We start from the raw sequence: 72,089 nt of genomic DNA on the forward strand, positions 1-72,089 counted from the left end.
TATACTCATTGAACGGTGCGACAGCACCAGACGACACGTGTTTCGCCGTGTTTGCGGCTCGTCGGCCCTGGGTAGCTGCGCATCGTTCGGGATTGGCAAACCAGGGGTCACTCAGCGAGCGATATACACCTGGGAGGGTGACTGAGCACTCCTCAATGCCACAGTGCAAGCCAGAGCATTATAAAGAGGGGGAAAAGCCATTATTTTTTTAATGGCTTTTCCCCCTCTTTATAATGCTCTGGCTTGCACTGTGGCATTGAGGAGTGCTCAGTCACCCTCCCAGGTGTATATCGCTCGCTGAGTGACCCCTGGTTTGCCAATCCCGAACGATGCGCAGCTACCCAGGGCCGACGAGCCGCAAACACGGCGAAACACGTGTCCTCTGGTGCTGTCGCATCGTTCAATGAGTATCTGTTTCACTACGTGCAGCCATAGAAGCCATTTTAATCTGTAAGTTTGAATTTCAAACACGTCTAGCATCATTTACTTATTTTTTTAATGGCTTTTCCCCCTCTTTATATATATATATATATATATATATGTATATGATTTCACACTTATTGTGACCTTTTCTCATTGAATTCAGTATCGAAATTGAGAATGTCCCTTGTTTGATGCGTCGGACAAGAGGACGAAGAAGAAGGAGAAGAAGAGAGAGAAGAGATCGTGATCAAATTTACGTTTTTAGATCTCGATAAAATGAGATGTGGCACGTGCTGTGATACTGACTCTGTGTAAAGTACTCCGATCATCGCGTTGCACGATCTCGAAAAGCCTCTTGCTTGCTTGGTTCGTAGGAGGTACGACCTTCCGGAAAACATTCCCCCCAACCTTCAACCATTGACTTTGGCCTTTGTGAAGGGATAATAGGTCCCAAGTCCGAAGGGCTATTTTGGGAGTACGGATTTCGTAGAGAACCTGTTTAGGGAGAGAACCCCCTGATGCCGGACCAGACTTGTGCCCGTTACCGAAAAAAAGGAACTAAATACCGTTACCCGTTCCTTCAGAAAAAAGTAACTAAATACGTTACTCGTTACCAACATACAAAAGTAACGAGTTCTCGTTACTCACAGGCAACGAGTTACTTTTACGTTACCGCAGCATAGTTAAAGGAGCCAACAAACACGCCGTCGCTTGCCTTCAACTCTTTATTAATGAGGAACTGCACTTCAGGAGGAGCTGATACTCGAAATTTGTCGTCCGTCCTTCGTGTTCCGTGTCTCTCGGCCCGTTACCATGAATCTATATCAGTTTGCCTGGACCTTCTCCCTTGTTTTCGAAGTGGGGGTGATCGGAGATTACGAAAACACAAGAAAAAAACACTGGTTTTCGTGCCACATATCACCAACGGTTCCCCAAAACAGACGAGGGGCTTCCTCATAATTTAGAGCGCTCAGAAGCTTAGCAAAGATAAGAAAAGTCGAAACGCGTTTTTTGTAGCCATAGCACAATTGGTGGCCATTCTTGGGAAGGAGTGATGGTCGGAGATTACGGAAACAAGAGAAAGGACAACAACACATCCAGTGAGGGACTGCAATAATACTTTGAGTCACACGTCACGCAGGTCATATCTGCAGGCATTGCGCCACACGGAATGCCGAAATGTGCTCCCGTGCTCAAGAAAAGGAACGAGTAACGTCAGTAACGAGTTACCCATTTTTGTAACTGATTTCGTTACTATTACAATTTTTTAAAAAGTAACTGAATCGTTACTTCGTTACCAAAAAAAGTAACCGTTACCAAGTAACGAGTTACTTGTAACGAGTTAGGCACAACTCTGTGCCGGACCAACTGGGTATAGGTGGACTAGTGTCGCCCCGTAGTCACAGCCTTTTCGGCGCGATAGGAAAGGAGCCTAGATGGGACCGTAGGCCTTAAGATGGTGTGCACCTTTGAGCATCTGAACGCAGTAGAAGTAGTAGAAACACGTAAATATGGAGGAAGACCTGCAGATATATGCTGTCATATGCACTTTTCCGACTTCGGCAAAAATATGCAAACATATGCATCACGAAACACGTTTTATTTTCGTGCTCTCCGTGCTTGGAAACGTGTGGGAAAACATCAGGGTGCTCGCCGGAGACGCCTACAAAAAAAATACGCATCCGCATAAAATGTCGGGCCCTAAAGCTCGTGATATTGTTTGTTTAGCTCTGCATTGAGTCCCGTCTGTCTCTTTGCCCCGACGCAAACACCTTTCAATATGAAGCCCTTCAAAGCTGTAAAGGAGACTTGCGTCAAAGGCGTTCCAGCCTGTCACGGGGAAAGAGACCATCTCTGTCGGTATCGCAGGCATCGTTAATGAATCCGTCGATCCGCTCGCAATTAGGCCCGGTTCTAATTTCGTGTCCCGTGCTACGTTAGAAGAGATTGTCGTGCAATCAGGTCGACACCGAGCCGAGAGTACTTCGCCGAGTGAAGGCGCGGAGCAAAGCGGAAGCGCTCGGCAAACTCCATTCGCCGGTCCATCGTCAGCGCAGCGTCCCTTCTCTCCACACAGTGACAGCATCACGGCACCCTTTGTTTGACTTGGGAAGTGCCGAGGTTGATGGCGCTGTCGGTGGCACAATATGCTTACGATCGAAGGGATGGTGCGAGACATGCATTGTTGTCTGCAATTTTAGGAATCCGTGCAAGGCGGTCTCAATGTCACAACAGGTATGCAGCCGCGAATGATATCGAAACATTGACCAGTCACGGTATCTCATTAGACGCGAAAAGAGGGGATTCATTAATTAGCCCAAAGAAGGAGTCCGTAATTAGAGGTAGACACGCTGGCTAAAATCGATTACCCGACAGCTGCAGCACGATTTGTGAGCGTATCAGCCCAGAGATCTCGAGTTGCCTACAAAGTAGCAAAAAGGTTGTTCTGTCGAATTTTCTCATTTCCGGCACTAGCGTCTTGAATTATTGCTTTCGTAACAGAGTCGTGCCGGAAACCGGTTTGATTAGCACGGACGCCTAGAACCGGGTCACACATTGAGACCCGCGCATTTGGTGTTGGCGGGGCGGTTGCCGCTTTAAAGCGCAGGGTTCCACGCAGTGCTGTTTTCTTCAGAAAGAAGATGACGGAGTTTTCTTCTGTTCTGTAATGTTTGATAGACCCCTACGCAAGAAATGTGACCGTAACGTAATCATGACTAGAGGATAGAGAGGTAGCAAGCGAGCTGGTGGTATATAGATCCATAACTTTAAAGGTACTGTAAAGCAGCACCGATGAAATGTCATTTAGTGTGGCTATCCGATAGTCCAAGCCACCAGGACAAAAACTGCTCAAGTTTCATTCCAATCGACGGTGCAATTAATTAGAAAATTACAATTAAAAATTACGGGCAACACTGTACTAGGTATTCGAAATGAATTCGTACTCCTGACACGTACGGCGGCAACCACATTGCATGCGTATAACACTGGGCTCGACATAACAATCCACCACAATCCACCATAAAAATCCGCCCCTGTAATCCACACAACGATCCACATCTGAGGATAAACGGATACGCGAACTGAAATGAAATGCTGAGCCGTTGAAAAAAATGAGTCAGACGTTCAAGAAGCCAGACAGCGTCGGGACTTGTTTGTTCACAGAGATTCACAGAAAGAGTTTGTACGTTCGAAACAGGTCGCGAACAGAAGGAGCGCGCAGGCGCAGCAGAGAAGTAGGGAGAGCCTCCATCGAGCAGCGGCCAGCGCTGGGTTACTTCGCAAAAACAGGGGTTAACAGGTTAAACTGTTAACATGGGTTTCAGAATGCGTAGGTAAACAGGAAAACTAGTAATATGGTTACTAAAATAACGAAGTTCCGATATAATAGTGTGTAATACCAATTTTCAGTGTTGCCCGCTGTACAGGGGGTTGTTTGACACCAGGCGTCGCACCGCTCCACTACGCCGCATTTTTCATGGCAAATTAAACATATTTATAGCGCGTTGTCGGTCGTATGGTTTCGCATATGGTATTTAGAAGCAACAAAGTCTCTAGTCACATCACCGGCATATCATGCTTGTCTACTGCTTTACAGTACCTTTAATAACTCGGGTTTTTAGGTTACGGTAATCATGACGTTGGTAAACATGGCGAAACCCAAACAAACGGGAAAACGTTGTCGTTGCACTAAGCCGAGCTTCTTCACCTGGTTCACTGCCAGCTTCTTTCTCATAATCACATATAATTGAGTTCACGCATTTAGCCACATTGGCGTTTTATCAGCATGCTACGTTTTTCGTGTCTACCTCGGAAACAAAAGAAGCCTCTCATCCAAGGGCTACATCGTCTCGAAAGCGAACGTCGTAGTCCTGCTTGGAATGTGGTATTTTGGCACATCTCCCGTCAAAGTTGATATTAACACTGAAAAAAAAGAAAAGAAAAAAAAAAGAAAAATCTGCCTAACTTCCGAGCGTGGTAACAGCCATACTGGTGGTACTAGGGCAATGTTAAGGGAACAAAATCCTTTCGTTAAACTAAGAAAATAATTTTTATTCAATTAGGATTTCCTCCTGGCATCAAGGGTTGCTGTAATCGTTCTCGGGAACGAGACCACATTTTTTTTTCACTGTTATTATTAGCTTTGACGGGAGCTACAACCTAGGTGGAGCTAGCTTTGTGGTGAAACACCACGTGCACTCTGAGAGATATGCGTATTTTTCGTGGCCCTCAATGTCACGAGCATGAAAGAGTCCGTTAACCATCTTTAGAAAAAGCACAGCGAAAAAGATAGAGCTACCGGTAGACTGGAGCAGAACAAGGCCATACAACTAATAATATGAGGGTCGTTAAAGTCAAACTGGGACTTTCTGTCTCCTGAGTGTACAAATGGCTCCCCTTATTTCTTCTTCATCATTTTCACACGCGACAGGCCTCCGCGTTTACTACGTGGTCCATACCTACGTGGCCCATAGTTTGTGCAAAACAGAAGACGCGTGCTAGACAAGATGGCTGACAACGAGGTCATTTCTTCAACGAGGTCAACGAGGTCATGTCTTTTCATGGTAAAAGCCAAAATACTTTCTGATTTTGAAAACAGCTTAGTCACGCTTGGAATTTTCCTAGATTTTACCAAGTCCTTTCACATGCTTAACAATGCGATATGATTAGGAAAGCTGTACAGCGATGGAGGACGTAGTACTTCATGGGATTTATTTAGATCTTACTTTCTGCCAGACTTGTAAACGTTACAACAGCAAAAAAAAAAAAAAAGAACTAAATACTGTTACTCATTACCGCACAAAAAAAAAAGAACCAAATACGTTACCAATGTAGCAGAAGGGACGCGTTCCCGTTACCCGACAGTAACGAGGTATTAATACGTTACCTAGGTGTTGGACAATTTACAAGGAATTTGCTTTCAGCAATAGCTGGCATTCGAAATGAGCATCGATTATTTCGGTGCGTTGTCTCGTGAGAGCCTCTGTGGCAGGACCGAACAACTGCTGCGGAAAGGCACGGCTGAGCCAAGTACAGCCAGCTTTGTTTAAAGCGTTGACTGGAAATAGGATGGGCCTGATTAGAAACGACGCTGCTTTTCCTCTTTTTTGCTGTTCCGTAAATTCAAAATTAACAGCCGTTTTCACTTTTTTTTTTTAATTTTTGCACCACTGCTAGGGTGCTACATGACATCAGCCTGATTGCTCGTTTACGTGAGCTGATAAACGCTACACAAACATCTATAGGCCTTTTAAATCGTAAAATCAGTCCATCTTATCCGGCTACCACCTCACAACCCGGAACTGGCACCAAAAGGTTTTTAACTGATTAGTGAAAATACTAAATTTCCTGTATATTTTGTCGCCTCAACCGTGAGCATGTCTTCCAAGGCGAGCAACGGTGACGTCGTTGTCATCTGAGCCATCTTACTAATCCAAGGAGTGATTATCACTGGAGCCGACCAGTGTTTCATGTTAAGCGGATTAATGTTTTCTCCAGTGATACAGTGCGCAGATAATGAAGCGCGCGAGCTGCGTATAAGGTGCCCGAGATCTCATCATCCAGGTCAGGTTAATGTATTGCATGTATATGCAGAGAAACTCAGGATCAGAGTTCAGTCGAGTATAGTGCACCTACTTGATCCATTGGCAGCGCTGTGAGATAACAAACAAAGGAGTCCCAGGATATTTTCCCAATAATGATTTATAAAGGTCAGTGACACGACCAGAGAGCACTGCGTCATTCGTCATGCCGGTCACCTTAGGACTCAAGAAAAGGTTGACTGTCGAAATGCGGAGGCTCCTATAGGAGCTGAACGTCCATGTCAGGTCACCACGTGTTAGGAAGCCTGCGGTAATTTCCGCATAATAATTGACAATCATCCATGTTGAAGGCTAGAGCCACTCAATAGGGAGCAGAGCAGCGACACTCAGTCATGCCGGCGAGCGAGCCCGCCATCTTGAGTGAGATTTATTTTTTGCAACAAGTACAACAAACTTGGAACAAACAAGAATCTTACTTGGGAACACGGTTAAGCTGGGTTCAGCATTTGGCTATAGCGACTTAGGCAGCGTTACTTTGTAGATGGGGGCGTCTATTTAATTTGGCAGGAAAAGCGAGCCACAAAGGACGGCTTGCTATTCGTCAGTACATAGTTACTCAGTGGGTAATTAAGTTCCTGGGGTATAGTACCACACACGATGGCACAGGCTGCTGAAGAGACAGGATTCCCGTAGGAAGTAGAGAACCGCTGTGGTTATACCCCGGCTACGTACGCCAAGTAATGTTACAAGAGAGATGTTCAAGTATCCGAGGCTGGTCAAGCTAGAGTCGAGTGTGTCCTGTCCTGGAAGGTCTTGGAATTGCGACAGTCAAGGAGAAGGTGTCGAGTGTCTGCCTCAAAGTTTCACGTAGAACATCGGGGGTGGGGGGGGTGGGGGGGGGGGGGTTGTTGCTGGTTCACTTTGAACAGCAGCGACATAGTACGGGCGACGTTTGTGCGGATCCGGTGGAGGACAGATTCATCCCTCCTATAGACACGATTGCAGATGGTGTACTCCATGTAATCCAGTGTACTCCAGTACTGACGCACGGGTTTGTTTCGCCGCGGCATCAGCGCGGGTATTGTCGTGTAGGCCGACATGGCTCGCGACCCATTGAAATCACACGGTGTGGCCAGAAGACTGGAGGCCATTGTACATTATGAGGATCATGGAATGCACATCCCACACGATCCTGACAGAGTAAGATACCAGGATAGCTAGGTCCGCTTTGCTGTCAATGAGTACCCTCCAGACGCTAGATGGAGAAGCAGAGATATGCTTTAAGGTGGCAAGAATAGCAAACAGCTCAGCTTCTATAGAGCACGTTTCATAGGGAAGTAGAGAGGCATGCTCCAAGTCATCGCTATAGGAACATGATACGCTGCTAGCTGTCGACGAACCTTGCCGCACTGAATCGTCAGTGTACACTTCGGTTCTATGGCCATGTAAGACATGAATGTAGCCCAGGGTAAGTTGACTTTCAGCGACAGGTGGCATGCTGTTTTTATATTTTTCATGCTTTTGGCATTTTGTACGATAGGCTGATTCAGTGTCCACGTCGGTGGCAGTACGTAGCACAGTTGGTAATGTGAGGGATGTAGTTAACACTAAGAAGAGCACGACTAAATACAGACGATGGCGAAGTCACACAGATGTCGCGCAGATAATGATGGGTTTGTCGGCTGACGAAGCGGGTGCAAGCAACCAAGAGTTTCTTTGTCTCGCAGAGCGTAGGCTAGAGGTTCTCGCTCCTCTGCCAAAACGGAAAAGGTCTCTGTTGCCTTATGCACACCTGGGCAAAGACGAAGGATTCCAGCTTGAACATTGAGTAATGCCCTGTCACCGGGAACACAGAGCTCCTGCAACAGTGGTAGGCATTATCTTAAAGAGGTCGGGACACTTTCATAGATGTGGTTAGTTACGTCATGGACGCATCGTACTGCACACCAGAATACCGAGAAACGCCACGATACACTTAGCCGCAGCAAAGCGTTTGTGTGGTGCAAACGGTTCCGAGACGGCCGTACATCGGTTCAGGACGATCCCGGCCGGGGCGGCTCAGAGCCCAGTGTCAGAGTTCCTGGGAACATCCAACTTGTGGAGCGCCTGATCCTCAAGGACCGACGGATAACACGTCTCGAACTGGCTCGAAAGACAGACCTTTCTGTGAGAACGTTGAACACTATCACTCATGAACACGTCCAGTATCAGAAAGCCGGGCTTCATCACCAAAGTAGTCCTCCTCCTACAGGACAAAGCACGCCCGCATACCGCGCATCTCACGACACGCACCTTACAGAAACTTGGCTGGGAGTTGCTGTCGCATCCTCCTTACAGTCCAGACCTCGCCCCCAGCGATTTCCATCTCTTCGGGCCACTGAAAGCGTTCCTTGGGGACCACCACTTCAGCTGCGACGACGAGGTCAAGAATGCGGTCCGATCATGGCTGCTACGCGTCGGTAAGGATTTATATACGCTGCTGGCATCAAAGCCCTTGTGAAATGCTGGGACAAGTGCATTAGTGCAGCTGGAGATTAAGTTGAAAAATAAAACTAATTTCTCGCCTGTAAGTTCATTTTACTTTTGCGAAAAATGAAAAGTCCCGGTTTGACTTGAACACCCCTCGTATGTAACAAATTGCGTCAAATTATTCGCACACGAAATGCTATACTTTGAGGTGGGCTTCTTGTTACTTCTTAATTTTTTTAACTCTGTTACTTCCAGTATACCAAGTCGCCGGCGCTGTTGTACCATATGACGTCATTTGTTTGTGAACAATGAGAAGTAAAGCGTTTTTATTCGCAAATGCTGCCATTATTTCAACATCTTCTCTCATACATTGTTGCCAGTCACTCACACATTCACGCAGACGGACACAATGGTGGCGGGCGACACCTCTCTCACGTAACGTTGTAGTACATGAGGCAATTAAATATAGAACGACTAACACGCTGGCCTATAGTGTGTTTTTCATATGTGTGTTTTTGCATATTGTGTGTTGTATCTTTCATCGTCGCTATAGTGTGTGTTCGCGTCCCGCTGCTGGGGTCTTTTCTTCAAGTGCCGTCATCCAATACCCCATACCCCAAGAACACACTGTCATACCAGGGCTACCCTAAGGTTGTTAGATGGGGACAGGGATGGCATCCCTAAGGTGTCAAAATCTGATCCTCAGAGTATCATAATACTGCCACTTTGGCATATGAGATGACGTCCCAGATGCTGTCCCTCGCTCATCCTCACGGACCAATTTAGGACATTTTAAGTACACATGGAGGAGAAAGCTTTCCATCACTTCCCCGCGTTGACTTGTTTTACTTTGCTATTTCCGGCACACACACACCCGCCAACTTCTTACAAAAGTTACATCAAATTGCAATGGCACCAAAGTTATTGCAGCGTTTTTATTGTTCCAGTGATAAACAGAATCTTGTCAGGGGCACTAAGTGCGAGAAACCCTCGTATTGCAAACTGTAGGATGGGACAAGCACAAGCTTGCCCACTCCGAAAGGTACTAGAATTCTCTTCTGAAGCGAAAACTATTTACTAGATACTATTTATTGCTTATAACCGCGACCCTCTTCGAGGTCGAGAGTCCTTCGAGAGTCCTGCTTGCCTGCGACACAAAACGAAGGGTGAGTTGCCCATGTTTCTTTCGATTACGCAAAGAAAAAGTACTAAAAATACTCGAAGCCAGGAATTTATTGAGGTATTAGCTCTGAATCATTTCAAAGTCTATGTTTCCTACTTTCTTTGGTTAGAGACGTTCAGGTAGGACCTTTGAAAGTCAAAAGCAGTGCGACAGAATCGCGCGTTTCTGTCCTTTCCACGAGAAATGCTGCATGTGTCATATACAGTCATCCTTTTTGGAGGCAGATAATTTTACGCTGGACCACCCTTTATTTAACAAAAATGTCAGTCAGGCTCCAGGATCGGCCCAAAAACCAAAACAAATGTGTTTAGGAAGTCTGAGCTGGTAAACTAAACAAACTAATATTTCTCGTCCCGCTAGCTACCCACAGGGACTGGTACAGGACGTACCTAAATGGCTCTTCACGGACAGTCCGCGAGTGTCATCCTCAGGACGTTCTGGGAATACACTTCGAAGGACGAGGACACGATGTCACTGTGAGGACATCCTGAGGACCGTGTGTGTCTTGGGGTAGACCACCCACCGCGGCACCTAGTCATCTACCTCATCCTCCTGTTAGTCGTGATGTCGCCTGCTACAAGCGTGGCCGAACACGGCGAGCAGTTTCACCACCATCACCACCAAGGCACGCCCCGTCAAGATATCATGTGATTGGGAAAGAGAGGATCATTCGCAAAACAAGCTCACGTTGGTGTTGCCGCCGCGTAACTTCGTGGTTTTCGCGTTTTGTAAGGTTAGGCCGGGGTTGTATCTGAAGTTTTCCACATGAAGTTCGCACTCTAAAAACAGAACTTCACAGCATAGCACGCTGTGCTCCAACCATTGCCAAGAACGATAGAGTTATCGCTTCTGGTTCGAAGAGAGAGGGGGGTGTACGCCTTTTTGTCGCAATTTTCGTATATCGAAATTGCCACAAAAAGGCGTACGCCCACCTCTCTGTTCGAATCGGAAGCGATAACCATATCATCCGCGGCAATGGCTGGCGCACAGCGTGCTATGCGGTGAAGTTCTGTTTTTATAGAGGGCTCATGAAGTTTTCCTTCTTATCTGCTTAGCGCAATGCACACCCTTACTGTTTTCCCAACTATCTAGGAAACACGTGGGAGGCGGGAGAGGAGGATAAGAGCCCACGCATGCGCTCTCACGAAAGACGAAAACCAACGCACGTGGCTTATTTTTGCCAACTAGGGACCGCGACATCTGGCGTTATGACGTAGACTGGTTGCGAACAGCCAGTTATCTATTAAAGTATGCAACAGTGCGCTGTGAAGCTTGTGTCCTGCTTGTCCGTCTATGTTTAATGCCCTCATATATACTGCAACGAGATAACGACGTCATTCGGGGTCATGGCAGCTGAGGCAATGAAGCACTGACGGAATTAACGACACAAGGCACTGAAGAGCCTCATTTGCATATTTCGATTACGATGTGGCAACTAATGCCGCTTATAGCATCATCAAAGCGCCATCGGCTTTGATCACGATGCGAGGGCGTCTGTTCGTGTCCCGCTGGTAGAGACACTTCATCGTCTTCCATTGTTTGATCGAAACATACAACTGGCGTTGTGAGAACCCAGTGTTGCTGTCAGTGATCTTTCGTGTCTCCTTTCAGTTTTATTGGCCCAGTGCTGCTATTTTAAAATTTAATTTTCTGCGCACAGCACATAGGCGCCAGTTCGAAACGTATTGTCGTTTTCTCAGCGTCAAAACGTCGCGCGCTCGCCATGGCGTTGCACACGCGGCAAAGAAACGCCAGTGAGGCGATCATCCGAAACGCATGGGACGGAGCGAGTGACGCGCGCCACTGTTGCTATATTCGTCGACCACAAACGTCTATTAGAGCATGCCGATGCTCTTGTTTCCTATGGTTCCTGCGTTACTTCATTCCAGATACCATTGAAATGTTCACGTAAATTTAGTGTGATGGATAATGTCCCAAACATTTATGCGAGCTGCTCATACGCAACCTCGTCTGCCACACGACGGCCATGGTTCTGTCGACTTCTCGGAAAACGCGCCCAGACGCGCGCGAATATCTGTACTCGACAGATTCCGGCGTACGCCGTCCGCGCGCGTTGAAAAACTGTTTTTTTACGAGGTGACACGCACGCCGAGCGCGCGTGCGTCCTGAAAACGTCGGAAAAACGCTCCATGCGTTTAGGCCCTAATGCGCGTATTTAGGACGAAGAAGATTAATCGTGACGATGACATGATTAGCCTGAAACAATGGTCGCAGAGGGAGACGCCGCTTACACCAGCAACATCACGCACTACTTTTTCTTTCTTTTTTTAGTTTTGTGGCACGACACATGTCCTTACCATTCCGTACACGGCACCTACCAACGGACTCGCCGCCATTATTGCACCATGAACCGCACCATTGTTCAACTCCCGAGCAAAACCATTCATGATGCACCAGAGAAACGTTCAAGGGATGAACATATTTCCAGAGTATTATTCGTTGCGTTTATAATTTCCTTCGGGCTTACTGAAGAAGTGGTATCTGTGTTTCGCATATGGGATAGTAAAAGCAGTACCGCAGTTTTTGCCGCGAAAAACCGCGAAATGTTGCTCACGATCAAAGACAAAAGGTGCGGGCGTTGGAATTCTCAACCAGTACAGTCCGCGTAATCGGAGTATCCTCTAAGTGCACTCCTTCTCTAGTAGCCTCACCATGTTTTAGCACACTTGCGCAACATTTTAACCACTGAACATCGGTGCCACACTCATGTCAACATTACTTCATTATTCCACAACCGTTCTCAAATTCCATTCAAATGTAACACCCCTGTCACATTAACATCACATTTAACAGTATGTGGCATATCATCGATTATTATATCCAATGGCCGCTGAACATGCGCGTGGTGCCACCTAGCGTAGAACGGGTCAACACGTAAGCGGGCATTGAATCCAATGCTCTTTGAGAAGTTGACACGTTGTACCGTTGGTGGAGCTACGCTCATCTTCACTGTAAAGTCTGGATAGCGCAAAGTAACGCCATTGTTTCGCTTTCCCGCCTCGACCTTGGAGCGAGAATGGCGGCCGCAGCATATGTTGGCATGCCACTGTCGCTACATTGTCACTCCTATTCGCTTCGTATTTACTTTGGCTCTATGTCTATTCGCCTCGGTTTTAAAATAACTATTCGCATATGTCTAGAAGGAAGTTATGTACGGAAAAACATGCTTTGACTGGCTTTTAAATGCACACCTACAGCAACGTTAACTTTAATGCGGGGACGACCTGCGGAATAGAGGGGGAGGGGAACGTTGGATAGATGAACGGTTCCTAGCGATGCAAAGGATGGCAGCATGTACAGTTCGAGAGCCACCCTATCGGCGCTAAGTAGAACAACAGGGAGACAGGGATGTGGGCTATCCCTCTATTGCTTGGGGTGTTTGTTGAGAAACCTCCTTATGCTCCCGACTACCTCCCTCCGTGCATTCGGAGCGGAGCGTCTGCTTCTCGACAAACACCTCCACGCATGAGTGCGATAGCCTACACCCCTTTCTCCTGATAGTTCTACTTAGCGCCGATAGGGTGGCTCTCCAACTACTCCGCTAGCCGTCACCGCGTTCATGTTAACGTTGCAGAGAGATGTATACAGGGTGTCCACGCTAAGTGTGAACAGATTTTTTAAAATATATATAACACTTTTTCCAAGATGAAATCAATTATAATATAGCATATGCTAAAGGGCACTCCCTAGCAGGGCATTAGCAAAGTCCAAAGGCAATGTCTTAATTAACTTTCATTAATTAACTTTTTAATTATAAAAGCTACAAAGTTGTCCCAATGAGAACATCTGTTCCTTTCGGTCACCTGGTATCGTAGCCGTTTTCAGAACAAAAATCCGTTTGATAGATCGCCCGCAAAAAATTCATGAAAGAACGCCATTTTTTTCTTCATTTTGTTCATTGCGCTTCTTAGAAGACGCGTCTTTCCTTCACCCCCAATGTGAGAGGGAGAAAGAGCACACTATCGCTCTCGCGTCCTGGAAAAAGATTAAAAGGAAACAGAAAATGCAACCCAAGATAAGGCCAGTTCCGATAGAGTCACCCGATACATTTGTTTTTGTTTTGTTTCCGCAAGTTAAAGCTCATCTTCGACGCATGAGGCCGCACTGTGCTCCTTCTCCCTCTCCCGTTGGGGATGAAGGAAATACGCGTCTTCTAAGAAGCGCAATGAACAAAATAAAGAAAAAAATGGCGTTCCTTCACGAATTTTCTATCGGGCGATCTATCGAACGGATTTTTGTTCTGAAAACGGCTACGATATCAGGTGACCGAAAGGAACAGATGTTCTCATTGTGACAACTTTGTAGCTTTTATAATTAAAAAGTTAATTAATGAAAGTTAATTAAAACATTGCCTTTGGACTTTGCTAATGCCCTGCTGGGGAGTGCCCTTCATTGCTAATGCCCTGCTAGGGAGTGCCCTTCAGCATATGCTATATTGCAATTGATTTCATCTTGGAAAAAGTGTTTTATATATTTTTAAAAAATCTGTTCACACTTAACGTGGACACCCTGTACATGCGCAACGTCACTACATTTTTTCTTCAAGCCAAGCCGTTAATCTACCTATTGAAATGCACTATGCGAAGTGATTCATTCGACAGATCCATAAATACAGCGGGTTTCGATTTTAAATCGATTTAAATTTCGGCTTCATCTTTGTACATTCCTCAATGCTGCTGCCACTGTCATACATAATCCGGGTTAGGTGGATTCTGTGTACTTTCACATGAGCAAGGCTTTTGATAAGATTGTTCAATCGTTGTTCTGCTTCAGATTGTCATATTATGTCGCGTGACCTCCTTATTGCGAGTGGTTTTTGAGTTATCTCTGTAACCGTCGAAATTTCTAATATTTGTCCTTTGTCATTTCCTTCAGTTCCCGGTGCTTCCCAGAGGAGTGTCCTCGGCCCGCTATTGTTTCTTGTTTTACAAGTTTTCCCGTCCATTTTTGTCCAAGTGCCATCTGAACTAGTCCAGGTGCCATCAGAAATAATCCAAGCGCCATTCAATTTAATCCGGGCGCCATCTGAAAAAATCCAGATGCTATTCACTTTAATCCGGGTGCCATCTGAATTAATCCATGGTGTTTTTAAGAACTATAACAGTGTGTTCACACTAGGGACGTCCCTGAGTATTCAAGTGGAAGGAAAAGTACAAAAAAAAAACCTGCTGATGGAACTGAACTTGTGCCATGTCTTATATGGAACATTCGTACGGCGCTCAGACATTGGGAGTTAGAGTGGAAGTATAGCAAACGACGCCACTGGTGCTATCGTCTGCTACAGAATATCTTCTGACTGAGCTGCAGGATATTCCACACGGTTAGAAGAACACAAAAAGGCACTACTCACATAGCAGACGACACCACTGGTACTGACGTCTGCTACAGAATGTCTTCTGACTGAACTGCAGGATATTCCGCGCAGTTGGAAGAGCGCGAAAAGGCATGACTCGCATAGCAGACGACACTACTGGCGCCCTCGTCTGCTACAGAATGCCTTCTGACTGAACTGCAGGATATTCCGCGCGGTTAGCAGAGCGCGAAAAGGCATGATGCTCATGGCAGACGACACCAGTGGTCATGTCGTCTGCGAAGGACTATCTTGTGACTCTGCCACAGGATATTTTCTGCGGTTGGAAGAGCACGGAAAGACATCACACACATCCTGCAGCTTAGTCGCAAGATATTCCGTAGCAGACGACAGGACCAATGGTGTCGTCTGCTATATGAGTTATGCATTTCGTGCTCTTCTAACCGCGTGGAATATCCTGCAGCTCAGTGAGAAGATATTCTGTAGCAGACGCCAGCACCAGTGGTGTCGTCTGCTATGGGAGTCATGCCTTTTCACGCTATTCTAACTCCGCGGAATATCCAGCACTTCACTCAGAATATATTCTGTAGCAGACGCCAGCACCAGTGGTGTCGTCTGCTATGGGAGTCACGCCTTTTCGTGCTCTTCTAACCGTGTGGAATATCCTGCAGCTCAGTCAGAAGAGATTCTGTAGCAGCTGTATACATTGCGGTGTCGTCTGCTACGCTACCGCTTTAACTCTCGATATCTCGGCGCCGTGCGAATGCTCAACATACGATTGTATCTCATTACGGCCGAAGTCTCATTACGGCCAATGTCTCAATACGGCCGAAAGTCTCAATACGGCCGATAATCCTTTAATCCCCAAGTGTCTCATTACGGCCAAAGTCTCAATACGGCCGAAGGCAGTCTCATTACGGCCGAAGATGTCTCATAACGGCCAAATGTGAAAATGTGTATTGTAACCTGCATTGATATGCAATGTCACAGCCAGGTATGGATATATATTCAGCAGGGTATAAGGCATGCACTATGCCCTTATCATATTTATATACACATATTGCGAGACAAACGGTATGTTATCATACCGCTGCACAATGCAACATATTGTGTAATGTGTACTCCCACAAGGTAGTGTTGAAGTTGCTGTGAAGCAGGCTACTATGTGGAGTTAGCTACTTGTAGAGAGCTAGATGAATATTGGCTTTGTTGTGACGCTTTTGGAGCCATCCTACAGTCACTGGCCAAGACGGAACACCTATCTCAGTCGATGTCAGTTTATTTCCATTCGCCTTACAATTGTACAATTCTTGCTTCTGGAATGAGTAAACCTGCAAGAAGTGAAGAGCAACCATGAATAGGCTAGAATATTTAAAAAAAACAAGAAAAAAAAACAAGCATTTGTCTGTACATGGCTGGTTTTAATGTGCACAAGCTGCACATGTGTTGATACGTGTTTGTTATTTCATACAAGGTTAACATAAATCTTCATCTAGACAAAAGAATGACAAGCCTTAAAAATGTGACTTCCAGGTAAACACAGCATGACCATGATATGAATATAGGTTCAGTAGTTCATTCCTTTAATGGAAACATGTGAATATCAAATAGTGATACATTACAATTCATGAAATGATGCATGCATAACTTTCCATTTCTGGTTTCTTTTTTATAAAGGTAGTGCACTAATTAACATTTGTGCACTACTACAAAATTTCTCACTTCACAACAGAACCTTATGGTGATCTTAACAGCTCACCTCTTCGGCCAGGAATCCCTGGGCAGCAACATCCTATTAGCCATGTTGTTGTTTTTCTTTTTCGGAATCCTCCGTGCAGCCACATACCATGCCTGGAATGGAAAACCAGCTATAAATAACAATGTATTTGAATGACTTCCTCTTGAAGTATTTATTCTAATCAGATATGCTTTTGTGCCTAGTATGGTGCGCGAAGGCACATAAGTACAACATTTGCAGACGTTCGACGTAACTAGTTCAAGTACGCCGACTTGCGCTTTTATTTTTGAAGAAATACGCCGACAAATTTTAACAAATTAAATATGGCTCACAATGATACGAGTAAATGCTGCTGTACGGTGATGCATTGTCGGTATCTTATCGTCTTCGAATAAATTTGTTGTTCCTAAACGCGCAACCAACTAGAAACAACGCAAACCTACGAACAGATACCGAGTTACATCTATTACAGGCACGTCGGCTGTTTTGATTCATTTAAATTACTCGTATGAGAATCCAACTATGTGTGGACAGCACGCTACTAATCCAGACACCCTACGAAAGCATTACTCACCAGAATTCCTGCTGGACTTGGTCTTGGTCAACACTGCGCGATATACGTTGGGGCTGTGGCGATTCATTCAACTCGATTTTTACCGGAACAACAGGCGCTGCTCGAAAGACAACGACGGAAAATAGAGAGCCGCTATAAAGTCCGCTAATTTGCACATTACAGCACTACAAATCGATATATGAACACGTCGTAAACAGCAACCACTCGCTCACACAAGAAACGAGGTACCCAACGTTGCTAGACACCATCCGAACTCCAAAGTGAGAGTAGCAAAACAACAAGATATCAAAACACGAAAGGAAGAGTATTTATCCCCCCTCTCTTCTATAGCATGCAAAACGTGATTTGCGCTGAGATGAACATATACGTTTATGACGCGAGTAATTTTCACTTTTCACTGATCCAAAGGAGGTCACGTGGGATCGCTTGGCGTTTGCGGCAATGAAAATGGCGAAACGAAACTTGTGAATCGTGCATTTGCTCTTCATGGTAGCTGCCAGAAAATCGAATCAAGCTTATGGGACACTGGACTACAGGTATGTTGGCATCTTTTTCATTCCTGCATATCATTTCACATTATATTATACGTGAATACATGGTGTCATGTCATGGGTGTCGTGTCTCACGATGCTGGGGAAGTAGTTGCATGGGGAAGTGTGCATGGTTGTAGACTTTTAATTTTGGATCGCGTAATCGAAATATTGGCACCTTTCGCATTGTGGCTTGCATGTGACCAACCAAGTGCTGTTCCCTTACTAGCGCTTCCTGCAAACGACAAAACGAAACATGTGGGAATGTATATTTTTGATTACTCATATATAACAAGAAAATGTTTCGTTTTCAGGTTGCTGCCACTACTCCATGTGCCCGCAATTGTCTTGCGTGTATGATTACACTAACGACGTCGCCCACCACGGCGGAAGTGTTTTGCGTACACGCGTTTCAGCATGAAGCCTGCAGGTAACATCTGATGCTTACCCTTCGGGTATTCTGAATTTACATATTGTAGCTTAGAGGAATTCCGAATGCCCAGAGTGACACACACTTATAACATTGTGACATCAGTGCAGTGGCATAAGCCCTAATGTAGTGCCCCACGAAAATGAACGAGGGGCAGTGGTTTATCCAGAAACCCAAGCACGAGAGGGGTGTTGGAAAAAATTGTGGGGGGAGGTCATCATTATAGTTACGTCATTACAGCTTAACATATCATTACAGACGTACCTGAAGCTGAAATCACAAGGGCACCCCCTGTAGGGGGTGCACAGGCAAAAAAGTTAGGGGGTGTAGGGGGGTCTGGGTAAAGCACTGACGAGGGCGACTCCTCCACCCCATGTCAAGCCTCATAAAACACCTCCTGAAATACTTTCCTGGCTATGCAGCTGCATCATTATGACGTAATTGTCATTGTTGTCCATAATTCTTGAATATGTTTTGAATATATGGAAAAAAAAAGTCTGCTTGACAGCATATGTCTCATGGTCATCATCAAACAAAAGCATATGTCATTTTGTTCTGTGCCTTATGTACTTTTTTAAATTTCAGGTGGACGTAAATTGTAGAAGGCAGCTAGTGGGGGAGAAGATCATGGTCATAGGTCATATGGCTCCTGGGGCTCCCTTGTGGAGTAATTTTCAGAACACACACACAGTTCGCTCACAGAACCAACGAGTAGGATGTTGCTTGAATACTGAGAGAAAATGGCGTAACACATACAAATATCGTGTGACACATATGACAATAAAAACATTTTTCACGAGGGATGCATGAAACACTGTCGCAATATTGTGTGCATGAACCATTGTGTGTGACACAAGCCGTGGGGGCACACCGCCTCGGACACATTTTGGAAAGCATAAAACACAGTATATACACAGCTAATATGGTGGATGCTTCTTTTTTCTTTTTGGCCGTTATGAGACATCTTCGGCCGTAATGAGACTACCTTCGGCCGTATTGAGACTTTGGCCGTAACGAGACACTTGGGGATTAAAGGATTTTCGGCCGTAATGAGACTTTCGGCCGTAATGAGACTTCGGCCGTAATGAGATGTTACCCAACATACGACGCAGCAGGGCTTAAGTCCTGTCAGCAGCCTTTTCGCTTTCCTTCCACTACATGTCTGTAGAATATTCTGCGGGGATGTCCCTCGTGTGAGTGCATGGTTATAGTGCTTAAAAACACCATGTATTAATTCAGATGACACCCGGATTAAATTGAATAGCGTCTGGATTTTTTCAGATGGCGCCCGGATTAAATTGAATGGCGCTTGGATTATTTCAGATGGCACCTGGACTAATTCAGATGGCACTTGGATTAAAATGGACGGGAAAACCTGTAGTTTTTTATACAGTTTGGGACAAAAGTCAGTGGAATATACCGCGGTGTCGCGTTTCCCCAATGGAGCGACACCCTAAAGCTGGATCCACACATGCGTTTTTTGAACGCGTTTCGCGTTCGCGGCGCCGCGAAAGGCGAGCCGCGGAGCGTTTCCAGACGCTTTTCGAGAACCGCTTCGTGCTGCAACTTCGGAGGGCAGAAACGCGAACGCTTTTCATCCAGCCAATCGGAGCGCTCGAAGGGGTGGAGGTGGCTTCCTTTTGGCGCCGGCGGGCAACGGCGGGCCTCCCGATACCGCGCTGGGATCTTTTGTCATTTGTGCGTGTTTGCTGCTACCGCATGACTAAATTCCTTGTCACCAATAGTTGTTTGGTGTCTGAGCTGTCAACGATGAGCTGGGAATTTGCGCAAACCACGGAATCGACGAAAATAAATACGACTTGTGTGACCGTGTGTTGGTCGTCCGTAGGTAAACATGTGTCTCGCTTCTTCTGCCGTTCTTTCTCTGCTATTGTGTCACGTATGTCGTTCCAACGATTGATGATTCCAGCAGAAATGCTTCACGATAATTATAAAATGGATAACATGCTTCACAATGTAAATTTTGAGGAAGAGAGCTGGAAGTGTCGGTACGATCTTCACGTAGCAACAACAACGAAGCGCGTTTCCAGGATGGCGGCTCGGTTATGTGTGACAGGCCCCTCTCGGCGGCGCCGCGAACGCTGAGGCGGCGCCGCTTTTTGAAACGCATGTGTGAATGAGCCTTAAAGGCGGTGCCGCATGCGGCGTTTCTCCAGCGTCCTGCCGCGCCGTTTGGCGGGCGGCGGCCAGAGCGGCTGCGAACAACAGAAACGCGACGCTCCCTTCGAAGTCCGATGCGAATAGCTGTTAGTCGTTGGGCGACGCGCGCAAGTGGCCAATAGGGATAAGCCTGGGGTTAGGTCCATCCCGTCACGCCACCAGAGAAATACACACAGTTTCTTCCCTGATAGAGTACGGAAACGTTCGCATGGGACGCCGTCCATCCGCCATTGTAGAAGCGCTGCATGCGGTAAGCTGCTGGCGTTTTCCCCAGCGTCACTTGACGCTGAGAACAGCTCGGCGTTCTGCCGCTCGAAAAACGCTCCATGCGATTGGGCCTTTACAGCAAACAGGATCGGACAATCATACCTGGAGATGGACAGAATAGCTGGTCACCCGTTTCTTATTCGATCTCTTCCTGATATCCGTCAGTCAGTGGTCCGCTCCAAGGAAGAAATACGCCAGTGCCGTGCTCTGTAAATATTGACCCAAGCTGTTCCCACACTTAAGGCCGGTCTAACACACTTTTAGTGCAACGTATGAGGGCGGTCGGTGCGCTAACCAGCTTATGCTATCGTGATACCGATATACTCGTTACTTGTGTACCGATATCCCTGCATAATTTTTAAAGCAACGAAGTTCCGCTACCGTTACTAAAAAAAATGTAACGCGATGCTTTACCCGATGCTTTTTGTTCAAAATTGGAAAATTTGCATGAAATCTGCAGCATCGAAATCTTGCTCACATGAACACTCCAGTTCCATAATAGGGAATTTGGAGAAGACAGTTTCGCAACGACAAAGCAGATAATTTGTCGTACAACTAAGACACCTTGGTTTACTTTTGGCATTAGGTGGTGCTCAAATTTGTCGTCTGTCATCCTATATGCGCTTCCCTGTAACCCAGTATGCACGGCCACTGTACGGACGTTCCGCTCAAGCATTAGTGGGAACTGCATTGTTCACTTTTTGGGAGACACGGGGACGTGCGGAAAGCTCTCCGTGTCACTGTCCGCGCTACGCAGACCAGAGTTGATGAATAAAATCATGAAATGTGACCGGTAATGAGAGGGTGGGGACAGATTAAAAGTATCGGTATCGGTAACGATACGGAGATAGCGTTTCCGTAAATTTGGAACGGAAATATTTTTTCCGCGACTATAGACGCCGGCAGAAAGTGACGGCCCTGATTGGAGCGCCGTCACCATTGTGACTCCAATAACATCACAGGTGACGTTTTGCCTACACCTATTTTTCGTTTCATCCTGCTCATCATCATCCCATTTATGTGTGTGTGTGTGTGTGTTAACCCTGCAGAGCGAGTAGAGCGGGAACGCTCGCGCCTACGCTGGGGTACGAAAAACATTGCATACAGATGAAAGACACTGAAAAGGTTAGCCAGCTGTAGGACTCGAACCCACATCTTCTGGATCACCGGTCCAGGGCTCTACCAATTGAGCTAAGCTAACACGCCTTCTCAGCGACTTCCAGTGTGCGTCATCTGAAGGGACAAACCAGCCAATCTCTCTCACTCATCCCCCCTTCATTCAACAAACATTCATACGACGGAATCGACGCAGGCGGCAACTGTTGAACATGAAAGAACTGATGTTCTCAGGCTGGAACAATGGTAATGGCAATAGTAATGGTAAGGCGGTAATGCAGAAGATGTGGGTTCGGGTCCTACAGCTGGCTAACCTCAGGGACTTTCATCTTTCATCGTTAATTTCTTAGGCAAATTGAGGCCTTGTATGTATTTGTCCCTTCTATGTTGTTCCAGCCTCAGAACATCAGTTCTTTCACTTTCATTGCGTACAGAGAAATATGTTATGTTAGTGGTCAAGTCAAGTCGCGTCCTTTCATAACGGCTCAGAAACAGAAAATCTTTTAGATGGCTTTCCTGCCTTTCCTTAATTGATAGTTCGCTTCCTAACGAAACTAAAAAAAAAACAAACAAAAAACTGCTGAACGAGTGCAATAGACAATGAACAACTTCCCCATCAATCCCTTTCGTTCGAAATCGACGTATGTTTCCTTACTTTCCTGTGGACATCGGCAGCGCGGCAGAGCGCCAGACGAACAGCATATTACGGGAGAGGGCGGTCGGTTTGCGTGACGTGTCGTGACGTTTCTCAGGGCTGGCGATAGGAAGCCACATCTCGATGCCGGGGAAGCGGACCGCCCTCTTGACGTCACATTGTTCTCAGACAGACGTCACGCGCGTGTCCTTCTCCGGGAAAAGCCTACTTGCGTGGACCTTGTTGCTTTCAGATGCGTACAATAAATCATACCGCACGAGCTGCGAGCACGGGCCTGATAGAGTTCGAAATACACGACCGTCTGCAACAGAAATAAACGAATCGACGCTTGGAGGGCGAGCTATCACTTTAATGGAACCCTGAGATAATTCGAAATCCTAGAACCGAAACCCAAATCAGAGTCATTGATTGCATCGTTATTCGCTTCGAGGTCGAACGGTGTCGGCGCGCTGCCGAGAAACGACGAACTACCGTAGTGTGAATAGCTTCCTCGCGTCGCTTTTACACGTTTATATTCCGCGTTCAGTGCAGTAGGTGGAGCATTGGCGAAGTGAGCAGTATGGTACCATCGCGGCAGAAGTGATCTTCCGGTAAATATACGCAAGAATTACGGAAAAGAATTATCAACTTGGAACATCGGCCGGCGTGTTATCCAGGTCAGAAAGGTGACGGTGTCGCCCCAATAGGTCGATCTCGCAGCGAATAGTCGTGTAGTCATAAGCTAGCAGATGCGTAAGTAATGCAACCTCATACCCTATTAGAAAAAAATCGATTTTACAGAAGAAAAATAAATGAAGGCAAATGTGATATATTCTCTATGAGGGGGACAACAGCATAATTCTAAACGGCGACATGTAACACAAAATGAAGCTACCGCCAAGTATTCCCTAAACGCCCCTCCATCTCAATTTGCGTACTGTCTTGGTCATTCGTTATTATTAGCCTGCCGTATAGAACTCCTGTACAAAGGCTTTCCCCCGATGAACAGCAGCTAGCTTTCATTTCATTAACCTTTCATTATTCGAAATTTAAGAGTATGGTATTATTGCAAATACCATATCGCTTTTTCTTCCGGGTGTGTGCCATATTTTCAAGAGGGAATATATTGTCGAAACACTCGAGTATTGTTTTTTGTGCTTATATTCCGTTGCATTGCTTGTCTTACGAACTGTGGGCTACCCTTTCGCCCTAGGATGTTGGTGGAGATGAATTAGTAAGTAAATACGGCATTACAACGCAGTTCCTTTGTGCGCATTAACGCCCTACAGATGAGGTAACCTGATGACCATACAAAGTAACGTAGTGAAGCTTACGACAGTGTTTTTCACAGTGCTTCGCAGTGGAGTCGCGTCACTTCGAGAGACCGGCGTGGGAGGTCGCACGCTTCTCTGGGTTCAGGACTTCGTCACTGACAGACTACTGATTACTTTTTATGCGCACTACTGAGGGTGATAGCGTTGTCTAGCCTGTGCTCCGTGGAGTCCCACAAGGAAGCGTTCTTAGCCCACTTTTATTTAACGTCGTCATGGCTTCCCTGATAGCAAAGCTACGTCGCCATACCGGTATCGCCCTCTACGCCGACGACATCTGCATATGGAATTCTGCTATCCGCCGCGATACTCTCCTGCTCTGCAGCTTGTGTCCCACGTCCACTACCCTGGCGCAACAATTTACCGCGGGCTCACGTGGACACGACACATTAGTACGATAGGTACAACCACAAACAAGTCTGCCAATATAATCTGGGATCTCTTTGGATCTTCGTGGGGCCCATCCTGTGCTGGCCTCCGTCAGATCCCCTCTTCGTTGGTCCTCGACACTTTAAGGGGTTGCGACAGGTCATCCGACGTTATCCCAGATAAAAGTAGAAGACGATTCTTTGCATCGATGTTTACCTGCATTGAAAGTTTCACAGCGGAGAGGGTAATACGAGGGGTGTTCACGTCAAACCGGGATTTTTCATTTTTCGCAAAAGTAAAATGAACTTACAGGCGTGAAATTAGTTTTATTTTTCAACTTAATCTCCAGCTGCACTTGTCCCAGCGTTTCACCAGGGCTTGGATGCCAGCAGCGTAGAAATTCTTACCGGCGCGTAGCAGCCATGACCGGACCGCATTCTAGACCTCGTCGTCGCAGCTGAAGTGGCGGCCCCCAAGGAACGCCTTCGTGGTCCGAAGAGATGGAAATTGTTGGGGGCGAGGTGTGGACTGTAAGGGGGATGTGGCAGAAATTCCCAGCCAAGTTCCTGTAAGGTGCGTGTCGTGAGGTGCGCGGTATGCGGGCGTGCATTGTCTGTAGGAGGAGGACTCCTTTGGTGATGAGGCACGGCCGCTTTTGCTTCAGCGCCTTATGCACACCCCTGCGAGCCTGGCAATAATATGCACTATTGATGGTGGTACCACTGGGCAGAAAATCAACATGAACAACGCCAGCCTTGGCACAGAAAACTGTGGCCATGACCTTACCCGCAGACGGGTGCTTCGGATTTCTTGCGAGCTGGCGAACACGGACGCTTACACCGTTTTGATGCGCGTTTAGACTCAGGAGTCAAATGGTGCACCCACGTTTCATCGCACGTGATGATCCGATCAAGTAACGGCTGTCCTTCAGTGTCGAAACGGTACATTAGCTCTTGCGATACTTCCTGAAGTCTTCTGTGGTTTTCAGATGATTTTACGCCTTCATTCACGAGAAACTTCATGACGATTCGCTGTTCGATGTGCGCACTCACCTCGTTGTCGGCCATCTTGTCCAGCACGTGCCTTCTGTTTTGCACAAACTTTGGACCACCACGTGGTGAACGCGGAGGCCTGTCGCGTGTGAAAATGACGAAAAAGAAGTAGCACGAGCCATTTGTACACACTCAGGAGGCAGAAAGTCCCGGTTTGACTTGAGAATCTCTCTTAGAAGCGGAGAAAACGAGCTCCGCGAATACCGAAACTCATGCGGCTCTGACATCACAGCCCCCGCCCGCCACCAGTGAGGCAGCGCACGTGAAGTCACGTGGTTACTGCTGCCAATGCGGATGGAGGTGACTCTGAGCACTGTGACGCCTGCGGTTTGCTCGGGAGTGTTTTCAAGTGCCGGTATCTCGCTGGTACGACAGGTACAAGAATAATCCGTTTTTCCCGGTATTCTGGTGTGCAGTACAATGTGTCCATGATGTAACGAACCACATCTATGAAAGTGTCCTAACCCCCTTAAGATATAGCCTACCAGTGTTGCGGGAGCTCTGTGTTTCCGGTGACAGGGCATTACTCAATGCTTAAGCTGGGATCCTTCGTCTTTGCCTAGGTGTGCATAAGGCAAGAGAGACCATTTCCGTTTTGGCAGAGGAGCGAGAACCTCCAGCCTACACTCTGTGCGACAAAGAAACTCTTGGTTGCTTGCACCCGCTTCGTCAGCCGACAAACCAATCATTATCTGCGCGACATCTTTGTGACTTCGCCATCGTCCGTATATAGTCGTGCTCTTCTTAGTCTTAAGTACATCCCTCACGTCACCAACTCTGCTACGTACATGCCACCGACGTGGACACTGGATCAACCTATCGTATACAACATGCCAGAAACATGAAAAATGTAAAAACAGTATACCACCTGTCGTTGCATGCCAACTTACCTTAGACCATATCTCATGTGTTACCTGGCCATAGAACCGAAGTGTACACTGACGATTCAGTGCGGCAAGGTTCGTCGACAGCTAGCAGCGTATCATGTTCCTATAGCGATGACTTGGAGCATGCCTCTCTACTTCCCTATGAAACGTGCTCTATAGAAGCTGAGCTGTTTGCTATTCTTGCCACCTTAAAGCATATCTCTGCTTCTCCATCTAGCGTCTGGAGGGTACTCATTGACAGCAAAGCGGACCTAGCTATCCTGGTATCTTACTCTGTCAGGATCGTGTGCGATGTGCGTTCCATGATCCTCGTAATGTACAATGGCCTCCAGTCTTCTGGCCACACCGTGTGATTTCAATGGGTCGCGAGCCATGTCGGCCTACACGACAATACCCGCGCTGATGCCGCGGCGAAACAAATCCGTGCGTCAGTACTGGAGTACACTGGAGTACATGGAGTACACCATCTGCAATCGTGTCTTTAGGAGGGAAGAATATGTCCTCCACCGGATCAGCACAAACGTCGCCCGTACTCTGTCGCTGCTGTTCAAAGTGAACCAGCAACAACCCCCCCCCACCCCCCCCACCCCCGATGTTCTACGTGAAACTTTGAGGCAGACACTCGACACCTTCCTCTTGACTGTCGCAATACGAAGACCTTCCAGGACACACTCGACTCTAGCTTGACCAGCCTCGGATACTTGAACATCTCTCTTGTAACATTACTTGGCGTACGTTGCCGGGGTATAACCACGGCGGTTTTTTTACTCCCTACGGCAATCCAGTCTGTTTAGCAGCCTGTGGTATCGTGTGTGGTACTACCCCAGGAACTTAATTACCCACTGAGGAACTATGTATTGACGAATAGCAAGCCGTCCTTTCGGGCTGACTTTTCCTGCCAAATTAAATAGACGCCCCCATCTACAAAGTAACGCTGCCTAAGTCGCTATTGCCAAATGCTGAACCCAGCTTAACCGTGTTCCCAAGTAAGATTCTTGTTTGTTGTACTTGTTGCAAAAAATAAATCTGACTCAAGATGGCGGGTGTCGCTGCTCTGCTCCCTATTGAGTGGCTCTAGCCTTTAACATGGATGATTGTCAATTACTATGTGGAAATTACCGTAGGCTTCCTAACACGTGGTGACCTGACATGGACGTTCAGCTCCTATAGGAGCCTCCGCATTTCGACAGTCAACCTTTTCTTGAGTCCTAAGGTGACCGGCATGACGAATGACGCAGTGCTCTCTGGTCGTGTCATTGACCTTTATAAATCATTATTGGGAAAATATCCTGGGACTCCTTTGTTTGTTATCTCACAGCGCTGCCAATGAATAAAGTAGAGCCACTATACTCGACTGAACTCTGATCCTGAGTTTCTCTGCATATACATGCAATGCATTAACCTGACCTGGACGATGAGATCTCGGGTTCCTTATACGCAGCTCGCGCGCGTCATTATCTGCTCACTGTATCACTGGAGAAAACATTAATCCGCTTAACATTAAACACTAGTCGGCTCCAGTGAGAATCACTCCTTGGATTAGTAAGATGGCTCAGATGACAACGCCGTCATCGTTGCCCGCCTTTGACGACATGTTCACGGGTGAGGCGACAAAAGGCGACAAAATATACAGGAAATTTTGTATTTTCACTAATCAGTTAAAAACCTTTTGGAGCCAGTTCCGGGTTGTGAGGTGGTAGCCGGAGAAGATTGACTGATTGTACGATTTAAAACGGCTTATACATGTTTGTGTAGCGTTTAATCAGCTCACGTAAACGCACAATCATGCTGATGTCGTGTAGCCCCCTAGCAGTGTTGCAAAAATAATAAAAAATGAAAGCAGCTGTTAATTTTGATTTTACAGAACAGCAAAATCAGGAACAGCAAGCTCGTTACTAATCGGGCACATCCTTTTTCCAGTTCACGCTTTAAACAAAGCTGGCTGTATTTGGCTCAGCCGTGCCTTTCCGCAGCAGTTGTTCGGTCCTGCCGCAGAGGCTCTCACGAGACAACGCGCCGAAATAATCGATGCTCATTTCGAATGCCAGCTATTGCTGAAAGCAAATTCCCTGTAAATTGTCCAACACCTAGGTAACGTAATAATACCTCGTTACTGTCGGGTAACGGGAACACGCCCTCCTGCTACATTGGCAACGTATTTGGTTCTTCATTTTTCTTTTTTTGTGCGGTAATGAGTAACAGTATTTAGTTCCTTTTTTTGTAACGTTTACAAGTCTGGCAGAAAGTAAGATCTAAATACATCCCATGAAGTACTACGTACTCCATCGCTATACAGCTTTCCTAATCACATCGCATTGTTAAGCATGTCAAAGGACTTGGCAAAATCTATGAAAATTCCAAGCGTGACTAAGCTGTTTTCAAAATCAGAAAGTATTCTGGCTTTTACCTTGAAAAGCGCAAATTCTGTAGATCTAGATCTTCTGAAGAGACTGACTGAGAGTCTGTTATCAAGCATTGTTTCTTTAAGAATGAAGAACGCCTATCATGCAAGGTATATTCAAAATATATCTCAAAAACGGACAGGAAAGAAATCAGCGGATAGTTAGCAGATTTTTGTCATCCCCGTTATGAGTGACCAGCACCTTGTCAATTTTCCTGCTATCAGGGAATTCATCCGACGCCATTGCAAGGTTATATAAAAAAGATGACTGCGGTGCGATTAGATCAATATTCAGCGGAAGGGTTCATTACATTGTTGAAGTTCTTCCATATTAGCCGTGCATCATCGCATGCATTACAAAGTGTATGGCAGTATAGTGCGCTTTCGCTTTTTTTTTTTAATTCCGAAGTTGCTGTATATCTTAAGTGCCTCGAAATCTGTAGAGACTCGAGTTTTAATGAATTTATTGCAATGCCTATTTCGCTTATTTAATATTTTAATACGTCACCTGGTGACCCTCTGTTCTGAGGCCGGAACACCGAAGAAAGGACAAACATGGTAATCCAGAAGGTTCGAGTCTCGCAGCTGGCTAACCTTTTCGGTGACCTCCATCTTTCATCGTTCACTGTACAGAATACAGTTTGCTTCTCGACATCGAATATGACGAAGAAAAAGAAAAAAAAAAGACTTTGATGAAACTTCCGCTTACTGCGCACCAGGTATGTCTCGCGTGACGTGTGTCAAAAATGTCAAAGGGCACATTCTTCGCCTTCCTTTTCACGGAAAGCTGAGAGAAGAGAGGGCCCCGTTTTTCGATAAAAGAAAAAGGCTGCAAAAATTCCTGGAATGCGTTTTTTTTTATTTATTATTAAATAAGTTCGTGAGCCCGTTGTAATTGGTTAACGGCTCAGTTATCGGTTCCCTTCTTTTCGGGGAATTTCCTCCGGGGCATGTCCTCTGATATTCCTGCCGCTCTTCGGGTTTAGAAAGCCTCCGCATGAGAGATGCCATTACGCTACTCCGCACGCTCACACACACATAGATGGATGATGATGATGATGATGATGATGATGATGATGGGATATATTCCGCGTCACTGCTGTGGCGGTACATTGCCCCATTGCTATTGGGAAAGGATGAGGGGATGATGAAAGGGGAGAGGGTCCCCCTGAAGTTGTGTCACCAACGCCAGTGTTGTGCGTAGCGGCACTACAGTAATTGCTACTTTTTTCAGTAGCGGAGGTGTAACTCCGCTACATTTGTTATTTGTCGCTGGAGAGTAATTTCCGGTACAATATTGAGTAGCGGAACCGCCTCCGCTACCGCTACTTTTGAGGGAGAAAATAAAATAAATTAGACGCTGGAGTACGTCCACAGAACTCCCCGAGTCTGGCTGGCGTATGTCTGGTACATATTCATAGGCCATCGGCGAAAAAGTAGCGGAAGCGTAATTGCGCTACATTTTTTGGTAGCGGTATCGCGCTACATTCGTAAATTTGTAGCGCCGCTAGTACCGTGCTACTTTTAAATAGGGTAGCGGATAGCGGTATTTCGCTACCTAAATTGAGTAGTGGGCACAACACCAAGTCAGTGTTTTACACCCATAGAAGTGATACCGTTCATACACGGCCTACTCCTGTGCCTCCTTCTTCCTTATCAATTTCTGTAGTCTACGTCCTGCAATGACCTCGATATCCATACTCGCCCTCTCTGCCGGTTGTTACACTGTAGTCGAGGTAGTACTTCTCCGTCTTCAGAAGTCAATAGACCATTTCCGGGTAAGCGTATGCGCATGCGCAGCCACCTGTGGGCGACTGCCACGTTCATTGGGTGGGGACATAATAGCTTTCAAGGCTACGCCGACGTTTGAGGTCTACATTTGACAACGCTTTGTACCGGTAATGAGTACAATGCGCTTTCACTCTTTCCGCATTCTCCTTACAATCTTCCCTCGCTACTTTCCCACGCAACGTGCCTGTCCGGAAAGCGTCACCATTTTTATTGGGAGGAAAGATAAGACGTTCCACAATCCGCCGCCGGACGCGAATATGAAAATGGTCCACTGTATCAGTCGATTTCAGGTCAGGTTTCCTTTTACCCTTCCCTTGTCACTGTTCGTACGTCCTAACGCCTGCTCCCCTACCATTGTTACCCACGTGTATCACATCAGTTCTGATCATAGATCGAGAAGTTACCCGTCAAAAAGAACTCGTTACAAGATAAGTTACCGTGTGCAAAATGTAACTAAGTTAATAACGAAGTTCTTCAGCCTGAAATGTAACCCGCAGTTACTGAGTTACTTAAAAAAAAAAGAACGAGTTACTTCCAAGTTACTTCGGACACAAAATAGCATTATGCAGGTGCAGCGCGCGTAAGCAGTTGAGTTAGACCTTGAGTTGGCTGCGGAGGAGTGCAACACGCTTAGATCGTTTTCGTTAATGTCCAACAATAGACCTCTCCCTTTTGTAAACAAATGACGTCATAGTGTTCGACAGCGCTAAAATTTAGTAGAATTGAACTACGCTCGAAGCTAGAGGTGAATAAAGTCGCGCCCGAAAGCCACGCTCTTGAGGGGATTACGATATGGTCCCTTAAAGGGACGCGACCCTCTGTCCTGCTTTTCTTTCAATGGGAGGCAGCGAATAAGTGCCCGATCGTGGAACCCAGCCCTCTCCCTCCGATTTGTTTCGGTTTCAGTCTGCCTACCAATGTCATGATGACGTTTCTCTGGTAGAGGTATGTTCGAACGCTTTGCATCTTTACTCCCTGTGGGCGCACAATGATTCAGCTTCATTGCAATGGCAGCGGTTCTTACTTCTTGAATAAAATACTGTCATTGATTGAATATCACGTTTTATAGTAAAAAATGCCATGGAGGAACTGGAGCGAAAGCAAGAAAATATGTGGATGTGAGTGAAAAGCGAGTTAAAAGTAACTTGGAACTTAACTTAAGTTACTTTGGCAAAGTTACCTGAAAAAGGAACGAGTTCCTCTGAAAGTTACCACGGCGCAAAAGTACAGAGTTAAGTTACAAGTTACCAAAAAAAGGAACTTAGTTACAGTAACGAGTTACTTGTAACGAGTTACCTCGAACTCTGGTTCTGATGCTACCATTTGTGCTAATTTCGTTATTTCTTTTTCTTTTTACGTCACTTCCATCACCCTCTCATGCAGTTACTATATATTTCTGTCATATTATTTTTGGTAACGCGAAAAAGTGCAGGCCTCTGCACGAAAGCTTCTTTTATTAGATTCGGGATGTTTCGTTCTGTGTAACTTTTTGTATTTTATACTTGGTGAGAAGCTGGATTGTGCTTCATTCTTATTATTTCTTCGCTTCTCGTACTTATGTGTGCGTACGTGTGTCGGGAGATTGTGATGCACTCCCCGTCTCATAACATTGTGCGACACCGTCGGGGGTCTTCAATCATTTAAGAAGTTGTTGACAGCCACCCGCTTGTTTCATGTGCTGTAGACGTAGTGACATTATGATTTATTGTGAACCTGGGCTCCATTCTCTTTTATTACATGCACGTCGGGGAACATTTCGCTAGGAAGTTGGAAGACATTTACTGCAGCAGACATGTAGGCTTAACCGAACTGTAGCTTTCGGCATCCATTGTCCTTTACACTCCATAATGTAAAAGCCTGTGTCTGGGCGCACGGAAGAACGACACGCGACTCAAACCAACAAAGTTTACTAATCGCGAGACAACCATGTTAGTAGACACACAGCATGGGAAAAATAGGAAAAGGAAAAGTAGCAAGAAGGTCAAGGTCAACCGAGAGATTCGAGATCTAGATTCGAGTGCATGGCAGGGATCGGAATCGGTATTTTTTTTTCGGTCCGGTTCTGGTTCTGGTTTAGGCATATTGGTTCGGTTCGGGTTTACCTCTGTTGAACCGAAATTATCAGCTTGAACCGGTTCAGGTATATCGGTTCGGATCAGGGAGAACCCCCCCCCCCCCCACCGCGCACACACACAGACAAAAAAAATCAGTCAGCGGTCGGAACATTTACAGGGTATGGAACCGTTACTTTTTTCGGTCCCGGTTTAACTGGTTCATCGGCAGTAATTTTGCTACATGAAAGCGAGCTTACGCTCACCGTACACGGTTCTAAAAGAAAGCTGTGAGATAACCGTTTCAGGTGAAAAACCTTTCGGGAAAGCAGGTGAGAACACAAGACATGTAACTGTATTGTACACTCGTGGTCGTCTGCTGAAAACGAAAAGCGATGTGCCGGAATCTTTTTTTTTTTGCAGAACCCGGCCAGCGCCTTATTTTGCTGCGGTAAAAAAACTGGCGCTCCAGTCACAAACTTTTACTCGCATCTGGCATGTTACAAAAATAAATAAACAAAAAAAAAGGTCGGTCAGTAGTACAATTACTTCACCTTTGAACCGATTCCCGAACCGGTAACCGTATGAATTTTTTTTGGTTCAGTTCCGGTTCAGTTCAGGACAAGCAAAAAAATTATTCGGTTTGGGTTCCTCAGAAAATAACGGTTTTTTGGTTTTCGGTTCGGGTTCAGTTCCGGTTCAGATCCCTGGTGCATGGCCAAATGCTGTGACAGAAGCCTCTGCTCCACCAGCGGTGTCGTGGCGAACACCCAGCACATTCTTATGGAATATGGAAGCTACTGCACGCCAAGGCGGATATTCGCCTCTCCAGCAGGCTGCTCGCCACCTAGCGGACCTCAGCAGAAGCACTCAATGAATGATAGTAACAGCAGAGGCGTAAACGAAAACAACGAAGACAGCAGGAAACCGCGCGCAAGTTATGTTATTTGGACAATTTTTAAAGCGTGTCTCGTGGAAGAAGGCATGAAGCAGAGCGATTTGTTCATCAGCAATCATTCTTTTCTGCGCCATCTTGAGGACGACGCGAGCGCCTCTATAGGTAGTTGGAGAGGCGAATACTGTGTGATGAGCTTGCCCATATCAGAAAGAGACCGCTCAACATAGCTCTACTCATCGGCACCCTATGAAGATCATGTGCTCCATCGTCGGGCTCTTCACCAGTTCATGGAGTTCCTGTCGTCCACTGGATTGCTCCAGACGCTTTAATTCTTTCTCGTATTTTCATCCTTCCTTCGTCTCCTTCATATAATGTTCCACGTGCAATGGTGAGGGTACTGCACCACCGCGGTGAAGCACGTCATCTTATCGTCATGAGTAATATTGTTGTTGTTGTTGATATATTACATGTTGCCCTCCTTTGGTCCATAAATTATAACACATCAGCCGAGCGGGTTAAGGCGTCTCGCTCGTTGGTGTTAGCCAAGGCCGTTCTGAAGACTGGGAGGTAGTGGGTTCGAATCCTACCACCCCGAAGACTTTCCCGGAGACTTTCCAGACGAATGTCGGCACGGTTCCCCCTGAAGTCGGCCCAGGACGCATACTGTCCCCCACTCCGTTCTGCTGTCCTCTCTCCATCTGTCCACATCTGTTCGCCGCTCATAGCCACAGTTGCTTCGGGGTGCTAACACGGAATAAAGAAAATAGTAATGATACAGCGATGTGCAGCAAAAAGGTCTTGTTCTTCTGACACCTCTTTAAAGCGGCTATGAATTTTGCCGGACCCCCAATTTTTTTTTTCGCTGTTTTTGCCGCCGAGAAACTAATAAACCTCTCCCGAGAAACGTCATCATGACGTTGGTAGACAGACTGAAACCGAAACAGATCGGAAGGGGAGAGCTGGCTTCCACGAATGGGCATTTGTTCGCTCCCTCCTATTGACAGAAAAGTAGGACCGAAGGTGGCGTCTCTTTCAGAAACCATCGTAATCCCCTCAAGACAGTGGCTTTCGGGCGCGACCTTGTTCGCCACTAGCTTTGAACGTAGTTCAACTCTACCAAATCCGTGGCGCTGTCGAACACTATGACGTCATTTGTTTACAAACAGGTAGAGGTCTACATGCCAGAAATTTTTCCGGGCGATATCGCTCCACTCTGTGAGAAGCGCGCGCTTGAAGTGTCTCCTCCGCATTCCTCCTCTCTTGCGCGCATTCTCCCGTAGGTGGTGTAACTGTACGGGCCGTACTTCTGTCCCCCGTTACGTCGCCGGTGTTGCGCAATGGCAAGTTGCGTAATAGATCAAGGGTGTCACATTCCGCCCGGAATACTCCGGTTAATTTGTATCATGTACTGGTTTTATCCGTATCACTCCATTCATAACCGATGGCGCTTTTAACAACGTTTTGGCGCTTTATAGCATTCGTCGCTGCTGCGCCATAAAAATACTAATCATCATGATCATCATCATCATCACATTCCGCCCAGTTCTTTCTCCTTACTTCGCCTCAGTGTGAACACCACATGCTACTGTAATTACTCAAGGTTAGGTTCTGTATATGACGCGTTTCTACATCACGAGCCGAATGACACTTGAGAGGGCCGCACTTAATTACGAGCATAACAGATGACATCTCCCACGGGGGTCCACCACAGCGGTTACGTTCATTCTATCATGGCGACAGTTTCGAATTATCATGCGTGGAGAGAGGGGGGTGGAAGTTCCTATCGTTTATCTGTGTTCCTCTCCGCCAGGTCCCAGTGGGTCGGCCGGGCGGATCATTAAGGGGAATATATTGAGTGCGACTGTTCGCTTTGCAGACAGACGTGGACAAAATACTGGGCAAAAGTATTTAACATAAGCTACTAAATGATCAAAACGTAAAGTAATCCGGGTAGAGTACTAAATACTCAAAGAAGAAGTATTTAAGACACTCTTTGAAGTACTTTCGTATTAGAGGTAAGTAAGACCCGTATTCAGAACGTGGCCGTACAAATGAAAGGAATAAATTTCATCCGCCGTACTTAAGCATATCTTTTATTTGCAAGGTCTAGGCGTCAAGTAATGTTTAGTGAATTCATCGTGACTAAGCAGCACAAGGACGCGGACAAAGAACGGAGACAGGACGACTAATAACTCTCAACTGACAGTCCTTACTTGTCAGTTATTACTAACTTACTAATTCCCTCGTAATCTACCTGGCAAAATTAATAGGAACCGTTCTCTCAAAGCAAGGCGAAGCGTTTGAGAAGCCTATTGTACAGGAGCAGGAGGAGGAGGAGGAGGAGTGTCGTTGGGAGGAACCCGAGAGGTCTGCCTGCCTGATTAGGCGGCATGTTTCTCGGGAAGGGAAAGGTGGTGGAGAGGAGGAGAGGAAAGGGTGAAGTGGAAGACCGAGCGGAATCCGCTCGGGGGGAGGATAGCTGCGTCCATGGGCCGACTTCAGGGGAACTGTGCCGGCATACGCCTATTACACATCTGAGGGAAACCCAGGAAAAACCCCAGACGGCACAGCCGGCCCGCGGATTCGAACAGCGGACCTCCCAGTCTCCAAGCGCACGCGTTACCGCTGCGCCACCGGAGCTGGTATATAGGAGCATAAATGACAGGTGCGCGAATCCCCCCCCCCCCACACACACACACCAGAAAAAAAGAAAAAGAAAGAACGAAGAAAAAGGGGAAAAGTTCCAGTGAGCTGAAAATCTGGACACGGCGGGGAACTGTGCTGGATACGGCTTGAAGTTGAAGGAAAGGAAGGTCCTGCGAATCCAATAATCTTTCGAATCCCTTTCCTTAAAAAACAATGCTTTAAAAAGCCAGAAAAAAAAACAGCACTGAAAGGTGTTTTGAAGCAGAATTTAATATATCTGTTCAATGCAAAACAAATTCAACAATAGTTCACTTTCAGGAGAAAACATACTCATATACTTCTCCCTAAGTGTAATATATTTAACATGTTGTTCGTCGACTGCACGAAATACGTAAACATAAACTTTCTAGTCTCAATTCCTTCCATTAAACTAAGGAACAATCAAAAGTAAAAACTTCGTTACTTTCAAACTTGTAATATCGGAGCTTTATGCTGCGGTTTTCGCGTTTCACGGGGCCCACCGGCCAATCAGGCTCTTTCGGCGGATTTGGAATGCACCAGTTTTAAAAAGTAACAAACAAACGTGGTTGGTGGGTTCGAAAGATTGGATTTGATGTTATGGGCACTGATATTGGGATTTCAGAGTCTTGAATTCCTGCCTATAGGATTCCAGGATTCGCGGATTGGGCTGGCCCATACCCATTCAAAATACTTGTCGCAAAAAAGTATTGAGTAGAGTACCAAAATAGCGGAAAAAGCATTTAAAATAGTGTATTTTGAGTACGTCCTCAAGACACGTACAAGTCTGTGTCCAGAATACACAGAATCGCAGCTTGGTACTGATGTACGTACATTCGATGGTACTGGCGTACTGATGAACAGAGGCAGTAGTGTACGCGTATTCAATGTATTGCGTGCTTCAGACCCTTGATGCAGGGTTTCTTCGTGTACGGCTTATTCAATGACTCTGTAACAAGGTTCGAGACCCAACCAATTTATGTTAATTAATGTCTCGTTTTTTTACGACATACCACAAAAAGATCAAACGAAAGACGACGATACTTGACGGCATGACGTCCAGCGTTACTTTGTTGCGCTTATTTCTGACGTCACTAAGCGTTCTATATGTTGTTATAACAACGACAGTTTCAAGAACAGACAAGGAAAACAGAACACTCGTGTGTTTGCATCACCTATCTCGATCGTTTGTTCCCAAGTGCACCTATTTGTGTCTCTGTCTAAGGCTCGTCTCTTGCACTACAACAATAACAATACACTATACATGCTTGACGATGAGATGAGGTATTTTCCAAATCATTTATTGTTTATTTTCGTGACATGTACATATACAACTTAATATACAGTCAGGTATTCGTAGCGAGCTAGTGCACCGCAGGGATTACGACAGTCTGCTTCATTTTTTTTATTTTTTTTTCAGATGTGGACAGATTGAGAGACGACAACAGGAAGGAGTGGGGGACAGTATGCGTCCTGGGCCGACTTGAGGGGTAACTGTGCCGGCATTCGTCTGGAAAGTCTTCGGAAAACCTCAGACAGTACAGCAGGTGGTAGGATTCGAAATCACCACCTCCAAGTCTTGAGCACGACCTTGGCTACCACCAATGAGCGGGACGCCTTAACCGGCTAGGCCATGCCGCTGGTCTAGTGTACTTCAGTGCATGTGGGCTAATGTACACCCTTGAGCGCCAACCGCATGAGGCGTTTCTCCAGCGATTATCGAGCGTCCTGCCGCGGCGTTTGGCGAGCGCCAAGCCAAGGCGTCGTGGAACAATAGGCGCTCGGCGCTCCCCTCGAAGTCCGAGGCGAATAGATAATTCTGGGTTAGGCGACGGAAGAGGCGAAGACGACGCGCGCAAGTGGCCAATCAGGGATTAACCTCAGGATAGGCAGGGAAGGGTAACGGTAATGGTGACGGAAACAGAAACGGCATATTACCGAAATTGGAGATGGTAACGATAACAGAAACGGAAACGCATACCACGGTCCTCCATTACCGGAAAAGAGAAACGGAAACGAATTTATCCTCCGGTATTGAATTCGGGTAATGGCTATTCCTGTTGTACGATGACATCTGAGTGACTTTTAATTTTTTTTTGTTTTGTATTTTGATGACTCCATTCCCTGTACTGCTCTAAATACTACACGAGAGCATTGAAAGAAAGCGCAAATTGGATCTCGAGGGTGCATCCTTGAGTTACCTCGCCCCAGTCCTCATAACCCCATGACATCAACACATGACTACTCCACCATAGCACGAGGATGCCAGCCTATGACTTTTAGTTACTTAATTTGTACTTTTTTTTTCTTTTCACTGTGGCCATGGCAGTATTATTTACTATTGAGAGCGTCCGCTTATGAATGCGACATTGGATGAAAGATACGCCCATTTTGAATTGTTGGACTCCGAGTGACTGAAGACTGAAAACATGTTGCTGCATATACAGGGTGTCCCAGAAAACGTGTCATTGAATTATAATAAAAAAACTACACCACCTAGAGTCATGCGGTCAACGGTATTTGTTCTTACTGGGTTTTTGCCACCTCCTCATGTGAATGTCGTGTAACGTAAGTTTAATTATGTAAATTTTTGCGAGCTTAAGTGGGAAATTTGCCAAGTAAAGGTCACTTTTTTACCCCACCAATGTGAAGAGCGTGTCTAATTTACTCAAATTAATGATAATTGACAGGGATATTCAGGAGCTATCCCATCGGAAAAAAATAGCCGAACATCATGCTCTAAGGAGGTCGCACAGAATAGCGCACGATGAATTTTTCAGCGCAATCTGTGTCAGTCCGACGAAAGGAGGTTGGAAACCCAGCCCACCCCGGCATCGCAGAAAGAGATAACGCAGGCATGGCTTATCACGCCCGACTTTCGCTTGGATAATGCTTTCCCTCTCCCAATTTTAGGAGCTGTTACTTTTTCTACTATCACTCTGTGGGCTGGCTTCGGAACCTCCTTTCGTCGGACTGCGAGCGATTGCGCTCGGAAAGACATCGCGCGTTATGGTCCTGTGCTCCGAAAAGCATGATATTCGGCTATTTTTTCCGATGGCATAGTTCGTGAATATCACTGTCAATTATCATGAATTTGAGTGCATTCGGCACGCTCTTCATAGTGGTGGGGTAAAAATTGACCTTCCCTTGGCAAATTTCTGAGTTCAGTTCGCAAATATTTGCATAATTAAACTTGGGCCACATGACATTAACTTTACAAGGTGGCAAAAACCTAATAAGAACAAATGCCGTTGACCGCATGATTCTAGGTGGCGTAGTTTTTTTTATTATAATTCAATGACACGTTTTCTGGGACACCCTGTATACTTTTTTTTTATCGTGCAAGCTGTGCGCATCCCAACGACGTAAAATTACTTGTGTAGTACCTACGCGTGGCACCGAAGCAGCACTTTGGCAAAGCAGGGTGCCGACAGAGCCGGACGGGCTGTCTTCCCGCAGCTCTGTAACAACCGTTCAGTTACCGGAAACAGTAACGGAAACGGAACGGAAACGAAATTGAAAGGCCGGTATCAGAAACGGATAACGAAAACGAAAATCTAGCAGTAACGAAAATGGAAACGGTAACCAAAATACGTCATTTATCCTTCCCTGGGGATAGGTTCATCCGGTCGCGCCAATTTTCGGGAGCCCCCATCGGTGGCGGCACGCGGAATCGCTCAGACTGCTGTTCGGCCACGGTGTTCGGCAGAAGAACAGAAGTTGCCGATGTTAAGAACGCAATTCTTGTGTGAGTGTCCAACATACAAAACACAAGGAGAAGTGTGCAACAGCTTGATGAAGATGTCAAACGGAATGCTGAGTTCGCTACGTCTAAATACACGAAGCGGGTACCTTGTGAATAGCGGGACCGGGATCCACAACATGGCTTCGTGAGCGTGCATTGCTGCAGTATCTTGTTCGTTACAGCGCGTTATCCCTCAAAAGCACCTGTGTTCGAGATTCTTCACTCGTAATAAAGTGTTTATCAAGTTAGGTAGAGTTGCTTTCCCTGAGAGATTACAGAAACGTTCGCATGGGATGCCGTCCATCCGCCGTTGCAGAAACGCTGCATGCGGTGAGCTCCGAGCGTTTTTTGACAGCGTCGTTTGTCGCTGAGAAAAGTGCGACGCCCTGCCGCTCGAAAAACGTCTCATGCGGTTGGCGCTTTAAATTCTGAACGCCCTTTTCGGTGCAAATGAGGTGTAATTTGGGTGTAATAGTTACAGAGCCCGATTTTGAGTGTGTATCTGTGGCCACTGGTGTGAAAAAGGTGTAACTGAGTAAAATGTTTAACATTGTCGTGGAATATGAATGGCGTGTACGCTGAGTTTTAATTTGCCCTCATATCAAAACCAGCAAGAAACACAAACATCATCTTGATGGTGAGTTGATACACCAAGCAATTCTTCACGCCAGTGTTCTTTGTGTACATATAATCAAATTAAGCTTAGACATCTCACTCTTCGTTTTTACGATCAGGGCTATCGAATTTGCGGACGCTCGCAAGGCATGCAATGTATATAGTATGTGTTTTCTTTTCGAAAGCAAGTGGCTTTCTATGTGAGCTTTTGGTTCGTCATCCCATTTACGTGATGTTTAAATTTTATCTATAAATTTAAGCGTTTAATTCCATTATATCCGTATATCAGACCATATATTGGTCCAATATGGCACCAGTTCGGAATTGTTTTATTGGGAAAACACAATGCATTACATTCGCATTTTACGCATTTACTTTGGCTGATATGCATGATGCACTCACGAGGGAAACAATGCTGCGCACGTTACGCCATTGTTTAAGGATGTTGATTTACACCAAAAAGTAACCAGTTCGGTTACCATCCACTTACACCCAAAAAGGTGTACAAAATTTAAGAGTGTGAGTGGGACGGCACTGAGCAAGATGAGACTTACACCCACGCACGCACACATAGCATAACACATGACAAGTCAGATACAGCACGTGGCCAGGAACCACAAGTGTCGGGGTTAGCAGGTCATCCAGTCAACCACACGTGGTCTATAGTACGATGGATTTCCACAGACTGACATTGGGTGCGTTAAGTAGGCGCCCCTCTTTTGGCGCACCCAAACGAGCTCAAGCTGTGTGACTGACAAGAAGAACTGGTGAGATGATTGCAGACATTGGCGGTGCAGGACAAGGCTTAGAGCAACGGTCTGAGACAGCGGCAAGGCTCAGCGGCTTGCTACTGACGCGCGTCGGTTGGGAATGCAGTATAGCTATAGCTCTCTTCGAATCGTGTTGGACGTGCTCCACCATGATGCAGTTCGAACAGGTGGTTATCGATGCGTACCGTAGTCTCTCGCACACAATTATTTTTCATGTGCGATTCGTTTGGAACTTTGAAAATGGGTCCCAGGTTGCGAGGGATTGGACTGGAATTTTGTCGCGGAAGTTGCAGTGTCCATGGATATGATTTTCTGTTACGAGTTGGTACTGCTAAGTGAGGTTTCGGAGAAGCTCACTGCACTGATAACAAAAATAAAATCTATAAAAGAAATATAGGACCCTCAGTGCCGCGAACAAAAATGGACAACAGACACCACATAAAAAAAAGAAAGAAAAACGCAACACCGTGCTGATGCCAACCAATGAATTATTTTGCACACGGAGCCGTACACTTATACCACTGCGCGCCGTCCTTCCCCTGTTCCCGAGCTAGACCAGTTGTCCCCATTACATTTCTTGAGGTAAGCTATACGGGTGTTCCGGGCCCTTCCGTGTCCCGGAACTCACGGCTTTTTCAGTTTTAGCTTGCAAGTCATAATTGTTATTCATTTTTTATCAGGGTGGAAAGCCTTTTCGTTTCGCTTGTTGTCGGTGGCTGTGCAGTAGCTCGGTTTTAGGGCCACGACACACGCGTTACGGCTGACCTAGATGTGACAATGAAAAAAAAAAATTAAAACATGAAGAAGGAAAGTGTCCAGGTGCAGGAATAAGGAGGGGCATTTGCTAAACCATCGGATAACACAGCTAAAGATAAAGAAACAGCAGGGCTGAAGCTTGTCAGGAACGCACATACATATACATGAGTAATGATGGGACGGGTGATTCACTGCTGCGTGTCAAGAAACCATGCAATAAACGCTTGGAAAGAAGTATATCTACTTGTTTGTGTTTGTGTGCATGCATATGTCCTTTCGTAGTAGTAGTATTGCTACGCAGTTTCACTGCAGCAGTGGTAAAGTATATTTCTTGTAAAATGGTAATTGCTTAAGCAGGAAAAGTAATGTGGCTTCATTAATTACAGGGGTCGCACTTAATCCATTCACAGTGAAAAACGACCGAAAAAGGGCAAAACATGACCATAAAATGCACAAAATTACCAGAAATCAAGGCAGTCACATGACTTCAGCAAGCTTGACGCCGCTTCACCAGGCCCCCACAGCTCCCTGTAGAGCCTATACTTTGAGATAATTCAGGCAAGACAAAGCATGCAAACAGTGAAAATGAACTATGATGCTTACCATTCGGCCAGTCAGGAGACTCTCAGTTTGGCTCGCCTTTCGGCCGATCCTGGCTACCACCGGCTTTTACTTTTACTGGTTTTCACGCCCGACGCTCCTTGTTCCGTATTCCAAAAGGACTAAGGCAATTTTTTGACAAAATACCCATTTATTTAGTACGTCGTAATGGTGTTGTAATGGCGTGACACAGATGTTCATCCTGTACAGAGCTCAAAGCGTTGCGTTCGTTGACTGCAATCAAACCAAGTTCGAACTCGCGAAACACACACACACACAGTCTACTCCTTGAAGCGAGCGACGCCCACATGAGCGCGTGCGATTTCACGGTGAGCATCTTCTTTCGTTGCCTGCAGTGTATGAAAGGTTACAAGGGAACGGGAAATGCTTGTATCGCACCGACGACGAATCCTGTTTCCGCTGTCACTGGATTTCAAAATGCGACGGCGCTCACAAGTGTTCCTCATGCGTCAGCTCACCACTGTATTCCGGTTCTGAACTGGAGACACTGTTCGTAGGATACTTGCGTCACAAAACATCACAACTCGCGCAGAGTCACTTTGCCGCAGTATCAGTTGCGCGGCCGATAACAAGGTCGTCGGGGCAGTACCGCTTGCTGTGCTGTTCCGGGAAGATCTTTTCTTAGATCACTTGCGGTTCTCTACCCGGGAGGATTAAAGTCCACGAACACACTTCTCTTTGAACAATGCGGTCATACGGTGCTGTCAACCGACATCGTCGAGACGCTGGCACTCTTCCGTCGTAACTGCCCGCCAGAACGGTGGTGGTGGTGGTGATGGTGAAAGGGCTTGCCGTTGTCGGCCTCACGTATGTGGGCAACGTCCTGGGGAAATGTGCGTCCTGGGCCGACTTCTAGGGGAACTGTGCCGACATATGTCTGAAAGCGTCTTTGGAAAACCCAGGAAAAACCCCAGACAGCACAGCCGGCACCGGGATTCGAACCCGGGTACCTCCCAGTCTCGACGTGACATGGCTAGCACGCTAACCACTGAGCCACGGGAGAACGGCTGCCCGCGAAGAATGCTATTTCGAAAGTTTGCCAACCAATCGCGGAGCGCGCAATATCGTTCCAACAATGGGTATCAACTACGATGCCTGACGCAATAATAGCACGTGTCTTGGAACATTATTTTTATTTTTTTATTTTTTGAGGACCGCGAAGACGGGGAGCTGTGGGGGCCTGGCTTCAGTGCTCACAGGGAAGGGAAGCACTCAAGGGTGATATATGTGACAGGACTTGAATCCCCCAAACGGTGTCACCTATTGAAAAAAACGGAAAAAGTGACGCCTATTCTTGCTTATTTCCTAAAGTAGCGCCCAATAAACCGATAACGATAGCACCTCCATGGAACATAGATAGGTACTGTTGTGGTCACTTCCATCCTGAGGTGGGGAAGTTACGCGGAAAAAGGAACTCGTTGCGAGTTAAGTTACTCTGTAAATGATGTAACTGAGTTTGTGACGAATTTACAAGGTACGAAAATGAACTGAAACGACGGACTTTATTCATTAAAATCTTGATGTCACCATATACAATACGATTTATAATAGAGTATACTATATACCAAGGGAAAAAAAGACATCGCAAACTGCGTACCAGGGAGCAATGCGATGAAAATCAATGCAAGTCTTCATCATGATGAAAGAAGCCGTACTTTCATGGACTTCGTTAGATTGGCGTTTGATGACTTGAATCCCCTAATGAACTTTGGAACGAAGCGGAAAGCACTGAAAGCAAAAAAACGCATTTTCGATCTCGATGAGTTGCATTCCTTCGCGCATATTTCGTAGATTGCGTCAAGTGTGGCATTATATCTGACTGTACAGTGCCCTCCGCCATTAGAAATTCACTGCTCGCCGCTGTGATGAGCGCCGCCTGAGTGTCTGAATCAGACATGTACAAGATACTCGAAAATGTATTTAAGATAAGATAATAAATACTGACGTTAGGAGTATAAATACATGAAAATTAAAGTAATTAAGATAAAGTACGAAATACTTCAAAAAGTATTTGAAATACAATTAAGATACTATTTATCCTTGAACGCAAAACGTCACTGGTAAATGCGGCAAGTCGCCGCTATGTGACATGAATCACCTAAAGCCCGTGTGCTACGCAAGCCGCCCCTGCGTGATAGGAGTCATCTAAACACAAGTCCAAAAAAGATGACAAAGAGATACCACATAACACCACTAAGCACATGTGACCCAGAACAAAGCAAACTTCTACACGTCCCTGCCCGGCGAGGTCAGAATTCGGAGTTACCGCCTCAGGGCACACATAATAGAACCCTCCCTCGCCGAGGATTAGTACACACGGGGCAAGATCTCTAAATGGGGACTTCCAAGAAGGGCCAATGTCCGAGTCAAGTCTGAGGATGTTGTCACAGAACAAGCAAGATAATGGAAAGACGAGACACAGAAAGTTTGAGAGGGAGATCCAAAATATGTAACTAGAGTATTGAGTAGAAAATACCATAAAATGTATTTTAAATTGAGTACAAATACACAAAACCGAAAGTATTGAGTAGAGTACCAAAATACCGCAAACTGTATTTAAAATACAGTATTTTAAATACAATACTCCAAATGCGTACAAGTCTGGTCTGAATACACGGCAGGAACTGAAGATGTAGCGTTCGCTTCCCAGCAACAAGGAAGCGACGTCAGACAAGGGGGCGCCGTACTCTAAGAAAAAAAGGAGTAAATTTAGTCCGCAAAGATTGCTTCCTTTAGGGAGTAAATGTAGGGGAGTAAATGAATGTCACAGAGTGGGGACTGCATTTCACGCTCTGTTCTAAGAATCTCGGGCAGGTTTTTTTTTCTGTTTTGTTTAGGGAATAGCAAGCCGGCGTGCTGCATGGCTGACCTTTCCCCTTTAATCTTTCCTTCTTTTTTTCTGCCAATAAATCCCCCGCCCCCCAGGTACTGTCGGCGACACGGTTAGCTAAAATCGCCTGTCAATACTTCGCCGTACCATATTACCTTGGTTGCACTTGACAGTGTTGTGCCAATATTGTATTTGAAGGTGGGCCATGTGCTGTACGTGTTTATTACTCGAAAGAAACAGTCTTGCAACACCTGAATAATTTTGATGAGATCAACCACGGAGTGCTGATTTTAGACAACCATGTCCCCTCCAGTACATAAGTCATGTGCATAAATGAAAATACTTTTAATTAAACCGTCAATCGTGCTATGTCGGGTGATATAAAGCTATGCAAGTGCATAAATACTGGTACTATTGTGACGGTCTGCCATCTAGCAAGGACGGCAACCATGCCAAAAGGCATGGTCCATCCTGTTTTCTTTTCAATGTGTAAAACCAGTAGAATAAAGTTATTATTATTATTATTATTATTGCGACATGCAATTTCGCGAGAAAGGAGCTGTGACTATTTTTTCCTCGGTGAGGCTGGAAAATTGCTCGCTTAGCGAAGCTATATATAGTCTTATTCTACCAAATTCACGAGGAGCACATATTTACGCTGACTGTTGCATTCGGGAGATCATTTGCGAAGTTCAGTCACTATCTGCAGTCCTGGGGAGTAAATTTCGGGGTTAGGGGACTAAAATAGGGAGTAATTGCAATATAGGGCAGTAGAAGCTGCAATTACTCCCTGTTTTACTCATTTTTTTCCTTAAAGAGCGTGCACGTGCAACCGTCGCGCGGACGTGCATGGCTGTCGTTCCATTAGAGTGTGAACGCTGCTCGCGTTATTTGTGAATCAGAATTGAAAAAAAAAAAAGAAATCAAGTTACACAGAAAGAGCAACGAGTTGCCGACGAAGTTACTGAAACTCAAAAACGGGAAGTTAAGTTACAAGTACCAGCAGCATGGCCGAGTGGACAAAAGCGTCTACTCGGTAGTGGTAGCCAGGGTCACGCTGATGACTGGGAGGTGGTGTGTTCGAATCCTGTATTTATGTATTTATAATACCTTAAAGACCCAAAACGGGTACAACATAGCGGAGAAGTTAAGCGACAATGACGCTGTAGAAAATGAAAAAGTAATTACCATGTTCGGCAAACAACAAGAGAAACGTCAAATACACTACAAAAAGGATATACAACACTAAAGTCATCAAGACATAAAGCAAAAACCAGCAAGCATGTACACAGATAGATGCCGCGGACAACAGTGCGGAAAAACAGAAACAACGGAAAGAAGGGTCAGGGGAGAGACAACAAATTGTTGATGGCCGCCTTGAAACCGGGGATGATCAGTAAAAAGTGCTACATGGCGGGGAAGGTCATTCCAGAGTCTTGACAAACGGGGAATAAACGACTGGAAGCAGTAAAAGGTATTATACCTATGTACGCAAACCTTATTTTCGTGATCATGACTTTCAGATACGTAGGAAGGGGGCTGTAACAGAGATGTACGCAAAAAATGGTTGTGGTAGATTTTGTGAAAAAGCGAAAATCCCGATTGGATACGGGGCAACGATATGGTAGGAAGAGCAAGGTGACTCCTAAGAGCGGTAATGCTAGTGTGGTATCCATATAAGTTAGTGACAAAACGAACTGCTCGATTTTGTATTCGTTCAACTGCAGAGGAAACGTAGTCCTGGTAGGGGTCCCAGATAGGCGAAGCATACTCAAGTTTTGGGCTGATGAAAGTCGTGTAAGCCAGCTTTTTTACATGAGAGGGCGCAAGCCTAAGATTGCGTTGTAGGAAGTCAAGGGAACGGTTAGCGTCGGCGACAATATGGGAATTGTGTTGAGACCATGAAAGGTCTGCAGTTAGTGTTACACCTAAGTATTCGTAAGATTCGACGCAGACGAGAGGAGAAGTGCCGGAGTGGTAACTTGAAATTTGAGAAAAGGACCGTGAGAAGGACAGAACTTTACATTTATGAGTATTGACAGGGAGTAACCATGCCGAGCACCAAGATGATACACGTACAAGGACCTCTTGGAGTGTAACACAGTCTAGGGTGGTAGATACTTTACGGTAGATGACGTAATCGTCCGCGAAAAGACGGACAGAAGAAGTTAAGCCGTTACAGATGTCATTAATGAAAACGAGAAATATAAGAGGGCCTATTACTCAACCCTGAGGGATTCCTGAAGTTACAGGTGCCAGAGAAGACGCTGTCTCGTTGGCTGTCACAAACTGTGATCTGCCGCTTAAGAAATTCTGAATCCATGACAGAACGAGGGCGTCAATATTGAGTTTAGATAATTTCGCAAAAAGACGGACGTGAGGCACCCGATCGAAAGCCTTCGCAAAATCCAAAAAGGCAGCATCCACCTGGCAACCCTGGTCGAAAAACTAAAAATGGCATGGGTCAGTCCAGCCAACTGAGTTTCACAAGAATAACCGCGACAAAACCCATGCTGTAGGGGAAAGAAAAAGTTGTTCTCCTCAAGAAAAGAAGTTAAATGTGACACTATAATGTGTTCCACGAACTTGCACGGCAAACAGGTTAGAGAAATAGTTTCTGGTGTCAGCTTTGCTACCTGACTTAAACACTGGAATGACCTTAGCAATTAGCCGGTCAGATGGTATGTCACCAGTGAAAAGGGACTGTGATAATATTAACGTTAAGAATTTTGCGGATATGTGTTTTGTATTTTTCAACAATTTGGACGTAATTCCATCAATACCACAAGAAGAAGACAGTTTACAATTTTCAATTAACTTAAGTACACCACTGTAGTTAATGACAATCCATGCACAAAAGTATGGCTGCCACAAGCAGGGGGAAAGACTATGCCGTCTGCGACAGTGACGTCAGATGAAAAGAGTCTATAGGACCGTCGAGCAATCGTTTCTCCCCACACGCGAACCGGAGTCATCTTGTAAACACGAGCCAGTCTCGACAGGAGGCGAAATCAGCTGTCAGAACATACGGGGCTGATTCCTAAGTAGGGAGGGAAGTGTACTACGATAGAAAAGTGTCTTGGCCTCACTTACGCAGTCCTTGAGTTTTCTCTCGGCGGTCTCATATTTTTCCCATGCGAGGGGAGACCCAGAAAATCTGGCTTGCCGAAATAACCGTTTCTTTTTTGAGCGAAGACGCTTTAGATTGGAAGTAAACCAACGGACCGTGGGACAAGAAGTGACATAGAACGTAGGTATATGTACATCTTCCAGTTTATTTATTATTTATTATATGCTGCTAATCGCCTTTTGGTGACCGTAGCAGGAACAGGCTACAATGTTTTGGATGTATAAATGAAGAGCAAACAACAACAAAAAAAAGGTTCAAACACAGTAATACATAGAACAGAGCGTAATGAAAACCTAGAACAAGCACCAGAACATAAAAAGAGGAAGTGCTTTACATCTACTGTGGGACGATGGCTGATGAGAACGCATGTAATGATGATGAAGTATCTCGTACGCTATAGTGCATTCCAGTCTGTTATTGTGCGCGAAAAAAAAAGAGAACCTGAATGCATTTATTCGAGCAAAAGGGGCAACAAACGTGTTGTTATGCCGGGATCGCACTGGCCTATTTTCGTTGCGCGAGATTTATTTGTTGATGTCGATACGAAGTTTTCCATTGACCATGAGATAAAGAAGTTTAAACGTGTCGCGTGGGCGCCGAGCAGTTCGTGGTTCGATATCAGCTGAGGCGTAAAGGATGTGACAGATGTTTTACGTTGATATCTTATTAAATATGAATTGAAGTGCCAGACGTTGTACTCGCTCGGGCAGGGTTGCGTTAGACTGTGCCCCAGGACCCCAGACTGAGGACGCATATTCCAGAACGGGTCGGACAAGGCTTTTGTAAGAAGTCAGTTTGGTTAGAAATGAGGCATGCTTCAGTCTACGCCTGATAGACCAGAGTGTCTTTGTGGCCTTTTGTGTTACGCTAGCTATGTGTATGTTAAAGTTCAGGTTGGAAGAGATGTGTACACCCAAATACTTATACACAGAAACTCTAGATAATACATCGGCAGTCAAAGTGTAGTCCCACAATAAGGGCGATTTCTTCTGTGTACTAGTTAGTACAGCACACTTGCTTGAATTCAAAGTCATTTGCCATTTGTTACACCATTGTGAGATAGACGAAAGACAGGAGTTTAAAGGGACTATCGCATCCGTCCCGGTCGATTCCGAAACTGTAGTGCCTTTTTACTCCGCGTTCATCACTGATAATAACGCCGAAAACCCGACGCGAATTGGCAGAGTCGTTCCTGTGTAGTTTGATATAAAACTTGGCAAGAGCAGACGACGCATTCCTGGATTCCCTCTCTGGAAACGTCACACGGACGAGGCCAATCACTGCGCGCCCTTTGACATGGAGAATACCAATCACGGAACGGCCGGAGGGACCTTGGTAGCCTTGGCAACCGACCGACAGGCGGGCGGGCGAGGCGGAATGGGGACGGCGTCTTCTCTGTTACCGGCTCACGGAATGTTGTTTCTGGTTAACGTTGAACGTGTTCGTACAGCCAGGAGCGTAACGCCGTGTTTCACGTAACATGGTTACGTCTGCACTCACACTGGTAAGCGAAAGTCAGCCCCCGTATTTACCGAGGACTTTTCACTTAGTATAGTGCGATGCGAACGCCAAGCAGACGATCTCGGAGACAACTGCCAGCGCTGCGCTCCCATTCGTGCGCCTGGCTTACGTCATCATCCTGTTGGCTGCAGATGGAATGCGGGCCTTTAAAACTCGTTTACTTAATATGTAAGCTGTTTTCGGAAGAGAAATTTGGCAAAGTTGACTCTGAAGCGGTGAGGAACATTACCCTATCGGTATCATACATACGTTCCCGGATGCGATAGTCCCTTTAACGAAAGTTGGTCAGCCGCACTATTAATTTCCTTGTAAACTACACAGTCGTCTGCATACAATCTAAAGGTGACATCATGAGAGCACACAATATCATTAATATAGATATTAAAAAGCAACGGCCCCAATACAGAGCCCTAGGGCACGCCCGATCTAACAGAGGACAGAGGTGACAAGGAAGAATTAATACTGACATACTGGGATCGGTTATTAAGGTAGGATTCGATCCAGCGCACAACAATGTCGTTATTAAGAAATTTTCGAAGTTTAAGTAACAGCTTCGTATGCGAAACACAATCAAATGCTTTAGAAAAGTCTAGAAAAATGACATCAACCTGCCCTTTCCTGATGAGCACTTCTGCTAGGTCGTGCACAAATTCGATGAGCTGAGTTGTGGTTGAGAGAACCCTACGAAATCCATGTTGGTTATTGAAGAAAAAGTTACGTTCCTCTAAGTATGAGGAGATATGACTGGCTATGACGTGCTCACGAATTTTAGAGCATGAACATAGTATTGAAATTGGGCGGAAGTTAGCAATGTCGATGTTTGTAACGGATTTAGGTTAGGGACTACCCTTGCACATTTCCACTCACTCGGAACCGTGCCGAACTGCAGGGACTTGACAAATAAAAGGTGCAAGTACTTAGCACACCACTCAGCGTAACGGACCAAAAACTGATTTGGAATTTCATCGACACCTGGTGATTTTGTGGGGTCCAAGTTTAGTAAGGCCGAAAAGCCACCCTCAAAGGAATCGTAATATCAGGGAGATCAAGATTAGTATAATCGGTACAAGGTGTTACACAATTGTCATTCACAAAAGATGAGGCAAAATATTCATTAAAAGAGTGCGCTATAACATCTGAGTCATCTATGCACTGACCATTTACTCGTATTTTGTGTAGGCGAGAGCTGGGTGTAGAAAGGTAACGCCAGAACTTCGCAGGGGAATTCTTCATAAAAGAGGCTTATATAGTTATATCTTGCGCTTTTAACCTTTGTTTTGAGATTTCGGACAGCGGTTGCGTAAGATTCCGTGTGTTGCATTTCGGCTTTCCGGAGTGGTTTTATTCTGCGCTTTAAATGAATGATATCTCGTGTAATCCAAGGATTACGGGTTCTGACGTGACGTTTTCTTTTGGGAACATAGCGGCACATATCGCCAACAGTCAGATGTCACTCTCTTAAACAAATTCCACAGCTCATCAACATTATCAACAGGCAAAGAACACAAATTCTGAAAATTATCGAAACGATGTTCAAGGTAATCTAATACACAGACATCATGTGCATTACAAAAATCGCATGTAAATTGTGAACGAACACAAGAGGTATGTTGACAGATGCCCTGGCATTCAAAAAGAACAAGTTTATGGTCTGATATGCCATCCAGTACACTCCAGTTATATGTGAAACGAGACAAGGGTTCTGAGATGAACAACAAATCTAACATACTGATGTGTGATCCAGAGACACGTGTTGCTTGATTTACAACTTGAGTTAGATTAAACGAGAAACAAGTGTCCAAGAGGAGGATGAGCGCTTGGCGAGTTGGTTGTACTAGTGCCTGTGGACCAGTCAATGTTAGGTAGGTTGAAGTCGCCTGCTAGAACCAGTTTTTTATTGTTTGCATAGAGAGACGCAAATGTGTCGTGTAACATCGTTATCACTGTATTGTCGGAATTCGGAGGCCTGTAATAGGCGCCAACTACAATCGAATTACCAGACAGCTCCAGTCTAATTCATACCATTTCTAATTGGTCCGAGTAGGGGCTATCAAGCACAAGAAAATTCATACCGCTTTTTAGGATAATCGCCACTCCTCCTCCTTTAGCCCCTATATCCCGTATAATCATGACGTAGCCTGGAGGGAAAACTTCTGCATCACCTATGTCTGCAGCCAAGTTTCGGTGACCACCACTACATCGGGTTCATAAAGGAGCAATATATGTTCTAAATGAGACGCTTTATTAACAATGCTTCTCGCATTTAGGTTGATTGGTGTGAATGGGGGAGTATACGAGATTTGGTTCCGATGTTGTCAGGGATTTGGAGCAGGTCTGGTTTGCTCGGAGGCAGATTGAAGCCCAAGCTGCGTTCTGCATTGATTAGCAGCATCCCACACAAAAATTTCGTTGTTGATACGAAGCTTGTCGAAATTCAGAGTTACTCTATCACGAGCAGCTCTGTTCGCACCGGCACTAAGCCAGAGATTACGTCGTATATCTCTTACTCTTTTAGAAAAATCCTCAGATATCGACATAGCTGTACCTTTAAGTTTCCTAGCATTCTGGAGAATTTTTACTTTTTAATTAAAATCAAAAAGCCTGAGTATGACCGGACGTGCCCGGGAACCCGAAGAGCGGCCTACTCTGTGGATACGTTCCAGAGACGTCGCAGGGACTTCAAGTGTCTTTGAAAGAATGTCGTTGATAACTTTCTCCCGTAATTTGTTAACGTCCTCGTTTTCTTCTTCGGGGATACCATATAGAACATTAAGTTGTTTCGGCGGCTTCTGTTCTCAAGGTCGTCAGTGTGCGATCTTAGACGTTCAACGGCGAGCTCAAGCTCGGCAATTTTCGCTTCCATCAGTGACATTTTGGAACTCAGTGTGTCAATGGAAGTAAGTTTATCTTCGATTGTCATCAGCCGGTTGTTGATAGCGTCCATGAGCGTGTCTGATCTAGCTTGTCCAGCTTTAATGTCTGTTCTGTCACGCGCAATCTGTGCTAAAGTATCAGTAGGCCCAGAGTTAAGCTCGACATCGCCACACAAATGAAGCAAGTCCAGTGCAACATCACATGGAAATGTCACAAGTGTACACATAAAGAGATGCACTAACTTGCGCAGGACGGAGTTTACAGCATCGTAGATGTTAAGAGCAATATGGCAAAACACTGTGTTTGGGCACGGCAGGAACAAGCAGACGTCACTACTACGAATAGTGCTGTGAACGTTACTCACCTGTATAAACAGGGAAAACGGGTTAGGCATGTCGTTCGATAAGTGTCTGCCGTGCCCGTTGACGTGCGTGGGAGCTTCGTCGCTTTTAGTAGTGGTTCCACCGGATGAAGCTGGTGACGGCAGTTCCGTTGTAAACCAGTCCACCGTCGAGAAGAGGGGAAACCCTTTTAGATAGTCAGGAAAATTGCCGCCCCCACGTGTAGCCGGAGAAAGGTTCATCAGAGTACACCGGCGCAGCGAGCAGGAACAACTGTATAAACAGGGAAAATGGGTTAGGCATGTCGTTCGATAAGTGTAGCCGATAAGATAAGCCGTGCCCGTAAGTGCCAGTTCCTTAAGTTTCGCCTTAAAGTGACACAGTTTTGCTCCACGGTCCTCAAGTGGAAATCGGCAACAAACACATCAAAGAAGGATGACAGTGTGGTATTAATCGCTGTATAGTTACCAGCTCTATGGTTTTTAAGAGGCTTTAAGGTTTTAAGAGGCTACTGCGCATTCGGGGCAAAGTAACGCGAATAGAGAAATACAGGAATTTATGATCACTAGGGTCATCGAACACAGAAAGTGGGGAAATAATGCTGGGCGCAGGACAAGGTCCAGGATAGCAGATGAAGTGATAGATACCCTTGTTGGGACCTTAACCAATCGCTCAAGGTTATAAGTGAGACATGTGTTTAGAAAATCACGCTCAGTATGCGGTAACCTCATTTGACAACGTTCCCGGGACCACGTGATAGCCGGAAAGTTGAAATATTCAAGCAGTAATACGGAAGATGACGGGAAACGATCAATTAGACTAGACAGTACACTGTGCAATTCACAAACAAAGGAGCTAGGAACAGGTGGGCGATAGCAAACTCCTTGGAGTAACTTAACATGGGCGCAGGAGACGGTATACGAAGTGTATGGAATGTACGAAGCAGGATTTCATTATTTGCAGAATGCACTGCAAAAGTGACAGCCTGGACTCTGCTTGGCTTGGATGTAACATCTGTTTAGCAAGACACAGCTGATCCACGTCCAAGTCAGCGTGTCGAGAACAATTCTTTGCAATATTTCTTGGATGGCAGTAGACAATGATGACTGTGTGACAATTTATAGGCAATCCGCCACTAAGCTGTGTTTTTTTTTTTGCTTTTTTAATGATCATTTTGGTTCGCGGAGCATGACAGGTATTGTATATGTGCGTGCGCAGATAATTTCGAAACAGTTCACAAAATAGAAGAAAGAAAGAAAATGTTCGTAAATGTTGGCTATTTAGTTGATCGTTAGAAGCCTTGGCTGCTATGGCCTCGTCTGATGCCGACTACCCAGAGGGAACAGTGCTCTCCTGTGGAGTTCCCGTTTAAAACCTGAGGTGGAGATCCGGACGTCCACAGGATATGATCATTTTGGGGAGTTGACATGTAGAGGATGTCCTGTGGAGCTCCGCGTGGCCGCAGTTTTGATATCCTGTGGAAGTCCTGCTATGATCATCAGAGGTCAAAGCAGGGACTGTTACAGCTCATGCACCCACAGCTGTCTTAGCAGGATTATCAGCCTTAACAGACACGTATTCAAAATGCATAGTGTTTTTATTGGAATTTATTGTAACAGCATATGTAACATATAGAAAAACACCGTAGGAACTAAGAACAATATATTTTTAAACGCTAGAAATGTAGGTAGCATGGGAATACAGTGTTAATTTTCAACGTTCACCAGGCTCACAAATTCTGCACAGCGTACTTGTGCAATTAAAACGCGAAACCCCGCAAAAAAAGTACAAGCACTCGTAACATATGACAGTCAGGACCAGTGCACATTTGTGAATTAAAAAAAAAATAACAGCAACAAGCGATTGGGCCACTCAGCCAAAATGTTTTGGAAATGAAGTCGTATTCACTTCCAAAGAGACACTGTACATTGGTGTTTTCGCGGGCTTCTACAAGTACGAGAGCCCTGTTCGCCTGTGGGTCGAAATGAAGGGTGAGATGTGCAACTTTAATTCGATTGCGTGCACAAACAACAGTAATGTGAGAAACTGCTTGGCGTATTAAGTCACTGTGTAGGTAATGTCTCTGTTTCTTACTCATTCGGCTTGAGAAACTGAGTTGGTTTATGGCAAGTCGAATTTGTGCTGTGCTACGTCATCCCGCGTTCCTCTCTCTCGTGGAATACATGATCCATGCAGCATCCCACCACGGAGTCGATTTGGACAATCCGTGAAACAACCACAACGGGACCTCCTGCGGATATACGGCTACGGATATACCTCCCAGGAAAGTCCCACGGAGATCCATGTTCGGATATGGACATTGGGATCTATTTCGGACGTCTGTGGGATATGGTGTTCTGTCTGGGTAGTCAGAAAAAAAGAGAAAATGGGGCACTCTTTACTGCAACCCGCTTCACTTACCGGTGGTGGTGGGCAAGAGGATTGCTCATATGTTGTAGCGTGATGAGAAATCATGCGCAGTAAACAGTGGGAGTCGCAAACGTGTCATCTCCGCAATTTGATAAACGAGAATAATCAGGTGTAGTCGCTCGCCCTTAATTTTGATGAAAGAAAAATTACAACAGGTTACGATGAATACACTTATAGTTCGACAGCTTTTATTTTCGGCATCATACATAAGTGCATTACGCCGCACATCTCGAAGCAGTGGGTAGGGTTCCTTAAAAGTCATCATGGCTGCCGCCGGTCCCGCAATTAATATGTTCGAACGAAAGAAAAATAACCCATAGTATATACTATGATCGGACAGACAGGTATGGTGAACTATAGTTTACCATAGGACAGGTCATGGTAAGCTAGTACAGCCATTGTGTGGTAACGACGGAAGACAAAGACTGTGTGGGTTTCGTCAACATGTAGAATGCAAAGTCTCTGAATCACTTTTCCAACGCGATTTTCTGATATAAATAGGTAAATGGTGCGCATTCCAAAGAGTAGTATACGTCCTTTCGTGTACACAATTTCCTTTACAACGTGTTTCCTATTTATTTATTTATTTATTTCGCAATACTGTTGGCTCGCTGGAGCTACAACAGGGGTGGGAATGAAGTCCTTTAAAAGCTGCTAGCTTGCATAGCAGTACATGAATAATACAAAAAGAGCAATACGAAAACGGTGTTGTAAAGAGTGACACACGCGAGAACCAAGCATTAGTCATCTGGGATTAACTAGTTCCTTTGATGAGCTTCTAAAAGCTTTACAAACTGCGCAAATGAATTGGCGGCACATGCGTCGCACGGTAACTGGTTCGAGTCCGAGTTTGTTCTTGGCAGGAATGAATGCTTGAATAAGTCTGTTTCGCAATGGAACTCTTTCAGTGAGGAAGCATGGCGGTCTCTTAATGGCAGGTGATCTTTGGGCTCGACAATGTGTTTCAAGTGTGTTCAATGTATTTCAAGTGTTTCATGTGTTCAATGTGTTTGCACTTCATGTGATTATGAAGGATAAGGTATAGAAGCTTGAGCCTTTCGTTTAGGCTACGGGTCTCAATCGCTTCTAGGTTCGCCTGAAGGCACATGGCAGTAGGGGAGTCTTCCCTTCGATAGGTATTGTAAATGAATCTAACAGCTAAGCGCTGAACTCTCTTTAATTCGGTTTTCAAGGTTTTAATGTATGGGTCCCAGATGGCTATTGCGTACATGATGATCGGTAAGACTAGAGTCTTATATGCCAACAAACGTACCTCCGGGGTAGCAAAACCAAGCGATCGCCTTTAAATAAAATAACTTATTTCGACATTTTCTAAGCACATGCTGCACATGAGAGTTCCATCTTAAGTCGGAAGTGAGAAAGGCTCCCAAATACTTGTATTTGTCAATCTTCGTTACTTGCATTCCGTGCAAAAAATAGGCAGTGGGTATGCACTTATTCTTCCGTGTAACAGACATAAAAAGGGTTTTCTCAGAATTCAGTCGCATTTGCCATCGCTTGCACCAATTACTTATTTGGTCCAAGGAGTTCGTTCTGAAGAGTGCCACTGTCCGTGTCAGACTGAATTTCATTGTATAGTACGCAGTCGTCAGCATACAGACAAGCTTTACACTTGACGTCATTTAACGTATCATTAATGAAGACCAAAAATGGTAAGGGACCCAGGACAGAGCCCTGGGGCACCCCGGAAATTACGTCTAACCGCGAGGACCTATGGCCGTTATATTCAACAAACTGTGACCTTCCAGAAAGATAATCCTGAAGCCATGCTATGACCCGGGGATTTGGGATATATGCTGCGAGTTTTAGCATCAGTTAACGTCAAATGCTTTTGGAAGGTCTAGGAAGAGCACATCGGTTTGTGAATGACGGTCAATTGATAATGTCAAGTCATGAACAATTTCAGAGAGAGCCGTAACGGTCGAGAACTCCCTGCGGAAACCATGTTGTAAGAACGTAAGCATGTGGTTCTCCTCAAGGTACTCTGTTATGTGCTTACAAATTATATGTTCTAGCATCTTACTACAGTTGGATAATAGAGGTACTGGCCGGTAGTTAGATGCCAGGGATGAGTCACCAGCTTTGAAAATGGGTATGATCCGTGAGCATTCCCACTCTGTCGGAACCTGATCTACATTAAGTGACATTTCGAAGACAATTTCGAGATACTGTGCAACCCAGTCAGCATATCTCTTAATAAACTCGTTAGGAACCCTGTCTGGTCCTTGGGGCTTCCTAATATTCACGTTCCTGAGCAACTCAACAATTCCGTTAAGATCAAACGCGATGTCTTTCATTTGCGGCATCATGCGCGGGGTCGTCTCAAAGATGGCTCGAAATCCGTCGTCAGGGACAAAAACAGACTTAAATCCAAGATTGAAGTGGGGGGGAGGGGGTATGTTTATTGAGAAAAAAAAGCAAGGAAAGGTTAGTCAGGCAAAGGCCGACTTGCTATTCCTTTCGTAAAGAGGAACGGAAAAGGAAAGGGGACAAAAAGATAGGAAGAAAACGAAAAAAGGAAAGAAGGCGGCAAGAAAGAAAACGAAAAAAAAAGGCGAAAGAAAGAAAGTAAAAAAAAGAGAGAAAACGAAAAAAGGAAAGAAAACGAAAAAAAGGTAAAAAGAAAAAGAAAGAAACGAAAAAAGAAAGGAAAAAAATGAAAGAAAACGAAATACACACACACACATACACACAGACAGATACACAAAAGGGCCTTAGAGGCTGGTCGAGAGACCGGTTGCACGGAGAAAGCTCAAGAGGGCAGACGTAACTGCCCCCTGGTTGTGCAGGACCGGGCCGAACAGGGACGTTAGGGTAGCCAAGTTGTCGCAAGTGGCGTTGGAGGACGAGTCTTTCTGGCTAGCTGCATCCACCGCACTAACTTCGCTGCCATTCATGAAATACATCGGTTTGAGTGGCTGTTAGGAAAAATCGTTCGCCAGAACTTCTGAGGGGACGAGTGTAGCAACGACGGAAGTGTTTTCCCGTAATATTCCCTTTTAGATTTCCCGATCTCGTTTTTAAGTTCTCTACATAATCTGGAAACAGCTGTCCCATTTCCTTTACGCCTCTCCCGTATTATGCGCCGGTTCAAGTGAATGATAGGCCGTGTTATCCACGGTTTACGCACGTTTATTTTACGGACCTTAATTGGGACGAACTTAGAGATGCAACTATGTACGATATTCTTGAAGGCTTCCCAGGCAAAATCTACATCCCTGTATCTAGAGCACGACCGCCTCAAGTAATCCAGCGATCTCTCCAAGGAGTCTATGATCTATGAGTCTATGATCAACATCATCAGCTCTAGAGAAGTCATGAAACCTCTGAATTTGGAACTCTGCATGTGCACACGTGCCTACGCGTCCCTCCAAAATGACAGTTTTATGATCCGATGGGCCATCAACCACTTCACAGTTCCATTGTTCGAGATTCATAGCATTAGTCAAAAATGCTAGATCAAGCAATCACAAGATCAGGCACTGTTAGCTTGTACCCTTGTATATATCTTTGGCATATTGACACAGGTCATAAGAGAATGCAAGGCTCAGCAACAAATTAGCACTTTGGCAGTCACCAGCTTATATATAAAACGTTTCCCAATTAATGTTCGGCACATTAAAATCCCCAGCCAAAATCAGCTTGGAAGATGAGTTAACTTTGGATGAGATGTAACTGTGCAAAGATTCCAGGTTGGGAGGTGGGGTGCCAGGAGGTCTGTAAACTGCATCAAAAACCAAGCTAGTATCATTAAATCTTATTTTACAAAAAAAATCCCTCAATATCAAGACGATTCATCGGAAAGTATGCCAACGATTTCTTTATTATCAGAACCACTCCACCACCTCTTATCTCTCTATCTTTCCTAAGAATACCATAATTTTCCGGAATCAGTTCACAGTCTAGCACGTACTTCCTCAACCAAGTTTCCGCCAGTACAACAACATCAGGTTCTTATGACATCAGAATGGCCTCTATACACTCTAACTTGTTTACTATGCTCCTGATATTAATATTCAGAAGTCGAAAAGAACCTCGAAACCCTTGTTGTGTATGTCATTCTACAGTTGAGCTCTTGTCCAGTCTTTCGCGTTCGCTTGTTGTCTCATTCCATGTATACACTTCTGAATTTACAAACGGACGATCAAAGCGCAACTGAACTTTCTTCCTTTCCCACCGCTCTTCGGCTGTGCTGTCCCATAACTTCCGGCGCACATGCTGAATACGTTTCGAGAAATCTGCAGCAATACGATATGGCGTTTGTTTCGGTTTACCTCCGTTCCTGAGCACAAGTAATTTCTCACGATAATCATTTACGCGTAAGATAACGGGTTCTGGCCTATCACTTTCAGCACGTTTCCTGCCAAGTCTGTGACATGTCTTTCTAGAGTAACAATCTTCAGGTCCAAAATATCAGAGAAGCATATTTACACAGACGATCAGATAAATATTATTGTGTTTCGTCTTCGCGTTCTTGATACCCAAACACAAGTAGATTATTCCTACGACTTCAGTTTTCAAGGTCGTCTACTTGGCGTGCTAGGGCGGCGTATTTATTTGCCAATCTTTCTACTTTACTACATGTCCCGTCTATTTGAACTTGAAGTGGCTTAATCTCATTTGTCACGGTCTCGATCTTATCCAGACGTGATTGAATCTCCCGCAGTTTTGTTTGGTTTGTACTGATTTCACCCAATTGACCTTTAATATTGGCTATATTCTCGTCAGTATTTTTCTGCCTTGTTTTCATTTCTGCAATATCCTTGGCGATAGTCTCCTGTTTTTCTAGAATCTGCAGAAGTAGGTCCGTAGATTCTGCTTTTGCTTTAGCTGCCCTAGTTTTGGAATCATCATTGGGCCCAGGATTTTCTTCAACATCGCCAGAAAGCATCAGTAATGCGGAGAACACATCAGCAATATCGCAGTACAACAACAAGTATTGCTGCGGGCACAGCACGAGCAGAAGACAGCGATCGTCACTTTTCAAAGAAGGAACTTGTTTTACGTTACCAACCTGTAATGCGAAAAATATCGCATGGTTAAACATCCTGTTCGTACAGGTTGGGACAAAAGTTTACGGAACACGCGAGCAGCGTACTCTTTCTCCGGTGCGACACCCTAGCGGCGGCCGGAAGCGATTGAGTTTACTGTTTCGGAGGGGTGGATGGGTGCGCTGTTAGCGACACACAGCGGTAACTTGTACTTCCCAGGCACGCATAAGCGACACTGGAACCACCACTGTGTGTCGCTAACAGCGCATCCGTCCACCCCTACGGAACAGTGGACCCACACGATTCCGGCAGCCGCTAGGGTGTCGCACCGAAGAAAAAGTACGTGGCTCGCGTGTTCTGTAAACTTTTGTCCCAAGCTGTACAAGGTGTGCTATGCCCACTGAAGAAAACCTGTAGTGGGTGTGCTCTTGTAACTTTTGCTGCCGCTACTGTCGATGTCAACCTTGGATGCCGAGTAGAAACTCGAGTTGAGCAGAAGATAAGGCAAAACGAAGCGTTGGCACCAGACACCGATAGTTGAAGATAGATAGGCGCTTTGTTCAGGTCGGGGGGAAAGAAAACTTCCCGGATTCCAGCAGCAATGCATCCACTGTAATGCGAAAAATATCGCATGGTTAAACATCCTGTTCGTACAAGGTGTGCTGTGCCCACATTTACTACTATTATATTATACATATATTATTACTACTATACCCACACACTATAGCCGCGTTTACATGAATACGACACTAACGTATCGTATCCAGTTGTCGAATCGAATCCACCCATGTAAACGCGTCAATTCGCTAGGAGAGCGTATTATGTTCAATTCGCTAAACAGAGGTGGATCGAGACGGTGGATGCGCATTCAGACTGTGCATGTAAACAGACGATGCGCATAAAGGCAAGAAGAGAGGATTGTGGGAAGCGGCGTTCGGCTGCGGGCTAGTTGCGTTGTCTGCTACTCCCAGTCGGCATCACAAAATGATGATATTAGGGAGTTCACAGCCACGCTCCGTTTTGGATATGTAGGATAGTCTACACTGACAGAAGCAGCAGGGCTTGCAGCCGTATAACAGAATTCATTCTGGAGTACGCTTGAAAATGGGGCGTAGATGCTACGTTTTCGACGTTTCAGCGTTCGGTGCGAAGGTAGCGGGACACCGGAAACGGCGGTATTTGCGGAAGTGCGCCTCTAACTTTCCGATATGACACGGCGTGGCGCCACCTCCGGTCTGGGCTGGATGCGCATTCATGTAAACGGTGGCGTATCGTCTTCTGTCCGGTTTCGACTCGATTCGATACGCTTGTGTCGCATTCATGTAAACACGGCTTATTAATATCTTTCTTCTCTTCACCCTGAAAGAAGAAGAAGCAGCCAGCGGGCTCCTCGTGCCGTCAGTACCCAAAGTCAGACAACGTGTAGACCACTGATCTCTATGTATAAAGGCTGGATCGCGCATGGGAGAGGGGCTCATGGGGGAGAGGCGTGCTTTCGGGCCGCCATGTTGGGAGGCCCTAAAGTGCTGTGTGTGCCCATAGAAAACAATGGGAGGCAACAGAGATTGTGAGTATTTATTGCGCTGCTAGCATTGATCGTTGTTTGTCATCACACAATTTTGTAAGGTGCCAGTATACTGATGTATCCTAACAGTGTTTCGCAGGTGTCCTGCCGTTCGATTCTTAATTACGTTATGTTTTGCATTCCGAAACTAGACCGTCACTGCAGTGCAGCGCTGGGGATTGTACTACAACACGTTTCCCAGCCAATATTTCAATAAGAAACGACTTGAGGTTAACAACAACCATGTATATAATATCCCGTACTGCATTCTGGACAAAAATTGTTCCATAAAGAACGGTCCGGGAAAAGTTATACTCGCATGGCAGAAAGAGATGGTTCTGTAGAATCACAGCCGTTGTTTTAGCCGTGTATGCGTTTAGTATGATTTATATCAAGCATCGCCTTAGAAAGTGTCTTTTAGTAAACGACAGCGGTGCTTTGCCTCGCAAATATGGACACACTGAAGCAGCCCAAATGATTACTTCACGCAATTAGATCACACTCGTTAGGACAGCTAATCAGGTTGTGATGTAAGCTTAATCAATTAAGTTACTTAGAAAGTGGTAACACCTCCTTGAGACACAGGACTTATCTCTTTTTGAAGTACAGCCCTTCTGTGTTTGTTTGCTTCTTCCTTTATTTGTTCTGATTATTTGCAGGCGCGGTTGTGCCAAACTGAATGTCCTTCTCCAGCACTCACATGCTTTTGTTGAATACAACTGCAGCGTGAGAAAAGCTGCGTGGGGACGGGGTCCTGCTATCCAGTGCTGACTTTGTCATGCTTGTTATGTGGAGCATGTTCCAAAAAATGCAGCTCCACGTATGGTCTTCAAATTGCAACAGGACTATTTGGAGCTTGAAACATTTGTGATTTTGTCATTTTGGCCCTCGTGTACCCAGTCTGTGAAACGCAAACAAAAAAGTCTAACACGATATGCTTTTGTAATGAAGATCACTGATGATGAGTAAAGAGAATATACGAGTTCAAGTTTATTCAATATTTTATATCATTCATTATATTATTCAACATTTTATGTCATGTTTATACAACATCAAGTTTATTCAAGTTCAAGATTTATTTCTTGCACTTATGCGTTTCAGGATACAGTGAACGTGCAGGGAGGTCGCAAAAGACTACATTTATTGTTTTGTGACCCTGCTACAATGGTAATATATATTTTAGGAATGATAATGGTCAGGTACGCTCTCTAAATTTGTAGCACTCAATTTTAGGTTGGAATGAGCAATGAATAGCAACTTCCCTCCTGTTATTTTCTCATACAGTCAAGCTCCTTTACAACGAAACTCAGGGACAGCAAAAAAAAAATTCGCAGTAAAGGTATTTTCGTCAAAAAGAATGTCCATTATCGGACCTATAGGCTCCAGCGGGACCACAAAAAAAATTTGCAGTAGTTGTGTATTTTCGTTAAAAAGGTGTTCGCTATAAAGGAGTTTGGCTGTATATGCTAAATTTTAAATTTAGTGTGATCGAATATGTGATAATATAATAATATATAAGAATATAATATGTGATAAATGAATGTGATCAACAGTAGATGTAAACAACATGAGTTGCCAGACAAGTGCATTCTCAATAAATAATTTTCTTCTTATAGCGTATATGTGCATGCCTATTAACTGAAACAATTATCACAGTTCCCTGACAAGTTTTAATTTCTGAGAGTGTACTGTAGAGGCTGCTTAGATCTACAACAGTTCATACAAGGTATTATATACTGTGAATGCATTTAAAAATCCCATGTGACACATATGCCTTTACTTTCTGGAGGTGCTGTGGTAGTCAAAGTTTGTGGGCATTACGCAGGTTCTGCACCCATTTCTTGAGTATGTCGAGGCAGCTGTGAAGTAACCTGCATTGATGGTGATTATTTCAATTTTTATGGTGCATCGACAACAAAGGAAATAATACATCAGAAGATTGGTTTGGGTGCAACCAGTTAAAAATGAATATGTTGTTTAATAAATGCATTGGACAAATGTGAAAACATCAGTTTAAAACATGGTTTACAATCCCTGTATCTTCTAAAAATTAAAAAGATTAAAAACTATTCTAAAAAGAATATGGGGAACTCTTCTAAAAAGAATTATAATCTCTAATTATTATATTGCTGGGTGAAGGAGCCTAAAGTGTAAGGTGTGTTTCTGATGTTAACATGTAAGAAAATATGCAAAACTGAGAGAGGCTAAACACAGTGCGTGCACTGAGGTTGTTCCTTCCTGTAAAGTAGAAACCAGTGAATGAGGAATGTGATACTTACCTGTACACCCAGCCGTATCACTCTGCACAGATTATTCACTGGGTAGCCCTCATGACGAAACCTGTATTGAGAGACCACTTTTGCCTTAAAAACTGCTACAAATGGCACGACGCGCTACAAATTATTACTATCGTAACAAGCTGACGATACAGCTCAGACACAAAGGCGTTATTCAAATCGCGCCACACCACCGTTACGTAGGATTCTTTGTCACAAATCAAGCCAAGGCACGAAACTATACCAATACATGAAAAAAGGTGACAATCGTGGTCTCATTATGACGTAATACCGAACTTGTGCGTGAGGGTAATTCAAAGAAATGAATGTGGCACTTGCTTCCGCAGAGAACACCGTGTACCATGCTAGCAATGCATGCAAAAAAGCGCTCGAGTGCTCGCACATATATTGATGACAACACTACCTGTGTAGTGTAACGTGTTATTTCAAGCATATTATGCACTCAAACTGTATTTGCCGCCGGGTAAAATGCAAGTGTGCTCGATTGAACGTCGGAAGAGCGATCAAGCAACCTGCATCCAGTGCTCGTTTTGGGCAAAAAAACACTTCATAATGGTCAACTAAATATACAGAATGGACGTCAGTTTATTCTTCGATAAAGGGTGACTCACCTGTATAAATTTAGGCCCTGTAACCTTGCCAGTACGGTTGGTACGACCGTAATTGCAAGAAGTTGCCATGATCGCTGCGGCGACTGTTGTGGGTACAGTAAGATGGCGGCCGGTTTCTTCACGCTCGCGCTCCCTATCCGCGATCCAGCCTTTTACAATCGAGATCAGTGGTGTAGACACGCAAACGCGCGTGCATTCGTCATTTCCGATTTTGGTCCAGAAATATCACGTGGCTCAACAGTGCGTGACGCCATCCATCGCGAGGAGATGACATGAGAGGGTTGCGTGATTCCGCCTTAACAGTAACAGAAGATAGGGGGATACAGTCCCTGACAGCCAACAACACTCCACCACCTCTACGATTAGTACGATCACACCGAAGATAAGAAAAACCATCAGTTAGCTAGCTATCCAAAATTTCCGGACATAGCCAGGTCTCATTAAGGGCGACAATATCAGCGCCACAATCTTCGATCAAAGAACACAAACGATCGGTCTTATTGATAACACTGCGAACGTTACCAAAGAGCACACATGGGTTTTTAATGTGGGGTCATGGCGTGGTAACACCATTAGAGCACTTGTTGCGTTACTTAGAAGCCGAGACTTTGATCTCGTGATCTGTGTTTCCGCAGCAGTTGAATCCATGGAATGGTCAGTATTGATCAGGACTCTATGATTGGCTTCATCGCTCCAAGTAAAAAGCTGATTGTTAACAACCAACTTACCAAAAACAAGGCGGACCATTAGACCGTTCAACTGAAGCACTATCCCACAGCTTCTTACGAATGAGCTGGACACGTTTAGTAAAATCTGTGGTAACCTAAGTTCCCACAACCTCGGGGCGTCAGCCCGTCCGCTCAGTGCGCGAGGAAGCAAGCAGCACAACAGATTCAAGCCAACATACCAGGTTTATTGCCAAGCAACAGCTTCAATTCCCAGCGGGGAACAAATAGAGCCTCCGAAGAGGCATGTGGCCTCTTATGTATCTTAACGCCACGCCCTCCCAGTGATTGCGGCCCCCTGGCGGCTTTCGTGGTGGCTCACCCGATAAGATAGGGGAGCGTGGCACGCCACAAATCTTCTTTGACTGTGTAGTGTGTCCCCTTAAGCCGAGCACAGTTACGTAAGACTTCCACCTTTTCAGAAAGATTATAGAACCCGACAATCGTGGGACGAGGATTCACACACGTTTTTTTTCCGATCCGGTGGACTTAACACTTGTGTTAAGAATGTCACGGAAAAAATTGTCTCTGACAAACAGGAGCAGACATCAGAGGATCATCATCATGTACGCCATAGAAAAGAAGGTTGTTTCGTCTAGACTAGCCCCATAGATCATCGGTTCTCAGGATCAAGGACTTAAGAGTTGATTCAAGGGAACCCATTTCGCTAGTGCCCTCGGAAATAGAAGCCTTTCAACACTCGAGCTCGAACACTTTCTGCTCAATTAACGTCATTCTGTTAGTCAGGCTTGCGAGTGACTTTTGGGCTTCTGATGAACATGTCTGAATCGACAAGAGCAATTTTCGATCAGCCTCTTGGTTTTCGAGCACTTTAGCCAAAAGTTGGGTATTCGTGGGACCGGGATTTGTTTCAACATTACCGGACATCAATAGAATATTGATATATTGAAGATCAATGATATATAGAATATTGGGTGGGTCGGGCAGCACTGCTAGCATGCGGCCACCTAATCTTCCGCTGCTATTCCTTATCCAGGTTCTGGAAGTCACTGCTATCTGCCATGACGATAGCGGTTCTGCTAGCTCACATGTACGAGTGCTTGGCTTACACGTGTTGAACTCTTCCGACACAAATGAACATCATCCATCAGGTTCTTGCCTCGTGCCCTACGACGTGCACGACACCGATCACTTCCAAGGTCTCACGTGGTCTGCTACGTCAACAACTGGAGCGCCACCTCTTCTATCAAAAACGCCGATCACAGAATCTGTCGACAGTGGGTGGGGCAGCACTGCCAGCATGCGGCCACCTAATCTTCCGCTGCTATTCTTTATCCAGGTTGGTACTCGACCGTACCGTGCTTGTACACAATCAAACAATTTATGTCTGGTTGTGTTGCCTGACCCCAGTGTGCTGCTTTCTTTATGCTATGAGTGCGCCACAGTGTTACGTTCTCTCTTACTGCTTTCGGGCGACATCGAGTTAAACCCTGGCCCTCGTACCGAGGATCAAATAACCCAAATCCTACAGAGCTTATCAATACTGCCCCGCATCGAAGCCGGACAGGCTGAGCTACTCAATGAAATAAAAGACATCAAGTCAAGACTAAATGTTACCGACTCCAAGGTCAGCGATCTAGCCATAAAGGTTTCTGTCATACAGTCTGAGCTGTCATCGCTCCATGAAATCCGCACTAAAGTCCAAGATCTGTCTATTACGTCAGGTTCGCTTGCAACTAGTATAAATAAAATGAAAGGCAAAATGGATGACCTTGAAAATCGAATGCGTAGAAACAACCTCGTGTTTCACAGTCTTAGCGACAGTCCCTCTGAATCTTGTGCGAATTCTGAGTCTTTGGCGCATGACTTTTGTAAAGAGAAACTTGACGTCATTGTATCCCCGCGTGGCATAGAACGTGCTCATCGCATCGGGCGTTACCGGCCAGACAAGTGCCGACCTGTCATTGTCAAATTTGCTTCCTACAAAACCAAGGAAGATGTGTTAGGCAACGGTCATAAGCTCAAATCCACTAGTTACTCCATCACCGGCGACTATTCCTTTGCGCTTCGGACAGCTCGAAGACATCTTCTCGCGTTTGCCAAAGCTCAAGCTGTCCCCTTTAAGTTACGTTTTGATAAGTTGTTGGTTGGAGGGAAAGTGTACATTTTTGACCATGTATCTTCTAAAGTTGTGGAGCAGGTACCATAGCACCCCACGTGTCTTATGCCACGTGAAAACTCCTCTACACGTTCCCTCTCTGTCTTATTTACGAACATTAGAAGTGTCATACCTAAGCGAGACGACCTGTTCAGCTTGATCGCCTCGTCTGACGCCGACATAATCGCTCTCACAGCAACATGGTTGTCTACGGACGTTTCTGACACGGAAATATTGCCCCACAACAATGAAATCAAATATTTCCGCCGTGACACAGAGGGTAGGCGAGGCGGAGGGGTTCTCATTGCCGTCAAAACCTGTATCGCATCATCGATTATTAACACAACATCCTGCTTAGAGATACTATGGCTAAGTGTTCAGTGTGTACGCACCAGTTCTGTGTTTGGGATTTGTTATCGGTCTCCTAGTGATCGGTCTGATTTTGTTACTCACCTACGCAATGATATATCGTTCATCACAACCCACTTCCCTAACCACTGCATTATTCTCATGGGTGATTTTAATCTACCTAGCATCGCGCGGTCCCATAAAGGTGCTATACCTAGTTCCGCTACCATTGACAAAGATTTCATCGATATGTGTCGTGACTTCAACCTCACCCAGGTCGTAACGTTTCCTACAAGAGTCACAGCCTCTACATCAAATACTCTCGACCTCGTATTATCATCTGCGCCTGACACCATCGAATCTATCTCAACAGTGGGCGAGCTTAGTGATCACAAAGTCTTGCATTTCTTCTACCGCATAAACGATCCTCGCCAGCGTATTGCAAGAAAGGTAATAAACTTGCATGATAAAGCCAGTTTCGAAGCAATCAATCACGAGCTAAAAAATTCAATTTCTTCTTTCATAACCTACAGCGCTCTACACTCAGTCTAAGAAAACTGGACGCTGTTTAAAACAATGCTACTTAACCTTGCCAACGCCCACATACCCAATATATCTATTCCTTCTTGTTCCTCTGCACCATGGTTTACCCATACGCTAAAATCATTGTCCAACAAGAAGAAACGATTACAGTGAACCCTCGTTATTATGACCATGGTCGTTCCCGAAAATTTTGGTCATAATGTGAAATTGTCATATTAAAGGGGGAGATTTGCAGAGGTTTCACAGCATTGTTCCCCAGGAGTATGGTCGTAAAGCGCGTATGTCATATTATCGGGGGTCATATTAACGAGGGTTCACTGTATTTAAACACGCTAAGCGCACAGGCACTGATAGCGCCTGGAGCAGATATCGTTCCTGCCTACCACAATACAAGCGATCGCTGAGGTTAGCGAAGCACAAACACTTTCAGATTGACCTTCATTTTATCCTCCGTACTAAGCCCCGCAAGTTTTGGAATATAATCAACCCGCGCTACAGTTCGGACATCCAACTTACTAACGAGAACGGGCTGGTGGTTGAACCATCTGAATGTTGCAACGTTTTTAGTCGTACCTTCGCCAGCGTCTTCACGGTCGAAGACCCCTTGGCCTTTCCCTTACCTCCACCATCTCCATACCCTCCCATGGAGCCATTAGTCATTACGGTACCAGGAATTTTCAAAATAATTGACTCTTTAAAGTTCACGTCCTCAGCAGGCTTTGACAGTATTGGCGCTAAACTTCTGAAATGCACTAAAGAGACTTCCGCCATCTACCTATCAGTCGTCTTTTCACAATCCGTCAGGACAGGTCAGATACCATTACACTGGCGATTAGGCAAAGTCATCCCCGTTCACAAGCAAGGAAATAAGTGCTCCCCAGATAACTATCGACCTATTTCTCTTACAAGTGTGCCATGCAAGATTTTAGGACACATAATCTCCTCTCACGTCATCAATCACTTAGACATCCTAAACATAATTTATCAGCACCAACATGGTTTCCGTAAGGGTCATTCATGCGAAACACAACTTGCGCAGTTTGTACATGTCCTACATGACAACCTTGACAAAGGCTATCAGACTGACGCTATCTTTTTAGATTTTTCTCGCGCCTTCGACCGTGTTCCTCACAATCGGCTGCCACGAAAACTCCCATGCATGTCCATTCACCCGTCCATCCCTAACCTGGATCTCTAAATTTCTCATTACGTGCTCACAGTCAGTCGCAGCTAATAACCACACTTCCGGATTCGTCAACGTTGCGTGAGGCATTCCGCAAGGCACTGTTCTTGGTCCACTACTCTTTATGATCTACATTAACGACCTCCCGTCTCACATCACCTCAAATATAAGGTTGTTTGCTGACGATTGTGTAGTTTATAGACGCATAACCACTACTAATGACCTCACTAACCTCCAACAAGATATTTTAATAATACATGAGTGGTGTAAGAAGTGGCTTATACCACTAAACATAGATAAATGCTGTCACGTCCCATTTTGCAGGAACAAACCGAAATTTCCTCATACGTACCGATTCGACACTGCTATTATCTCTTCTAATACATCTTACAAATACTCGTACTTAGGCGTCACTTTAGAATCTAATCTGTCGTGGAACCTGCATATCGCTAATATTACTGCCAGGGCTACTCGTGCTTTAGGATACCTGCGACGTAACCTCCATTTAGCTTCAGCTGACATCAAGCGCCTTTCCTATCTAACCCTTGTCCGCCCCCAGCTGGAATATGCTTCCGCCGTTTGGGATCCTCCGGCCCTGTTTTTATCTGGCCGAGGGGTGTTGGCCACAGACGAATGTACCACGAAATAAAGTGATCGAAATCCCCGTTGCAAAATAAACTACCGTCCATGAACGTTATCTTACTAGAAAATGTACAGTCGCGCGCTGCAAGCTGCCAACGGCGAACTTAGACTAACCTGGACATATAAATGCAAACACTGAACGTGCACTAACCTAATAATAAACTGTAATCAACATTCTGGTCCGTCGTGGCCGCCCACCTGAGCCTAACGGCTGCAAAAATGTGGATTCGCTGAAACGACTTGGACAGACATCGAAAGCCCGTGAATTCGAGTGGTTGAATAGTGATGTCGTGTTTTTGAACGCGGCATACCATCTCACGAAGCAATCGAGCATTCTCCTTGATTTTTTTTCCTTCGAGAACGTGAATTTCGAGATCGGGGGTTATATACGCAACTGGGAATATCGAGATCCTCCTGGTGCAGACAGGGTATTGCGTGCCACATACACGAGCACAGACACAAAGAAAGGAAGCAAGAAAAGGTAGATAGTTTAGAAGGTGTTATAGTATTCGGATGTCAAGTGGCGCTGCAAAGGGCATGGTATCAGCAGACGCCAGTATAAACACGCACACACAGACACACAAAATGCTTCCGCCACTTTTCTTCGCGGTTTCCGAATAGTGGAAGTTTACCCGCACAGGAGATTACCCAGCCGAATACGTAGAGCCATAGGCGTAAACAATGTTTGAAAGCAAGGCAAACATTGTTGCGCTGTTCCTGGCTTTTCTCACCTTTTTGTTACGCGGGCGACGTGTTGAACGGCCGCAGGGTCTTTAACGTTTTCGTCATCCCTTTATTTTTATTCTGTGTTTATGTCTGTACAGTGGTTAAACTTTGAGGCTTGCAGTACTTCCCGGTCAAATAGAGCCATGGATGTGATTCTATATTCGAGAGTAGAGCGCATGCTGAACCGTTGAACGGTGACGATATTGTACATAGTGATGACGGTGAGTAGTGATGTGTCCAAGTGATGTAATGCCCTGCTCACAAACGTGAAGGCATCTATGATTGGCTTAGGTGATGTCACACTGTGATGTAAGCAAATTTTTGCTTACCCTGAAATCAGCACGTGGCGATTTAGTTGTTGTTACCAACGAAGCACCAGCACCAATGGTACATGGTCCTTCAATCCCCTTTCTAGTCAGGAAACTCCGCTCCAATATAATGGAGCGGAGACAGGTGTTGCGGTGTCAAAGAGCGGTGTCGCCTGGAGCAATCGCGTCGTTCAGTGGGAGACGCTCTCATGGAGGAAAACCGAGGTTCATGGACGAAACAGGACAAACACATATAGAAGTTTTCAGACACAGCAAGGAAGTTTATTCAGTCCAACAAACCTATATCCCGAAGTACCGGCAGTGGGGTGCGAGATCAAGAATGGAAGCAATACTGATTGTATTTCACCTGCTGACTAGTTCCAAGAACTCCCGAAACAATCTCCGGCGGCATAGCCGTTCCCACTCAAGCACTACGGTCTCCTCCACACAAGGCACACAGCTTTGACCCTCCTTAAGAGGAGTTCGGAGTAATCTGACACTCTTTTAACAGTAG

At 45.4% G+C, this 72,089-nt stretch overlaps 2 long non-coding RNA genes across 2 annotated transcripts; one reads left to right on the forward strand and one right to left on the reverse strand.

Moving 5' to 3' along the window:
- Positions 1-17,712: 17,712 nt before the first annotated feature.
- LOC135372646 (uncharacterized) lies at positions 17,713-19,245 on the forward strand. Its single transcript, XR_010416053.1, has 3 exons — positions 17,713-17,798; positions 18,107-18,222; positions 18,808-19,245. It is a non-coding gene; the product is annotated as an uncharacterized LOC135372646 (long non-coding RNA).
- A 44,597-nt stretch (positions 19,246-63,842) lies between these two features.
- On the reverse strand, positions 63,843-65,086 carry LOC135372651 (uncharacterized). Its single transcript, XR_010416058.1, has 3 exons — positions 64,982-65,086; positions 64,353-64,413; positions 63,843-63,944 (listed from the first exon to the last, which is right to left on the reverse strand). It is a non-coding gene; the product is annotated as an uncharacterized LOC135372651 (long non-coding RNA).
- Between the last annotated feature and the right edge of the window lie 7,003 nt (positions 65,087-72,089).

This window comes from Ornithodoros turicata, chromosome 1, assembly GCF_037126465.1.
Source record: "Ornithodoros turicata isolate Travis chromosome 1, ASM3712646v1, whole genome shotgun sequence".
Taxonomy (NCBI): domain Eukaryota; kingdom Metazoa; phylum Arthropoda; class Arachnida; order Ixodida; family Argasidae; genus Ornithodoros; species Ornithodoros turicata.